The 71,506-nt window shown below is 41.9% G+C and overlaps 4 protein-coding genes across 7 annotated transcripts in view; 3 read left to right on the forward strand and 1 right to left on the reverse strand.

Annotated features, from left to right (window-relative positions):
- The window catches only part of phlpp2 (PH domain and leucine rich repeat protein phosphatase 2), a 51,550-nt gene extending 28,665 nt beyond the window's left edge, over window positions 1–22,885 (forward strand). For both annotated transcript variants that reach the window (XM_027178442.2, XM_027178443.2), the window contains 11 exons: window positions 322–524; window positions 704–764; window positions 1,763–1,858; window positions 2,670–2,825; window positions 4,557–4,757; window positions 5,854–6,016; window positions 8,932–9,062; window positions 11,170–11,283; window positions 13,089–13,283; window positions 15,016–15,247; window positions 16,490–22,885. In XM_027178442.2, coding sequence (XP_027034243.1) covers window positions 322–524; window positions 704–764; window positions 1,763–1,858; window positions 2,670–2,825; window positions 4,557–4,757; window positions 5,854–6,016; window positions 8,932–9,062; window positions 11,170–11,283; window positions 13,089–13,283; window positions 15,016–15,247; window positions 16,490–17,734 — 2,797 coding nt within the window. In that variant the 3' untranslated portion in view covers window positions 17,735–22,885. The remainder of the gene's footprint in view (window positions 1–321; window positions 525–703; window positions 765–1,762; window positions 1,859–2,669; window positions 2,826–4,556; window positions 4,758–5,853; window positions 6,017–8,931; window positions 9,063–11,169; window positions 11,284–13,088; window positions 13,284–15,015; window positions 15,248–16,489) is intronic.
- A 1,268-nt stretch (window positions 22,886–24,153) lies between these two features.
- On the reverse strand, window positions 24,154–27,333 carry marveld3 (MARVEL domain containing 3). Of its 2 annotated transcripts, none has more exons than XM_027178462.2 (4): window positions 27,222–27,333; window positions 25,289–25,488; window positions 25,122–25,189; window positions 24,154–24,945 (listed from the first exon to the last, which is right to left on the reverse strand). In XM_027178462.2, the coding sequence occupies exons 2-4, from the start codon at window positions 25,459–25,461 to the stop codon at window positions 24,335–24,337; spliced, it is 852 nt and encodes a 283-aa protein (XP_027034263.1). In that variant the 5' UTR covers window positions 25,462–25,488; window positions 27,222–27,333; the 3' UTR covers window positions 24,154–24,334. The 2 variants fall into 2 exon arrangements, with proteins under 2 accessions (XP_027034263.1, XP_027034264.1); XM_027178463.2 differs by having other exon boundaries at window positions 25,289–25,485; window positions 27,222–27,321.
- Window positions 27,334–30,947: 3,614 nt separating this feature from the next.
- On the forward strand, window positions 30,948–58,824 carry usp10 (ubiquitin specific peptidase 10). 2 transcript variants are annotated; one of them, XM_027178472.2, is made up of 15 exons: window positions 30,948–31,255; window positions 39,534–39,602; window positions 41,057–41,102; window positions 41,407–41,466; window positions 42,531–43,715; window positions 46,920–47,011; window positions 47,159–47,268; window positions 48,094–48,152; window positions 48,248–48,351; window positions 48,525–48,624; window positions 49,518–49,701; window positions 50,830–50,995; window positions 52,060–52,204; window positions 53,988–54,053; window positions 57,041–58,824. In XM_027178472.2, exons 1-15 carry the CDS (start codon window positions 31,235–31,237, stop codon window positions 57,226–57,228), a joined length of 2,595 nt encoding a protein of 864 aa, XP_027034273.1. In that variant the 5' UTR covers window positions 30,948–31,234; the 3' UTR covers window positions 57,229–58,824. The 2 variants fall into 2 exon arrangements, with proteins under 2 accessions (XP_027034273.1, XP_027034274.1); XM_027178473.2 differs by lacking the exon at window positions 41,407–41,466 and having other exon boundaries at window positions 30,949–31,255.
- A 12,130-nt stretch (window positions 58,825–70,954) lies between these two features.
- Window positions 70,955–71,506, forward strand: part of crispld2 (cysteine-rich secretory protein LCCL domain containing 2) — a 24,110-nt gene continuing 23,558 nt past the window's right edge. Inside the window, exon 1 of the mRNA XM_027178500.2 lies at window positions 70,955–71,123. The gene's annotated coding sequence lies outside the window, so the exon portion shown is untranslated. The remainder of the gene's footprint in view (window positions 71,124–71,506) is intronic.

The raw sequence follows: 71,506 nt of genomic DNA on the forward strand, positions 1-71,506 counted from the left end.
CACACACACACACACACACACACACACACACACACACACACACACACACACACACACACACACACACAAACACACAGGAGTTATGCGGTAAAGCATCTGTCTGTCGGTATGTTTTGGGGACTGGGGAGGGAAACAGAGAACCCACCTGGACTCTGAGAACATGTGGAGCTCCATCCAAACACTAACTTGAGCTCAGGATGGAACCCTGAAACTGTGATTGGAGAAAAATACACAGTCATATTTTATGCTGCTTCCCATTTATGGCTTTGTATACATTTATAACTTCCTGCATTGTTTTCACACATGTGCGTTTCCTTCCAGTCTAAACAGACTCTGCAGCGTAAAAAGCGAGACTCTGGAGCCCATAAAGCAGCTCGTCCAGCTGGACCTGAGGGACAACCGGCTGACCGAACTGGACCTGAGCGCCGCCTGTAACCTGGACATGCTGCACTGCGAACGTAACCAGCTGGAGGCGCTCACTCTCAGCGGCTTCATGCTACGTAGCCTGTACGCCAGCAACAACCGTGAGTACCACATTTCTGTCACTCTCTCTCACACACACACACACACACACACACACACACACACACACACACACACACACACACACACACACACACGCACACACACACGCACACACACACACTCTTTCTAAGCGATCATGTGTGCAGTGTGTTATATTCTCTACAATGTTCTCTCACAGGTTTAGCTACGATCAGCATCTATCCCGTTCCCAATCAGCTGACGCACATGGACGTGTCCTGGTGAGTTCAGAGTTCGCGTCATCCTAGAGCGTGTGTTTATAAAACCCTCGAGTTGCATCGAAGCTAGCTAGCTAGCCTTGTTCAAAATTAGCACGTCCGAATTTAAACCGATTCACCTCACCAAATTGATCTCAGGTCACCTTTCGAGCATTAGCTGTCCAAATTACAAAACAAAACAATACAAACTGTTGTATCCTGTTAGCTAGCATGCTAACAGACTTGACTCTTGTCTATTAAGCATTCATTATAGAGTTTTATTATTCTTATTTGTTTGTTTCTTGGATGATTTATTTATTTATATATATTTTTTGTATTAGCCAAAACAAGGCTATTTGACTGACAGGGCAGATAACCAATCACAGCCTGTCAGCAAACTCAACAGATTTTCTTATTTACTTTTTAAGAATAAACACTTTTATAACTTTTGATGGGGGGACACGGTGGCTTAGTGGTTAGCACTTTCGCCTCACACCTCCAGGGTCGGGGTTTGATTCCTGCCTCCGCCTTTTGTGTGTCTGTGGAGTTTGGGGGTTTCCTCTGGGTACTCCGGTCCAAAGACATGCATGGTAGGTTGATTGGCATCTCTGGAAAATGCCCTGTGATGGGTTGGCACTCCGTCCAGGGTGTATCCTGCCTCGATGCCCTATGACGCCTGAGATAGGCACAGGCTCCCCGTGACCCGAGAAGTTCAGATAAGCGGTAGAGAGTGAGAGATAACTTTTGATACATTAAATTTTCACCATTATTTGACATAAAGAAGTTCTGAGGCTAAGCTACATTTAAGCTAATTGTAATAACAATTGTTTAAGCTTCAGCTTTAATACAAGCTAGTAAAATTTAGGCTAGCATCTGTTCTGCTAGTTAAATAGATTAGAATGCAAGTTAGCTAGCTAGCCTGAATGATGATTACAGATTGCTGAGAAGTCTTTGAATTCATGGATAACTTAACCGAGTTAAACACTCTGGGGTTGTTTTTTTTTTTTTTGATGATGGGACAGGAACGTTATGGAGAACCTGCCTGACTGGGTGTGTGACAGCAGAAAGCTCGAGGTGCTGGACGTCTCCCACAATCTGCTGTCGGAGCTTCCGGTCAGGTCGGTGACGTCCATGAGTGTTCATACAGCAGGTCTAAGTGTCAGTCGTGTCGTTGCTTCGTATTAATGCGAGTTCCTGCACGATGATGTCAATCCGGTCGAGTCAGAGATGAAAATATCGGCAGACATCATTGAAACGCGAGAACTGATGAATCTGGAAACTCGGCAGTCCTCCTCCACATCCATTTATACCTTCTTCTTACAAATGTTTTTTCCCCCCTATCTATATTAATTGTCTTCTAATTAATTTTGCTGTTGGCTTCCAGTCAGGATTCTGTCGTTCTTTCGGCGTGTTTTAGACGTGTGTTTTTCCCTCTGTTGATGATCTTACACTGAATTTTAGTGATGAAGAGAAACCTGAGCCGCTTTTTAGACGAACAAACACTCGGAGCTTCTCAGAGAGCAGAAATGGGTTTGATACCAACATTTACTCTGAACATACAAACATCTGTGTGGAAGAAAAAGAAGCGTTTTTGTTTTTCTGGATCTTTTCTATAAAAATATCACCTCTAGTGTTGTAGAGAAAAAACAGAAATAGTGATGAAAGTCTTAAAGTCCTGAGTGTCTACTTAAATATGAGCTTCACATTAACACCACTGTGGAGTGAGACACGAGAGTGCTGAGTTAAGTGTGACCGGAGAAGACCGGAGCTGAAACGTTAGTGTAAATAAGTTTAGCTGGCTTGTCGAGAACTTAAACACAATTCTTTGTCACCGCAGACGTATAAATCAGCTGTTGGTCTTGAGTTAAGGAAGCGATGATGACTAGACCTGAACACTGTGTCTGTTTTTATGTCTGTTTCCTTCATTAGACTGCTCAGTGGTCTAAATCTGAGGAAGCTGCTGCTTGGCAGTAACTCGTTAAAGCGTGTACCTGAGTTCCTCGATCACATCCCTCTGGAAACCCTCGACCTGCAGCACAACAGACTCACTGAGCTCCCAGAGAGCTTTTTCTCCAAGGCCTTAAAGTAGGTTTAACTTTATCTGTCTGTCTGTCTATCACTCTCTCTCTCTCTCACTCTGGTTGTCTCTAGTTGTTGGGGCAAGTCGTGGCCTAATGGTTAGACAGTCTGAATACTAAGAACCGTAATCCTAAGGTGTTGGGTTCGCATAAATGGCTGCCCACTGCTCCGGGTGTGTGTTCACTGCTGTGTGTGTGTGTGTGTGTGTGTGTGTGTGTGTGTGTGTGTGTGTGTGTGTGTGTGTGTGTGTGTGTGTGTGTGTGTGTGTGTGTGTGTGTGTGTGTGTGTACTTTGGATGGGTCAAATGCAGAGAACGAATTCTGAGTATGGGTCACCGTATGTCACGTCACTTTCACTTTCTTACCCATTCTTTATTTCTCTGTCTGTCTGTCTCTCTCTCTCTCTCTCTCTCTCTCTTTCCCACTCTCACTCTATCTGGCTTTTTCTCAAGCTCTCTGGATGTTTTTCTTTCACTTGCGCTTCTTCTTCTCTCTGTCTCTCTTCTGGTCTCTCTTTCCCACTTTCCCACTCTCATTTCAATTTCCTCTCTCTCTCTCTCTCTCTCTCTCTCTCTCTCTCTCTCTCTCTCTCTCTCTCTCTCTCTCTCTCTCTCTCTCTCACACACTCACTTTCTCACTCTCTGTCCCTTTCTCTCTCCCTTTCTCTCTCTCTCTCTCTCTCTCTCTCTCTCTCACACACACACACACACTCACTTTCTCACTCTCTGTCCCTTTCTCTCTCCCTTTCTCACACTTTCTCTCTCTCACACTCTCTCTCTCTCCCTTTCTCATACTTTCTCTCTCTCACACTTTCTCTCTCTCTCTCTCTCTCTCTCTCTCTCTTTCTCTCCCTTTCTCTCTCCCTTTCTCTCTCCCTTTCTCCCACTCTCTTTCTCTCTCTCTCTCTCTCTCTCTCTCTCTCTCTCTCTCTCTCTCTCTCTCTCTCTCTCTCTCTCTCTCTCTCTCTCTCTCTCTGTCCATATCAGTCTCTTTACTGTGATGACAGATACAAACGTTTGTATAGCTGAAGTTTGGATACAATAAAAAATGTAAATACCTTTAATAGTACAGTAAAAAAAACACTAATGTGAAACTTGTGAGAATAAAAAAAAACCCAGAATAAAAAGTAATATTGTAATAGTGTGTGTGTGTGTGTGTGTGTGTGTGTGTGTGTGTGTGTGTGTGTGTGTGTGTGTGTGTGTGTGTTTAGATGTACAGTATTCTGCTTATTAGAAGACACGGTCACTCACTGTTCCTCACCTGCTGCCAAGTTCATCTCTCTCTCTTTCTCTCGTTTAATCCACTTCTTATCCGTGGATTCATTTCTCCCATGTTAGCGTGGGAAAGGAAGCAGGCGTGGGGGTGTGGTGCTGTAACACGAGAACACACAAGTAATTTCCTGTGGGCGAGGTCATCGGTCACTCAGCCTTTACGGAACCAAATCTTTAATAACGTTGTCTCTAGCAGCGTGGAGTCTTTTAGAGCGTCTCATCTTCTTTAGCTGGGAGATTTTTTTTTTTTGATAAGTGTTTTCATTCCATTAAGTGATGCGAACCTATCGATTTCCTGTTCCTATCCTTTCTCGTCCATTTCATCCTGAGATCACTGTTGAGAAGTCGTTCTAGCACAGGCATTATTGTGGGGAACTCAGCAGAGTGTATATATATATATATATATATATATATATATATATATAAAGATATTTTTAAACATATAACCTGTGTTTTTGTTTTTTTAGTTTAAAATACCTGAACATATCAGCTAACACACTGGAGACAATCCCGCCGAGTAGCCAAACTGAGGAGAACCTCAGCACACTCCAGGAGCTCTACCTCACTGGGAACAACCTGACCGAGGACTGCGCCGCCCTGCTGGTGGGACACCAGAATCTACGGGTTTTGCACATGGCCTATAACCAGCTCCTGTCTTTCCCTGCAAGGTATCATAGTCTCTGTAATGTTTTCAGTTAGACAGCAAAAATATCATATCGTAGCATAGTGTGTTAAAGCCTAGAAAATGACTACCTACATGATTACACACGTTCATTCATTCATTCATTCATTCATTCATTCATTCATTCATTTTCTACTGCTTATCCGAACTTCTCGGGTCACGGGGAGCCTGTGCCTATCTCAGGCGTCATCGGGCATCGAGGCAGGATACACCCTGGACGGAGTGCCAACCCATCACAGGGTCGCACACACACTCATTCACACACACACACTCACACACACTACGGACAATTTTCCAGAGATGCCAATCAACCTACCATGCATGTCTTTGGACCGGGGGAGGAAACCGGAGTACCCGGAGGAAACCCCCGAGGCACGGGGAGAACATGCAAACTCCACACACACAAAGTGGAGGCGGGAATCGAACCCCCAACCCTACATGCCTGAGATAGGCACAGGCTCCCCGTGACCCGAGAAGTTCGGATAAATGAATGAATGAGTAAAATTTGTTCATACATTAGTCACATGACTGTCTGGACTGTTCTATTCATCTTCAGTAATGTGTGTTGCTAAAGGAAGATTTATGAAGAACATGAGGGCTTTTCTTTATTTGCTTATTCATTGCTGCTTTTAATTATCTAACTTTTTTTTTTTTAGTATAGCTGTCTAGGTAGGAAAGGTTGATCCTGGACGAGAAGCCTAAATAAATATACAGCCACCAATTTGAGAAGCTAACACCATCAGAACATGTTCTCACCTTTAGTTGTTTCACATACTCCATAGTTAACAACTTTAACGTTTATTTACACGTTTTAGCTTGGGAGAACCCTCCTTAGTACGAGATATTATTAAAAAAATAAAATATTTTAGTAGTTTATTATTTTCCAGTGTGATAGTCCTCACTTTCGGTCATGATATGTGGACCATTAGAGCAAAGAAAAACCTGAGTAATGAATCATTAGCCTGAAAATTTGAGAAACTTACTTTGTGACATTTCCTATGAAATAAAATAGACAAGCGATTTGTAAAAAGATTCCTTTCTGAGGTTTTCACGTTTTTCTCTCTCTGCGTTGACGTTGTCAGTAAGCTGAGCAAGCTGGAGCTGCTGGAGGAGCTGAACGTGAGCGGTAACAAGCTGAAGACCGTCCCATCCACCGTGTCCAGCTGTAAGAGACTTCACACCCTCATCTCACACTCCAACCACATCAGCGTCTTCCCTGAGGTCCTGAACCTGCCCGAGATAAAGGTCAGTGTGAGCACACGTGTAAAATGTCATCCGTCAGCATGAGGAAAACCTCGGAGGTATTTATTGATGCCTCGGGAACGAGGGTAAGAACAAAATAATGAGCCCAGAAAGAGAAACACAAATGGTTATAGGAGATAAAATCAGCCAGTGAGGTAAAATGAAATGGATGAACTCGAGAACATAACACAGTGAAGTGGACCAGGATCGTTAGACGTTATGTGAAGATGTCTAAGGATGTTTATGTCTCCAGGGTAAGATTTACCAATGTATTAATCAGTGGGGTGCCAATAGTTTTGAAACCGGTGTGAGAGTTATACATTATTATATACATAATAATCTACATCTCCAAGAATTACTTATTCCATGTGGCATTAGTTAATTACCTAGCTATTTATAAAATATATTGTTATAAAATATATTGTTAAAAAAATCAATAAAATTTAATTCAATAAAATACACCATTTATACAATTAAATAAAATCTAAATAAAAGTAAATGTGTTTAAATTAATACATATTGTTAAACATTATGCATGAATAATACATATATATGGTAATTTTTATTTATTTAAAAAAAATTTTAATCACATAAAACTACACCCAAAATAGGGCTGGGCGATATGGCTGAAAACCGTATCACGATATCAGTGTGTCATATCGGTCGATATCGATAATTATCGATATTCTTTATGACCCATTTAAAATAAGGACCAGGAGAAAAATATTTTACAATTAAACATTTTTATTTTAAACGTAACCTTCCTCTGATCAGAATCCCCTCAGTTATTAAGACAGAAATGTCGACAACCAGGAAACCTCCAATAATTATAATGTAAACATGAGTCTAAAGTCACAATGAACACTTAACTATTATCTCTTAACATTTAAGGTGAGAAATGACAGAAAATGTAAGAAATGCTTAATAAAGTGTAATAAAATAGAGCAAAGTGTTAAATATAAACAGAGAAACCTGAGAATTTAGTGCTAGGGAGTTCACTAGCTGTTCACCTTCTAGTGAATAAAGTGTGTAAAATATGTGCAGTGTTTTGTAAACAGAAATAAAACTGAGGTAGACTGAGATACATCTGTAATATAAAACACAAACCTGATGCACTACAGTAACATTGTTTGAAATATAAAACCTGCAGAAATATGAAAAAGTAGCTTGAAGTAGAACTATTCGATCACGTGTCTATCGCGATACATATCGTTATCGTTTTATCGCCCAGCCCTAACCCAAAAATAGCATTTTTAGATTTTTTTTTTACTTGATATTTTAAAACGTAGTGAGATTCATCAGACTGTAAATCCTGGAATAAACAAATTGATTGATTTTACATTGTTATAGAAAATCTTTCACATTTTCCAGAAATCTTTCAGGGTTTTACTCCTTTTTCAGAAATGCTCACTGTCTGTGGCTACATTTTTATAATGTAGGTTTTTGTGCTTTGTGCTATATATATATTATTCTGATATTGATTCAGGGGCATGGTGGCTCAGTGGTTAGCACGTTCGCCTCACACCTCCAGGGTTGGGGGTTCGATTCTCACCTCCGCCTTGTGTGTGTGGAGTTTGCATGTTCTCCCCGTGCCTCGGGGGTTTCCTCCGGGTACTCCGGTTTCCTCCCCCGGTCCAAAGACATGCATGGTAGGTTGATTGGCATCTCTGGAAAATTGTCCGTAGTGTGTGTGTGTGTGTGAGTGAATGAGAGTGTGTGTGCCCTGTGATGGGTTGGCACTCCGTCCAGGGTGTATCCTGCCTCGATGCCCGATGACGCCTGAGATAGGCACAGGCTCCCCGTGACCCGAGAAGTTCGGATAAGCGGTAGAAAATGAATGAATGATATTGGATCACTGTAGGATTTGGGTCTGGGTTTTTTACTTTTCAGCGATTCCTTGGTGGATTTCCTGGGATGTTTTTGTCATGTTTCAAGGTCCAATTCCACGTCATCTTAAATGTTTTGACAGATGGTCTCAGGTATTCCTCAAGCACCTTCTGATACGATGTAGAATTCGTAGTGGATTCTATGATGGTGAGCTGAGCAGGTCCTCCTGCAGCAAAACATCTCCAATCCAGAACACTTCCACCTTCATGTTTCACAGGTGGTATGAGGTTCTTTAGCTGAAATGCTGTATTTGGTTTACACCAAACATTTTCTCTGTTATGGTCTCCAAATAATTCCGTTTTAGACTCTTCTGTTACCGCACATTATTCCAGAAGTCTTGTCCTTTGTCTCTGTTCTTTCACAAGCTTCGGTCTTGTCCTCATGTTTCTTTTAAGACAGTAATGTTTTCCTCCTTCACACCTCCCATGATCATTAAAGTTCAGTCTGTTTTTGATTGTACATTAGTCCCTCACCAGATTCACCTGTAGCAGGAGCTTGCTGTAGGTCCTGTGATGATATCTTAGGGTTTCTGGAGACGTCTTTAATCGTCTTGCAGTCTGCTCTTGGGATGAATTTGCTTGGATGTCCTAACATCACCAGGTCAGGACATCCAAGCAAATTCATCCCAAGAGCAGACTGCAAGACGATTAAAGACGTCTCCTGAAGGCCTCAGAGAGCTTTTTTGGATCTCACCATAGTGAAACCTCTCACTTCAAGAATTAAGAGCAAACCAAACTGAATATCTGAGGATTAAATAAGACAAATCTTCTTCAAAATGCTCGGTAGCGATGTTCTGATAACTTACACCTGATGAGATACACATGTAGGTCATTTTAAGTACAAATAAATGTGGGTGTGTTACATTTACCTCACCAAGAAATTGGATTTTTTTTAAATGACATTTTATAGATTATTTAAAAAAGACTTTTCTTTAACACTATTTAAAAAAAACACACAGGCTGGGGCGTCCTTATACGAAGTTAGGTATTTGCCTATATTTAACATAACTGTGTGTGTGTGTGTGTGTGTAGCTCGTAGATGTGAGCTGTAATGAGCTCACTGAGATCCTGCTGCCTGATTCCGTCCCAGCCACACTACAGGAACTCGACCTGAGCGGGAACGGAAGCCTGATGCTGGAACACAAAACCCTCAACATGTTCAGGTGAGTAATCACACCAGCGTGGAGCGCAGACGATACCACATACACCAGGAGTTTTTTTTAGAGAGAAGCGAGTGATGGAAACATCAGAGCCATTTTCACTGACTGCTCATCAGCTGTTATGAAACCGTGGTGTGTTCAAACCCAAACATTTTACTGTTTAAAATAAAATGATATGCTTCTCTTATACTCTTTACATTTCTGACAGGTGTGTTAAGTTCAAATTCAGGTTTTGCTTTATTGTCAAATCTTCCACATGTACAGTACATACATACATGCATTACTCTCAGTTCCAAGGTGCATATAGATAATACTAACAAACAGAAAAATAAAGCAGCGCTATGCACATGGCAGATAAAGTGCAAATGAGCAGACCGATGCTGCACAAAATGACCGGTGAATGTCCATCGTATGTTAGTGGGGTGGGGGGTGGGGGGTGGAAGGACCTGCGGATGTTGGGTCTGGAGGGATGGGGTGGGTTCATAGGTCTGTGGTGCCTGCGGCAGAAAAGGGAAGGGGGGCAATTTCGGGAGTGAGTTCAGCTTCCTGACAGCCTGATGAATGATGCTGTCCTTCAATCTGTTGGTCCTGGCCCGGAGACTCCGCAGTCTCGTCCCTGATGGCAGCAGACTGAAGAAGCTGTCTGATGGCTAGGTGGAATCACCTGCAATGCAGAAGGCTTTGCAGGTGAGACGGGTCTCGTAAATGTCCTGGAGGGAGAGAGACACCAATAATCTTCTCAGCTGCTCTCACTATGCGCTTTAGTGCAGGATGCGATGCAAGCACCGTACCACACAGTGATGCAGCTCGATAGGATGCTCTCGATGGTGCATCTGTAGAAGGTGTGCATGATAGGGGGTGTGGCTATAAGTGTAGTAAAGCACACAATAATTACTGCAATCGCAAAAATCACGAAATCTTAAAGGTACCGAATAACAGATGTTATAACCGTGTTTTATCCGCACAGATTCTTTTCTTGGTCAGTTTTCTACAGATCTGAGGAAAATGTAGATGTTCCAGATCGCCTCGGTTAATCAGCGCATACAAAGGGCTTAAGGGCTAAATCCAACTCGTTTATTATTAGATTTATGACATAAGTTATGGTTGGTGTTCTGTTTTTTTGTGATGAAATAAATTCGAAATTATTCAATTTAATTATACAAAAAAAAAACTATAATAAAAATATAAAAAATAATAAATAAAATAAAAAATAAAATAAAATAAAATAAAAGTTTTTTTTCCACAAGAAACCCTCAAAATAGATGAATTTGCATTCTCATGAATAAACATCAGCGTAGAAGGCGCTAAACTGAAAAGTGCTTTATGTGGGTGAACTTTAACCTTTTGGGAATATTAGAAGGGTTTTCTTTCATCTGGAAGCTCCTTTTTCCTGTAGGGTTAAAAACTAAGAAAAAGTTTTTTTTTTGTTTCAGTACTTGACCTATCAGGTGGAAATTAAGTGATGAGAGAAACAAACTGAAAGACGTCTAATGGAGAAATCAAGCTAGGCTAGTTTGTTAGCTTACATTAGCTAGCAGTGTAAATAGGGTTCAGTAAAAAACAAAAAAATAGAAATCTGATTAATCAATACATTTATGCTGGGTATGAATTTCTTTGTGGGGACACGGTGGCTTAGTGGTTAGCACGTTCGCCTCACACCTCCAGAGTTGGGGGTTCGATTCCCACCTCCGCCTTGTGTGTGTGGAGTTTGCATGTTCTCCCCGTGCCTCAGGGGTTTCCTCCGTGTACTCCGGTTTCCTCCCCCGGTCCAAAGACATGCATGGTAGGTCGATTGGCATCTCTGGAAAATTGTCCGTAGTGTGTGTGTGTGTGTGTGAGTGAGAGTGTGTGTGTGTGCCCTGTGATGGGTTGGCACTCCGTCCAGGGTGTATCCTGCCTCGATGCCCGATGATGCCTGAGATAGGCACAGGCTCCCCGTGACCCGAGAAGTTCGGATAAGCGGTAGAAGATGAATGAACGAACGGATTTCTTTGTGATATTTGATTCTGAATTTAACACAGTTTTGAAATCTTTTAGTTAATTATTACAAATTCAGGTTCAGATTCTGTTGTCTGGAATGTGACTTCCTGCTGAAATCTCTTTCTCTCAGTCATATAACTACTTTGAAGCTGGACCAGAAGCCATCTCTGAGCACAGCGGAGTCGCAGGTCTCGTGCGTTCTCTGGGATCACGGCTACGCTGAGATGAGTGGCCAGAGGAACAAGTGAGCAGCACAAATCATCCACAGTAATCCCTCTGCAGTGTTGGCAGTGTGTTTCCTCCCGGTGCTCGAGTCACCTCGCTGCGTGTGGTTGTAAAGAAGGTTTTTCATGTTTATTGATGCATTTGTGCCACGCTGTCACTCGGAGGGTCATCAGTGTCTATCAGTGTCTCTTTTTCTACACCAAGTGCTGATGAATTCTCTTTTCTGATCGGTCACGAGGTGTTCAATCATTTTCTGACAGAGGCTGGAAAAGCTCACAAAATTAAAATGCAATCTGTGGTGATGTCACTAACGTGTCACAGGCTTTTACACGCAACAACGTGCTAAGTGCTAGTTACTGTAAACCTGTGCCAATACTTTTGCTCATATAAAAAAATCTAGTGTTCCAACACATATTCTAGATTTTGTTTATTTTTAACTCCTCTAGAAGTAAATATCAGACAACAAAAGCAGAAATTTGATGCATGAGCTCATATTCATCTTTTGATGTCTTCATTGTGTATCAATGTGTGTCTTGTTGTTCCATATATTTCTTTATATATATTAAAGGTGAGGTCTCCGATGTTTGAAAGCCAATGTTGACATATAAAATCGCCAATACAAACACGCCCCTAACCCAAACGGGTCCCACCCCTGTATCGATAGCTCCGCCCACACATACATACGTAACCCAGGCGACTAACGGAAAGAAACGTGTCTTTATCATAGCTGAAGGGAAGAACAATACGATTGTAGATAAACAAACAAGCAAAAATGCCACACAAGCATAATGATGTAAAGGACAAAGGCATATATTAGTTCTGTGTAACAAAGCAAAACCAACGTTACTCACCTATCGAGAAGGAAAAAAGCGCCTCGGCGTCTTAAGTAAAGTCGGCCACATATTCACAGGTCGGAGTTTCCCGAGTCGATAACTCCTGAGCTAAACGCTGTTACTACACAAAACGCGGTTGTAGCTGCCTCTCTACATTACTACGATAGAAAAGAGGTGTTATTTGTGTAGTAACAGCGTTTAGCTCAGGAGTTATTGACTCGGGAAACTCCAACCTGTGAATATGTGGCCGACTTCCTGCTCCTTCAGTTCTCTCCAGCGCTGGAAAGCTGATCCTATATTAACACGTCCTACTTCTTGTCCTTATCGTAAGTCTTTCTTCTCTTTCTTTCTTTGTTTTTATCCTCCATGTCAATGTTAAAACCGCTTTCTGCTAATGTCACACACGCGCACTGAACACTCTCTCCGCCCATATTGTCCGGCCCCGCCCATTTCTGCTCATTGGCTACACGTTTGTTTTGATTTTTATTTTTATTTTTGTTTATTATTTGCCCCGACTCAGTTTTCTGAAGCATTTCTCAAAAATTCGAGACCCCACCTTTAAACTCCTTTTTCTTGAATTTAAGGTTATAGCTTTTTGTTGATATATATATATATATATATATGTTTCAACAAAAAGCAATAAACTTAAATTCAGGAAAGAGGAGTTTAAGCATAAGACAATAAGTTTAATTAAAGAAGTTGCATTTGTTCAGGAGAGAGGGAACAATTGGCCGATGAAGGAACGATTGTTTGTAGCTGTAAAGTCCGAGCAGGAACTTGTTCCACAAATAAAACATAAGCACTGTATAAAGTGATGAAAAAAGCATGTTGTCGCTCTTGAATAAATATTTAAATTAAGTTGTGGCCAAATTGCTCTAGTGTTAGAGGAATAAAACGTTAAAATAAAGTATAACTTACATTCCTATAACTGCATTTTGTAGAGAGTTCATAGCTTTGAGGTTGTTTGGGTCTAAGATTGTTGTCTGTGCAGGTTGTGTGTGTCCGTGCTGGCCATGGATCGTTTCGGGGACGGCGTTGAAGCGGTTTACGGGATTTTCGATGGCGACCGGAACGAGGAGGTGCCACGGTTGCTGCAGTGCACCATGGGAGACGTACTGGCTGAAGAGCTTCAGCACAGCAACGTGGACAGTGTATACATGTGCAACACCTTCCTCACCTCACACAGGTAATCTTCCAGGAAATTAGTAGGAAAAAATATAAAAAGATGGGCTTTTATCTATTGGGGATCATCTTTGGAAGATGTAGAGCGTCTATCATCTATATACTTTTTCATTCATTCATTCATGTTCTACCGCTTATCCGAACTTCTCGGGTCACGGGGAGCCTGTGCCTATCTCAGGCATCATCGGGCATCGAGGCAGGATACACCCTGGACGGAGTGCCAACCCATCACAGGGCACACACACACTCAAATTCACTCACACACTCACACACTACGGACAATTTTCCAGAGATGCCAATCAACCTACCATGCATGTATTTGGACCGGGGGAGGAAACCGGAGTACCCGGAGGAAACCCCCGAGGCACGGGGAGAACATGCAAACTCCACACACACAAGGCGGAGGCGGGAATCGAACCCCCAACCCTGGAGGTGTGAGGCGAACGTGCTAACCCCTAAGCCACCGTGCCCCCAATCACAAAACCACTCAAGGAATATTTCTGCAATTCTTTATTTTCTGTGATCACAATAGACTTACTGCAGAAATATTTGCAGTTATCTCCATATATGCTATTGATGATGAGATTATATTTCTGATGCATCACCTATACCCAGGATGACACTGTACATATTTTTAAATACTGCACATAAGTCATTTTAGTCCATCATATACACCTGGTGCTGATTCATATGCTCACAGTTTCTAAATATATACGTATCATAAAATCTATTAAAATCATCACACAGTGTTCAGGAAACACAATCCGTAGAGATATTCTGTAAATAGAAGCATTTGAGCTTCATCAACATTTATAACCAGCAACATGCACTTTATTATTATTATTATTATTATTATTATTATTATTATTATTATTATTATTATTATTAATACTTATTATTCTGTGCATTTCATTAAGGACTGAAAATCTCTTTAGAAGTGTTTCTATCACAGAAAATGTAGGCTAGCATATATAAATTGCATATGGAAAAACTGCATTTGCTGCATTTATCTTCACCCTTGTGACTCTTCATATTTCCGCATCTGTTTGTAATCACCTTTAAAACTTCAGCATGTGAATTTCTCATCCACTCAATTTCATGTTTACTTTTTTTATTTTTACAGCACCAAAGCTAGTCACTGACAATAAGCCAAGTCCTAATGCTATACCTAACTCTAGACCTAAGCCTAACCCCCAGTCCCCTAACCCAGACCGTATCTTTACCTTAACCCTAACCCTAAACCTAATCCTAAATCCAGTCCTAGCCCTAACCCCTAAACCTAATTCTAACTTTATTCTATATTGCTGTACAGTGCATAAAGAGTTCAGAAATTACAATGACTACCTGTATTATACATTTATGTCACTTATTCAGAGTGACTTACATTTATCTCATTTATACAGCTGAGCAATTGAGGGTTAACGGCTTTGTTCAGGGGCCCAATTGTGGCAGCTTGGTGGTCAAACTCACACCCTTCCTATCAGTAGTCCAACACCTTACCCACTGATCTACCACTGACCATATACAGTTTAATATGAAGAAAGAAATATCTTGGTTTATGAAAGCTAGGAGTTCACAAGGTGTGTCTCAAAGAGGTTAACAGATTTCCTCGACAGCCAATAGCAAACAGCTAATTAACATATTAAAGTAGCAAAAGAAAAAAGATTACAAATTTTTGCTTAACTGAAGGTAAATCTAATCATAAAACTTATATTTCTTCACCGTATGCCTTGCAGAAAGCTGGGGATGGCTGGACAAAAGCTCGGGGCTTCGGCTCTCCTCTGCTACATTCACCACGAGTCCTCTGAGTCGAGCAGCTACTTCAGCCTGACCGTGGCCAACGTAGGAAACTGCCAGGCTGTGCTGTGCCGTGACGGCCATCCGCTGGCCCTGTCCAAAGTCCTTAGCTTGGAGCAGAATGCTGAGGAGATGGAGAGAATCAAAACAGCCAAGGCGATCATCACTGAGGTAGAGTTTACTAGCTATATGTGACAAATATGAGCTAGTTTCCCACATTTAAATAACCTCCTAAGTACATTTACATTTACAACACGTGACAGACGCCCTTATCCAGAGCGACGTACATGAGTGCTTAAATCTCTAGCATTGAATACATTAATACTGGCTCACTAGGTTACATACTTAAGATACCATGAGTTTAAAAAAATTGTTCAAAGTTACAATGAAAATGTGTCAAAGGTTATTTATTTATTTATTTATTTATTTATTTATTTATTTATTTATTTATTTATAATGCAAAAGATAGGGAAAGAAGTGCTAGTTTAAGTGTTTCCTGAATAAGTAGGTCTTGAAAATAGCCAGTGACTCAGCTGTTCGGACAGTTCATCCTTGGTGCCAGAACAGAGAAGAGTCCTGTAGTATACTTGCCTTTTACCCTGAGAGATGACCCTGAGAGATGGTGGAACCAGTCGAGCAGTGCTGGTAGATCGGAGGGTGCGGGATGCAGTGCTGGTAGATCGAGGGCTTTTAGGTAAGACGGAGCTGGTCCAATTTTAGCTTTGTAGGCCAGCATCAGTGTTTTGAATCTGATGCGTGCAGCTACCGGAAGCCAGTGGAGGGATCGCAGCAGCGGGGTGGTATGTGAGAACTTTGGCAGGTTGAACACAAGCCGGGCAGCTGCATTTTGGATCATTTACAGAGGACGGATTGCGATCATAGGTAGACCTGCCAGCAGTGCATTGCAGTAATCCAGTCTAGAAATGACAAGAGACTGAACAAGTAATATTTTGTATGGATAGCAGAAGAACTTACTTAAGTTTTTATAAAATGGGTAAAAGTCTAAAGAACTTCCTTTTTGATTTTACTGAAAAGAGTTTCCCAACCTTTTTGGTGAGACAACCAACCAATGTAGCCTTAGCATTTTGGTGTCTTCTTCTTCTTCTTCTTCTTCTTCTTCTTCTTCTTCTTCTTCTTATTATTATTATTATTATTATTATTATTTACCTTATAACTTATTATTTTAATAAATCTGTCAGCATATTTTCATGCAGCATGTAAGGATAAATACATAGATGTATGGGTGGATGACCCTAAATAAGTTCCCTGGTTTGCAAACCCCTGATTTAAATATAATATTGTTAATGTGATCACTTTCTCAGTTGTTTCATCATACTGGGAGATTAACACATGACAGTATTGACTGAAAAATCTATTTCTAACCATCTAAAATCTAACCTTTTTGTGCTGTAGGATAACAAGGTGAGTGGAGTTACATGCTGTTCTCGCCTGTTGGGATGCTCCTATCTATACCCCTGGGTAATTCCTAAGCCCTGGGTACGAACTGAACCCCTTTGTGCTCAGGATGAGTTCCTGATCTTGGGCAACAGGGCACTTTTCCAACATCTGTCTTACCAAGAAGCAGTGAAAACCGTGCTAGCTGTCCGAGACCCTCGAGCTGCTGCAAAAAAACTCTGCACCCTTGCACAGAGCTATGGGTGTAAGGACAATGTCGGGGCAGTAGTTGTGGCCCTGCGTATTGGTGAGGACAGTTGTACCTGCGAGCCTCCGCTCTCCTCTGAGGTTCGAGGAGCCCCTGTACCTACCCCTATTTCCATATCTGTGCCATTTCTTGACCCATCCACTCCTTCATCAAGTAGTGGCATTGCCTCTGAATTCAACAGCGAAACATCTGCTTCTGAGGTGGGAAGTGAAGCTGGGTCCACGGCATCTGACGAACAAACTTCTTCAGGCCCAAATGCACGACCTGACCGCCGCTGCAGCTTACACCCAGCTGCCACGTTTTGCAACTCTGGAGGCCCTGGAAGTCTAGGAGCCGGAAATCACCCTGCTCTGTTCCAGCGCCAACCATCCTCTGCAACATTTTCAAGCAACCAGTCTGACAATGGTCTAGACAGCGATGATGAAGCTCCACTGGAGGGTGTCATTTCCAATGGGAGTAAGTTGGAGGTTGAGGTGGACATCCACTGCTGTGCATTTCAGCTCCGCTCTGGGCGTCCAGAAAGCCCTAAGGATCTGGATCTCCGTGGCTCTGACTATACCAGCAGCAAGATGCGACGACAGAACAGTGTGGTGGTGTCGACTGCTAATGGCTGCCTCCTTGCTGTTTGTGGCCGAGAGATCTCGGACCTCAAGAAATCTCCCTCCACGTCCAGCCTGTTTGGGAAGAAGCTGTCTAATGGTTCTGTTGTAGCGCTTGAGGACAGTCATAACATCATCGAGGTAGCACTGGAAGCACCGAAGAAGAAGTCTGGTTATTTTGCAGCACCCGCCCAACAAGATCCAGAGGATCAGTTGATCATACCTCCCAGTCTTGAACAAGACGTACGGGAGCAGCTACGGAGTCAAATTCCTGTGGTTTCTGGTCCTCCACCACCCTTAACACCTCCTACAAGCAGAGACTCAAACTGGGATCACCCTCACCCCGGTCTCCCTCCTGCTAGCTTCCAACAGGAGGTTTATGACACTGCTCTATAGAGACTACTACCCGAGATGACCTAGTGCCATATTGTGGAGGTGGATGTAATTCATTTTTGCTGTGATATTTTCCAGTTCTTTATTAAGCTCTATCATTGTGTGAAGACCTGCATGTGCTTAAACGGTGACATCCGACTTGCCTGGAGTGGTCTCTGTTTAATCTAAAGTGTGGAACGTTTTGATAGAAAGTGCACAAATATCAAGAATAGTAAAACAAAATCTTGAAAGATTGCTATCTATTAGAAACCGCAACGTGAACTAAAATACCTCATATACAACCGCGCATAACTAACAAGATATATAGCCCTTTACAACATCATTTGGCAAAAAGGTTCTTTGGGATATATCCACGACCAAAAGGTAAGAAAAGTGCCTATTACAGATGGTTCCGGCTCACCTGGCCCTTTGTTGGTCTGGTGTGCTTTCACTGTTACCTAGAAATGCTCATTTTTTTTCTGCCTAAAACAATCAACTTGACCTTTTTTTGTTGAAGTTAAATGATCGAGAACGTTCAGCTTCTTTTATCTTCTTTGGTGGAGTTCAGATCGCAGAGAAAACTACTAAAGCCATGGGAAGGATGGCACACACTGTTTGGCTTCCTACAGCCTTTCTGGAACCTTTAGCGCAAAATATGCACCGCACACCACATCATGTCATGGTAGAAATCGGTAATGGATTTTCTTACCAAGATTGTGACTCAGAAGAAGAACTAAATCAAACATGATATATCATCTCATGATGCATCTGAGGTGCAGTTGCCGTCTCGGCCAATCAGAAAGAGATGGTTATTAAACATAACTGGCTGGAATCACGACTTAATAGCGAGTCATTTGGAGTACTTGAAGCGTGCCATTAGAGACTGATTTATCAAAGCACTCATGCCTGAAGCTTTTAAGGCTTAAATACTGTACATATTTGGTCTTTGCACTAAAGTGCTGCAAAGTAACACTGGTCCTGATAGAGCATGAATAGGGTATTTTTCATCCTATATCTGAACCGCTAAGCTAATTATTTACAAAAAAGTGACATTATATCCATATGTCCTTCTTAGCGGAGTTACGTCTGTTCACAACACCTGATTTTACCTGATTTTTAATGTAAGTGATCCTGCCCCATACTTTGGTATGTTGAATTTTTCCCTTTCAGTTATAAAAGAAGATGAATCGAAGCAACGGATGCCTTTACAATGTGATTAAGCTTTCTGTGAACGTAACATGCACTTAGTTCTGGTCAACGTTAGGGTTACTCAAAGACCAGATGTGATCGTTGATAAGAATACACAATTGGAGACTAAATGCTCCAGTTTTATTTAAAAACTTGAGCACAAATGAAGCCACGCCCACAAAACCTGTCCAAATTTCCTGCAGGAATAATGTCTTCAGATAGTATGTTTAACTGAACCATTTCCACTTCTTTCTCTGGCGCCGTTTCAGCTTTCCTGGAATACAGCCATGGTACCCAGGACTGTAACAAGGCTCACAAATTTAATGAGGATATCATGATGAATGAGTAATAATTCACAGTGCTGAATCTACATTACATCTAATGCTAAATTCATTCATTCATTTTCTACCGCGTATCCGAACTTCTCGGGTCACGGGGAGCCTGTGCCTATCTCAGGCGTCATCAGGCATCGAGGCAGGATACACCCTGGACGGAGTGCCAACCCATCACAGGGCACACACACACTCTCATTCACTCACACACTCACACACTACGGACAATTTTCCAGAGATGCCAATCAACCTACCATGCATATCTTTGGACCGGGGAAGGAAACCGGAGTACCCGGAGGAAACCCCCGAGGCACGGGGAGAACATGCAAACTCCACACACACAAGGCGGAGGTGGGAATCGAACCCCCAACCCTGGAGGTGTGAGGTGAACGTGCTAACCACTAAGCCACCGTGACCCCATGCTAAATTCTTATCTGCTTAATTCTTTAATTTATTGCGTCAGTTATTTTTGTTTAACAAGAAGATTTACAAATACAATGCCACGTATTACATTTAGCATGTATCTGTTTATCTCATAGCTATTTTAGATATTAGCTAATTATACACAACACCAAAAGTATGTGCACCCTTGACCATCACACCTACTGTATATGCAATTTTCCCCCAGACAGTTGGAATTAAGAGGATCAAACATGACAATGTTCCCTCATGTCCCTGGGCAGAAAGCACAGAGCTCCATGAAGACATGGTGTAGTAGTTAAGGTTGGATCGGAAGATCTTAAGTGTCCCTTACAGAGCCCTAAGACCCCTCTGAACACATGAACTGGAACACCCCAGAACTACGTGACCTCACTAATGCTCTTGTGTTGGAATGAACCCAGAGCTCCACAGCCACGCTCCAACGTCTAGTGAAAATGTCATTAATAAAGCAAAGGGTAATAAATGTGCAATGGGATGTTCAGCAAGCACATATGGGTGTGATGTGCAGGTGTGCAAATGTTGGCCGTATAATGTATGACTGGTTTATACCTCTCTAGTAAAACAAAACTATATGTCCTCATAGCCAGCTATGAACATCTGAGCATAATGTACCATTGTCCCTACACCGAGGTCTTCTTCATGAAGATCATGAGATTTCCACTCACTTTCTCAATCAGATGTTTGGGCTGGAATCTAAGGATTTCTGTGTATTCTTGTTAGAGATCACCTCTGAACTTTATGAAATTTAGCTACAAGTTAAAGCACTTAGTGGAAAGAAATGCAGAAGAAAGGAAGTACTGAAGACTAACAACAGAAAAGACATAAGATTTCATGGCTTGCTTTTTGTGTGACAGGAGGTGCCAACATTTATGCTTACGTTGGAGCATTTATTATTTGTAATACTCTCCTTTGCTACAGAGATATAGGCGACACCAGTAAATGACGAGGGCGAAACATGAATAAAATTCACCTGACAGAAAAACCCCTTCCCCGAAAGGGAAAAGTCGGAGGACGTGAACGACGCATTTGTTTTTAATCAGTTTTTATCTAGGTGAATTCTGACACAGGAAATTGCACAACCCTTAACAGATCTTTGAGCCAGTAGGAAACAACTATTATTTGGTGCACATAAAAAATTTAAACGTTATATTTTCCTTCTTCACGTATAATAAACATATTGTTGATTTCTTTAGTGACAAGTTTTCAAGTAATAAAATCGCAGGGTCTGACGTTGCCATTAAACATCAGCTTTCCGTTTTTATATGACCATAATTTAAAAAAAAACAAAAAACACTATATTTTAAATTTCTTGTTTCTCCATTTCTACAGATTCGAATTTAATGGTTTTAACTAAAATACATTTTTCCTAATTTTTAGTGTCGAGCCTGGTTTAGTGTTTTTTTTCTTCTGATGCTAGGATTTCGTTTTTAGCGATATTGGCACCTCTGCTGAACATTTTATTCCACTGTTCCCTAAAAAAAAACAGTCACCTGAAGGTCAAGTCTTTAACATCATTCTTTTTACTCATTTACTCACTAATCACTTTGCTCAGTAAAACGTCAAAAGTAATAAAGTAATAAATTATTGAGACTATTATTGAATTATTCAGACTATGATTTGGATTCAAGTTTTAATTTTTAATTTTTACTAGTTTGGATGTGGTTCAAATAAAAACACAGGAACGGTTGCTGGAGTGGCCTTTATAATTTAAATCACTCACCTCTTTGTGCATTTAATTTTTAATTTTTTTATTTTTTTTAAGCTGTATAAACATTTTTAGACAAACTTTCATGTTCTAGGTTTATCCTTCTCTTTGCCAATACAAACAAAATGGTTGCTTTTCCACTTTTTTAAATCAACCAGCACATGATTTACATGCAACTTGCCACTTTTGGAAAAATTGCTGCCAGTGTTGAAAATTGCAGAATGACTATCAAAAAGATTTTTTTTTTTTTAAACTCCAAACCAATCAGGTCTTAAGTTGAACTTGAGCAAGAAAAACAAAATGTGATGGTTTAAAAAAAAAAATCTTGTTATTGAGCGGGCCGTGTTCTGTGGTACGATATGAGATATGAACTTCTAAAGCTACAGCAAAGACAAACACTAATCAAATCTAGAGATGTGAGTTTTGTGAAAAGTTTAGTTCATATATTTTAAAATAGAACTGATCTTTTTTTTTTTTTAAATCAAATTTTCTAGAGTGAAAAAAATGACTGCTGAGAAATATCATAATTTCAAATGTGTAAAAAAAATAAAAAATAAAAACTTAGTTTTCACTTAAAAACCCTGTGATTGAGAGAAAGAAATCCTAAACCAATCCAAACTTCAGAAGTATTTCATTGCTTTTTTATTTAAATCGTACTTGCCTGCCTGTAAGTAATTTGTTAAAGTCTGTAAGATTGCTGATGTCTTTTGTGTATTATCTGACTTTATTTTAAGTTTTGCCTGGAATGTATATTTCATTTCATCACACTTTTCCAGACGAAGGCACGTTGTGGACAGACGGGCGTTAGTTAGTTAGTTAGTTAGTTAGTTAGTTAGTTTTCCATGTGACCAAAGTTCCATCTCACAATTCTGTACATTATCTTGAATCTTTTTTTTCCCTTCTTTTCTTAGAGACACTTATATTTTCTCTCAATGCCAAGAAGCTGAGGTTTATTTTTATACATCGTTGACTAATGCAGATTTATCACTCTTTCGGTAAAAAGTCACGAATCTGCAGTACCTTGTCGCCCCATCGAAACGTTTTATGACGCAAATGTTAAATGTATTCAATGTCAAAAGCATGCCCTATATCAATAACTACATATAATTAAAAATATAAATAGATATGAACCGGTTACTTTGTACAAAACACTATCGATCTGTTTGTAAGAATTGTTTTAAATATCCAAACCCTAATGTATATATACAGTATATATATATATATATTTTATTTTATTTTTAAGCATGCAGAAATCTGCTGAATAGTTTATGTTCTATATTTAATGTAAATGAGTTTTAAAAGAAAAAATGCCGTTCTGTTGATTTAAGAGAAAGATTAACGCAAGCACTTTTGCTGTTTGTCAGCTAGACTTTAAACCTCTTCGGATTTCGAGGGCGGGGTGATTGCTCATTATTTCATTTGAGATGCTGCTATGACTAGTTTGGAGCAGAAAAGCTGTATTTTTAATTACCTTTTCAGCCAAGTAGCAATAAACATTTATACTGTGGAGTGTGTTTTAAGTTTTTTCTTTCAGAAAGCACAGAGAGACGTCCGTTCCGGCGTTTTCCATACGCATCGAGTCACTACGTCCATAAAGGAAGTTTATAGCGTTACAAAAAGAGAGGTTTTTTTTGCTTGTTTGTTTGTTTAAGTAACTTCTGAAAGTAAAGTCCATAAATTAATAATATAAAATTGAGGATTAGTCAGTAAGAAATGTTAAAAAAGACAAAAAATTTAAACAGTAAGTAAACTAAACCATTAAAATAAGGTCAGTATGTAAATAAAAATAAGTAAGCATATAAAAGCAGAAATTCAAATTAAGTAAGTAAATGAAATTAGGGCAATAAGTCAGTATCTAAATGAAGTTAGTAGGTAAAGACGGGGAATAAAGTCAGTAAGGCAATTGTTAGTGCAACTAAAAAAAAGTCAGTAGGTCAAGAAATCGTAAGTACATAAATACTGAAACTGAGTAAACTTAAGTCAGTTAGTAAATAAAGTCGATACGTAAAGTCAGGAAGGATATAATAAGTAAAGACAGTAAATAATTAAATAAAAACCAGCAAGTGCACAACGAGGTAAAGTAATTATGTAAATTAAGAAAGATCAATGTGTAAAATCAGCCATTAAGTCAGTATCTGAATCGAGTTAGTAAGTAAAGTCTAAATACATCAGTAAGTAAATTAACTCAGTACATAAAGTTAGTCATTTAATAAATTCGGTAAATAAAGTCAGTAGGTAAATATGTCAAGGAAATAACAAGTAAAGATACAGAAATAAATTAGGGTCACTTATTAAATAAAAAGATTGAGGTCAATAAATTAAATAAAGCATTAGAAATAAAGTTAGTAAGTAAAGTAAATGAAGGCAGTCTGGAAATACATCATTAAGTAAATAAGGTCATTACATAATGACAGTATACGACGTTAGTAGCTAAATAAAATCAGTAAACAAAGATTAAATTACATTACATTAAATTCATTCATTCATTACATTAAATTCATTCATTCATTTTCTACCGCTTATCCAAACTTCTTGGGTCACGGAGGAAACCCCCGAGGCACGGGGAGAACATGCAAACTCCACACACACAAGGAGGAGGCGGGAATCGAACCCCCAACCCTGGAGGTGTGAGGCGAACGTGCTAACCACTTAGCCACCGTGCCCTCCGGTTATTATATTAATCTTTGTATAATAAACTTTTTGTATTATCTTTCTTACGTTCTGTAAAGCTGCTCTGAGACAACGTCCACCGTTAAAAAAAATGCTATACAAACACATTGTATATTAATTCACATTAATGTTTATTGTAAACATAAAAAGTGTAGTGAAGTAAAAATCCTTAAAAAATCAGCATATGTGCATAAAAATTAGCATAGAGTAACAAACGTTCCCAGGTAACATGATCCAGTGATCCCCTGTGCTTCCTCCATCGATTTTACAGTGGTAGTGTTTAGAGGTCTAGAAGCGGTCATTCTCTGCCTCCCTCTGCTGCTTCATCTGTCTGACGGCTCTAAACGCTCTCACGGCAAACACGGCACTCAGCATGAACACGAAGACGCCCAACACGCCGAAGATGCCTCCTGCGACGTCCGTCCCGCTCAGGCTGCACTCGTAACCCTTGATGTTTTTGGTCATGTACATCTCTTCTCTCTGCTTGCAGATCGGGTTACTGTACGTCTCTTTGACTTTGATGAAGTAAAAGGCCACCGCAGGGATATACCCCAGGCTTATCACTGCGTCCAGCAGGGCCTCGGGCAGAAGCACGGCGGGGTAGTGGTAGGGCACACGGAACACCCCGAGCGCCAGCATGATTAACGCGTAAACCATCAGCGCGCCACCACATGCCATGCTGTAGATATATGGAGGGATCTTGAGCTTATAGAAAAGGTCGTCCAGCTCGTTTACTTTCGCCGCTTCCTGCACCGTGAATGCCTGAGCCCCGCCATAGTAGTAGTAGTAGAGTCCACCCAGGTTGGCGATGTCCTGATATCGACCCTTGTTGCTGTACGGAACGCCGGCACAAATCACAATCAGCAAGTTCACGACAAACTGTGCTCCCTGGCAAAGGCCTTTGTAGGGACAGAAGAAGGGTTAGACCACGGACAAAGAAAACGGACATAATTTATACGATATAGTAAAAACAGGTTTATTTAATATTGATAGAAGGATACTGTCTGCTGTGTCAGCACTTTGCAACAGTCAGACATAAAGCTGTAACTTTTCATATACACTTCATAACACTTACCTCTGGATGTAAGAATATACTTTAGGTTGTAAAGAGCTTCTTCCTTTGTTGACTCATAAGGTGTATATCTACAGATATGATCGAATGATAGAGATTAGATGAAAATAAATAAATAAATAAAGATTTTGAACATCATTGGTAAGAGATGTTATGATGTCGCTTCTTACACTTCCTGATCAGGTTCTCTGTAGTTCGTCGTTCTGTCTTCGTAACGATAATCTGTGCTCCTGTCCTCCCTGTAGGACTCAGTTCTCCTGTCTCTCCTGTAGTCTCTGTCCCGCTCTCTCCTTTCAGACTCGGGATAGTTCTGGTTCCTCGTCTTATGGTGCCGCTCCGGCATTTCTCACATCAACAAGACTCCTGACTACTGAAATAACCGACAGGTGAAGAGACAGATATTGAACATAACAATCTCTAATAATGACACTTCAATGAGGATGCTGATAATAAAAACACCCCGAATGTGTGAAATGTGAAAATAGTCTCATTTCCTTTATAAAGTTTGCATTACTTACATGATTGTTATGCCATTTTTCTTCAACAGATTAATAATAGCCAAACTTCTAGACAAATGATCAATTTGGGTCAAGTGATAATTAAACAATTAAACCAGTTAAAATGTTTAGTCTTGTATGCAAAAAAATTTTGAGAATTTTGAGAATGAGAATATTGATTTGTTAATTAAATATTTTATCACTGCACTACACACTACTGCACTCTCTCTCTCTCTCTCTCTCTCTCTCTCTCTCATATATATATATATGTATATATACATACATATACACACACACACACACTCTGGCTTTAATAAATAAACCATTTAAAGGTTTCAAGTTCACTTTATCACTTTATTTATATAGCACATTTAAAACAGCCATAGAACTGTACATTTAAAGGTGTTAGTAAAAATACACAGAAAAAATGATAAGACAAGATATCATGAAAGCAAATAGAATTAAACATTATAATAATACACACTAAAACAAGCAATAATAAGAACAAATGTAGGATAAAACAACAATTTAAATTAAAGGGCAAACTACTGTATATAACATATATATATATGTGCTGTGGTGATGTGACAATAAAAGTGACTTGACTTGACTATAGATATGCCAAGGAGAACAGATACGTTTTTAAAAGGGGCTTAAAAATGGACAGAGAGGGTGATAATCTTAACTGCAAGGGCAAATCATTCCAAAACTGTGGCCCGATCACCGGAAAAGCTCGATCCCCTCTACGCTTAAGTCTTGAAGGGAACAGTGAGGAATTACAGCTTCATGTTCAATTCAGGCGTCAAAACGAAACAAGAGAGCTCAGTGATTGGGTAAATATTCTAAATACTGTTGGAAAATTAAAGGCTTTTATCATTTTGTATTTAAAAAAAACTTTATCAGGTCTTTCCAGCATATATATATGTAGTTTACTTGTACATGTAGTTTATTTATAATACGTATTAACCGCTAGTACAGAAAGACCCAATCGGAGCAAGCAGTTAATGCACCAATCAAAAGCAGAGCTGACTGTAGTCCCGCCCCCTCAGCGTTCAAATGCGGAAGTGATTTTATTGATGTCGCAGAATGTGTTATTATTAAGGGAATATAAACCTTTCCTGATGTTTTTAATGACTTACACGCATTAATTGATATAATTAAAACAACAATTGTATAATTACACGCATTAATTGATATAATTAAAACACGACGTCACTACACACTTATTTATAAGCTCCGAAAGCGCTGTTTGAGCCAAGATTTAACCAAAGCTTGATGTAGTCAGTGAACTTCCGCCATTTAAAACGTCATGTCTAACATATAAAGTTGTATAGTCATGTCTAACAAAGTGATATAGTCATGTCTAACAAAGTGATATAGTCATGTCTAACATATAAAATAGAACTTCCAGATCATCTGTATTTAGTTCACGTTCATTTCTAGATCTCTCTGGACTAATCTTCTCAAAACTCATATTAAATAAATAAATAAAAACAACTGAATTCATAAATGTCCGAATAGATAAATAAATAGAGATATAGACAAATAACTAATAATCATTTCACTTTAGATACTTAAACCATCCGTCTGAAAACAAACACAATACCTCCACTGGATTGAATGATTCTTCTGGTTTTGCTTATGGATTAGTTTCACCTCGAGGTTTCACATTAAACCCCGCCCCTTACCTGTATGTGGGCGTGGTTTAATCACGTCATTCACATCCACGGGGGCTATATGTTATTTCTTAGAGTCATTAGTTAATGCAGGTGAATTAAAACAATATATATGAATAGAATTCCAATTAAATGATGATTCGTGACAATTTATCTGTCTATATGTTTCTATTCTTTATCTCACTCTCTTCTCCCACTTTTTTGCGAATATGTTTATGTTAGTGGTTTATTATATATTCACTTTATTTACTCATTTGATCCAGTGTCTTAGTTTAAGACTGATGTATTGTATTTGTCAAAAAAATTATTAACAAAAATGGTTGCAATGGTTGTGGGACCACAGATTGTCTTTTATTTCTTCGAAATTAAACCTTGATGTGTTTTTTTTCCTTCTGTGTAACATCATCTCCACATTTCCTTTACAGACCTTTTAATAATTATGAATTTATTGTGAAATTAATTTTTAGACATTATTGACTGTACATGGTATATTTAAACAGAAATGAACCTACATTAGCTATTATATAAGTTTTGAAATATTTAAAAACTATAAAATAAGGACAATTCTATAAAAAAAACATACACATTTATGTAAATGTATATTTATGAATATGTATATTCATTATTTCTCAACGTATATTTTCATATTTTTATATAGCTTTTTTATACATTTTTTATATTGTTTATACTTTTTTTTTATTTACCTATCTCCTTTTGGTTTTGGTTTATTTTTTATCCTAAATTGCATTTCTTTTTTTTTTACGCTTATATACCGCAAAAAGCATTTCACTGCATGTGGTACCTTGTATGTGTATGTGACAAATAAAATTTGATTTGATTTGAAATATAGCTACACTCATCTACACACGTGTTGTTGTTGTTACTTGTTATTTTTCTTTTGGTCTGTATATATTTATTTACGTTCCAATGATTTAACACAATGACCCCCGTGTGTGCCCACTTATGGATTACAATGTTGGCATTTCTATGCTGTTATAACCTCTTCTCTTCTCTTCTCTTCTCTACCCTAGATGTTGGAGTGTGGCTGTGGAGATTTGTGCTCATTTAGCTACAAGAGCATAAGTGAGGTCAGACACTGATGTTGGAATGTTTAGGAGACTCCAGTTCAGTTCGTCCCAGAGGTGTTCAGTGGGGTTGAGTCAGAGTCAGGGCTCAGTGCAGGATACTCGAGTTCTTCCAGTCCAACCTTCACCTCCACACCATGTCTTCACGAGGCTCTGTGCTTTGTGCACAGGGATGTTGTCATGCTGGAACAGTGTTTGAGCCTTTTAGTTCCAGTGAAGGGAAACTGTAAATATGGAGCATAAAATACATAAACCTACTGCAACCAGTTTGTTCAGGTGTCCACATACTTTTATCCATATAGTGTATATACACATGACGGTGACTTGTAACTTGCAGGTGTTACATTTATTTTTCCTTTCTGTTAATGAAACAAAACCAAGAGGCATCTTTTCATTTTTACTTTCCTCCGCAGAGAAAAGTTTCAGAAAAAGGACAGTGGTAACCCTAGCAAATGTCAGAGTAATTTACTAAAAATGAACATTTTTAAATATTTAAAACAACACAGGAAAAAAATGTCCGTAATGTCCATAATGCCCGCTCGATGTCATAATGTTACACTTTTTAAAGAATGAAACTGTTAAGAATGTTTTGCATGCTGTTTTACACACTGTTTTTGCTCTTTGCACATGCTGTCTCACATTTTAGTCGATTGCTGTTTTGCACGATACTTTACATTATCTCATGTAACTGCTGCTATAATACTAATGTGTTTATTCCAGTATTTCTGCACATGCAATATTGTTGAACATACACTATTTAAGCTGGTCTGCGCTGTTTCTGTTTATTGTCTTTTGTGTAATGTCTTGCATTTTTTGTCCTGCGCTGTCTTTTGTCCTGCACTGTCTTTCTATCTTTTGTCATGCACTGTCTTTCTGTTTTTTGTCCCACACAGTCTTTTGTCCTGCACTGTCTTTCTGACTTTTGTCCCACACTGTCTTTCTGTCTTTTGTCCTACACTGTCTTTTGTCCTGAACTGTCTTTCGTCCTGCACTGTCTTTCGTCCTACACTGTCTTTTGTCCTGCACTGTCTTTCTATTGTTTGTCCTGCACTATTTTTTGTCCTGCACTGTTTTTTTGTCCTGCACTGTCTTTGTCTTTTGTCCTACACTGTCTTTCTATCTCTTGTCCTGCACTGTCTTTCTGTCTTTCTGTCTTTTGTCCTGCACTGTCTTTCTATCTTTTGTCCTGCACTATCTTTCTATCTTTTGTCTTTCTATCTTTTGTCCTGCACTGTCTTTCTATCTTTTGTCATGCACTGTCTTTCTATCTTTTGTCATGCACTGTCTTTCTATCTTTTGTCATGCACACTGTCCGTCTTCTGACTTTTGTCCTGACACTGTCTTTTGCGTCTCTGTCTACACTGTCTTTGTCCTGCACTGTCTTCTATCTTTGTTGTCCTGCACACTATTCTTTTTGTTCCTGAACTGTCTTTTCTGTACTTTGTCACTTGTCACTTGGTCTTTTGTCCTACACTGTCTTTTGTCCTGCACTGTCTTTCTATCGTTTGTCCTGCACTATTTTTTGTCCTGCACTGTCTTTCTATCTTTTGTCCTGCACTGTTTTTTTGTCCTGCACTGTCTTTCTGTCTTTTGTCCTACACTGTCTTTCTATCTCTTGTCCTGCACTGTCTTTCTGTCTTTTGTCCTGCACTGTCTTTCTATCTTTTGTCCTGCACTGTTTTTTTGTCCTGCACTGTCTTTCTGTCTTTTGTCCTACACTGTCTTTCTATCTCTTGTCCTGCACTGTCTTTCTGTCTTTTGTCCTGCACTGTCTTTCTATCTTTTGTCCTGCACTATCTTTCTATCTTTTGTCTTTCTATCTTTTGTCCTGCACTGTCTTTCTATCTTTTGTCATGCACTGTCTTTCTATCTTTTGTCATGCACTGTCTTTTGTCCTGCACTGTCTTTCTGACTTTTGTCCCACACTGTCTTTCTGTCTTTTGTCCCACACTGTCTTTTGTCCTGCACTGTCTTTCTGTCTTTTGTCCCACACTGTCTTTTGTCCTGAACTGTCTTTCTGTCTTTTGTCCTGCACTGTCTTTTGTCCTACACTGTCTTTTGTCCTGCACTGTCTTTCTATCGTTTGTCCTGCACTATTTTTTGTCCTGCACTGTTTTTTTGTCCTGCACTGTCTTTCTGTCTTTTGTCCTACACTGTCTTTCTATCTCTTGTCCTGCACTGTCTTTCTGTCTTTTGTCCTACACTGTCTTTTGTCCTGCACTGTCTTTCTATCTTTTGTCCTGCACTATCTTTCCATCTTTCTATCTTTTGTCCTGCACTGTCTTTCTATCTTTTGTCCTGCACTGTCTTTTTGTCTTGTCTCACACCATGTACACCAGGTCACACAGATGTGAGCATTTTTTTTGCCTGCACTTAGCTCTGTTTGTTTTATGTAGCATTATGTTCCTGGATATATACTATATATGGTGTAAATGACAATAAAAGCTTCTTGACTTGACTATAATAAGTTCTACAAACACGCCCCCCTCTCCCCCCACTACAAACCCTCCTCCCTCTCCCCCCACTACAACCCCCCTCCCTCTCCCGTGCCAGCCCCTCCCACCCGCATGGAGAGCGCGCATGCGCCACTTGTAGCAGAGAGAGTGTAGTGTTCAGGCGAGACAAAGATGGCGGCGATGGCGGGGGAAGCAGCGTGATATGTTCGGGGAGTTTAGTAGCACACGGACCCGAGTCACAACTCTCCACAAACCGGCGATTAGGCACCATGGACGTCATGTTAGAGTAGGCGACTGAGCTTGAAAACACTTACTGCTAAACGAGAGCGCTTTGTCCGCGACAGGACGGCCATCTTTCTGCTGAAGGAGACGGAGGGGAAAGAAAAGCATCTCACCGGGAGCATGGCTGCGCACGGCAACCAGGTACAGAACACACGCCGAATTACCGCTCTCACGTGTCACACACACGTGTCTACATGAACAGAACGGCTTGTAACGACGCGGTGTCGTGCTGCCGTGTGAAGCCCAGCCGTGTCCGGGGTGTTGGTGTTAGTTATAAAGACTAATGCGTTGGATCTGAATGAGTTCCTTCAGCATGCTGCTGTTGCTGCAGGCCTACAGTCGGATTTATTAGGCTCATTCACGTGATTTAAAGAGCAACAGCGCACAAACTGTGTGTACAAAAGTTTTACACGTCCCTAAAGCTGAAGAAAACACGAGTAATCGGTGTCAGGAGGACATTTATAAACTCTCATTACTGAGGGCGTGTGTGTGTGGCAGCAGGCCTGCTCATGCGCGTGAGCACGTTTATTAACGGGCGCTAGCGCACTTCAGCTAGCACGCTAGCTCTTGTTAGCCGTAGCACGCTACCCCTGGCTAGCCGTAGCACGCTACCCTTGGCTAGCCGTAGCACGCTACCCTTGGCTAGCCGTAGCACGCTACCCTTGGCTAGCCGTAGCACGCTACCCCTGGCTAGCCGTAGCACGCTACCCCTGGCTAGCCGTAGCACGCTAGCTCTGGCTAGCCGTAACACGCTAGCTCTGGCTAGCCGTAGCACGCTAGCTCTGGCTAGCCGTAGCACGCTAGCTCTGGCTAGCCGTAGCACGCTAGCTCTGGCTAGCCGTAGCACGCTAGCTCTGGCTAGCCGTAGCACGCTAGCTCTGGCTAGCCGTAGCACGCTAGTTCGTGTTTCCTATCCCCTGAGGTGTTTTAACGAGTTTTATGAACGTACGACGTGACAAGAAGAGAATGTTTCAGTTGGAAACGAGTTTTTAAGCCCAGTTAGTGTTTAGATTAGTCAGAGACGGGTTCAGATGTTAACCGATGTTTGACTAACTAGCTAATGACTTGACAGTGTTTAAGGCCCGTATGGTTCCGGGGTACGAGATTATTTTTTAGTTTTTATCCAAAGTCATACATAATTATTACTCAAAACTATTTTGTAGTTTACTTTTCCGTGTTGTCCTGAAATACAAGCTTTAAAAACGTGTAATCTTACTACTTTAAAGCTACTTACTAAAGGTCCTGTGCTAAACCCTCTCTCTGTTAAATAAGAGAATTATCCACACTCACTTTAGCTGTGTTTATTACTCAAAAACCCCTGATATATAAATGTATTTAACTTTACTGTTTGACGACCTGAGAGTCCCTGCATGACTTTCATGCCATGCTGTTGTTAAGAACTTTATATTTATTTGCCTAAGTTTTTCTGTTCCAGTTTTTTTTTTTGCATAATGAAGTCGTTTCTTATTGGATCTTTTTAGTCTAGACGAAATTAATTGCATTTAAATTAAGGTGTTTTGTCCCTGTCCCTTGTTCACAAATTGAAATAAATATAATTATGTATCCAGAACAAAACAAACTTTTGGCTGAAAAACCCCTTTGGATTTTTGATGACTCATCCTGGACTTGTCTTGTGTCCATCCAATACACTGCAGGCTCTGTGTCGTGTCCCTGCAGAAGTGTCCTGCTCTACACTAGCTGTTTATTGACAGTAAAACGGTTCGGCAGTCATTTTTTACCCCTCCGTTCGCACACGCTGTTCTGTCCGTGACTTCCGTCCACAGAGGTTAAACGTTTGGATGTTACGTGTTTTCACGTCAGTGTTTTTATTTTTTAATTTTTTTTTGTGTGTGTATGTGTGTGTGTGTATGTATATATGTATGTATATATATATATATATATATATAGTGCATATTGCTGTCACTTCATCTTCACTGAGTCAGTTTTATTAACTTTCTTTATCGTTCAGACGTTTCCTGGTGATGTTCCTGTGGTTTTTGGTCACAGAGGCACTTAACCTCATCTCAGACTTGTACAGCGTATCTTAAACATCTCGTATCCTGTTATCTACGATGATGTTCTTGATAAAGTCGATGGGTAAACGGCTCTCGTTAAACCAGTCTGTTTTTTTTTTTGTGCTTAATTAGTTTTCTAAGCTACTCTAATTAGTTTAGATGAGAGAGAGGAGTGGCTATCGGCCTATGTGCAGATCAAGACGAGCGTTTTCACGTGTCGTCAAGCCGACTTCCTGTTTCAAAAGGAAATCGTGCTTCTGACTGGCGTCCAATCAAGTGAGAACTGGGGTGCAGGATGAAATAGGGGCGTGGCTTATTTCGATTACAAGCCATAGATAAATGTTAATCCGTAAAGTAACCTGCAAAAAATTACAAGTACTTTTGAATCAGTTTTGCTTCGAAGCGAATCAGAATCCGGTTTATTGGCCGAGTGTTGACACACGAGGAATTTGGTTCCAGCTGTTTGTGGCTCTCAAAACTACAGACATAAATAACACTTTACTATGACGACACATGACAGGATCTCTTTTCACGTCTCTTTGGTTTGTCGTTTAGCTCAGAGGTGCCATTTAGGGTATTAAAGATTCCTTGAAACTCTCACAGGGTGTTGCATGCTTCAGCTCTGTCATGAGCTGCTTGGGGTTATGTGTCTATTAACGGCTGCATGATGGTTTCCGCTGACATAACCTTTTTTTTCCCCTTCTCTGCCAGCGATGGAGCAATGCCCGAGCTGTTTCAGTGTCACATTAGAGGGAGGGGGGAGAGATGAGTTCACCGTTAGGTCCTGGGGGGGAAAAAACCCAAATGAGCAGAGAAAAGGAAGGGAAACGTGTCTGACGGGTGTCGTGGTAGCAGCACCGCAGCGTTGTGTAATACAGTCGACGAGGCTGTATATTTAATTTTGTTTAAACTTTGTCAGAAAGCAAGATTGACAAGAACTCAGAGCTGACAGCGGCAAAGAAAAGAGTCCCGAAGAAGCAACGACGGCGCTTAAATAAAGTTTTCTCACTTCTTTTCATATTATATGTGCTCATAAGGAAAAAAGTAAATGTTTATGTAACATGTCAAACAAACTTTTTTTTAAAGCATGAGCAGAAATTTGTCTACCGTTTTTCATCTCAACCAGAAAAGACAAAAACCCGCTGTACAGGCCACGCCCACATGTGACAATTGTAGACGCTACACGTATCTTTGCAAAACACTTTCAGCACAAACAGCCCGGTGCTCACTGAGCGGTTTGGTGTCATGTCGTCTTTCAAACCGTGTGCTTTCAGTTAGTCACTTCCTGGTTACTTTCTCTTCCAACTTTCATTTCTTTTGTATGCTTTTCAGGCCGCAAGTTTCATCGTTCTGGGACGTTTAAACCTGATTAACTTCCAGCACACTGCCATATGCTCCCATATGTTGAAAACTGACCGTGAGATTGAAGGCCTTTAATAGTTAGCTGTGTTTACAATAATCGATCAAATCAACCAACACTGAACCAAACTGATAATTGTTAAAATTATCTTTTTTTCCCCTCTCCCTGATGATAAATAATAACCCCAGTGGACCTTTAGTTGGTCACTCAGCGATATCATGGAAAGTAGGCAATGCTTCTTTAAGCCCCGCCCACTTTACTGAAGAGCTACGAGCACGGGTGGTGTTTAAGGGTGAGGTCAGTGCTGAGATGCTTTATCAGTCAGTCCAGTAACGGCTCTCAACGACGCTCTCTGCCAGGGTAGATAAGTGTGTGTGTGATGCCGCAGAACTTTTGTGCATCTGTGTTGTACGGAAATTTTGTTGAGCAACTTTTTTCTATTGCCCCCTTCCTAAACTCCTCTTACCCGTACGGTGTGAACTTTGCCCTGGCCACGTTTCCGTCGTTCGCGGTGTCGTCACCTCGGCATGTTCAGATAATACAGATGGCCAATTTGTGTTAATCCTTTCTCCAAGCGGGCAGGAGAGCAGAGCTTAGCGCGGTACGTGTGGCATGCCTGCAGAAAAGAAGCAGAGTGAAATTCTTTCTGTTGTGATCCGTATTAGCGAGTCGGCGTAGAGGCCGTCGGATTACAGCTCGCCGCTGTGCCGTTTCAGCACCGCTTCATCACAGAGCTCCGTCTGCTTCGGCTGCATTTTCTTTTCTCTTTTCACGTGTTTTGAATGCGTAGAGGCTTTTCGCGAGGGGTTATCGTCGACGGTGACCGAACCAGTGTCACGTTTTTCTTCCAACGCTTCCAGTATATATATATTTATGTACATACAACTTATTTCACTCGCATTTTACATTTATTCTTCAGGTTAAATAACTCCTAGCGTGCACTCGAGGGGTTTTAGACTTAACGTCGGTTAGTGCGATCAGGGTGAAGTTAATTATAGCCCCCTGGATGAAAGCAGGTTAACTGCAGAGGATCTGATTTAGACGGTCGAAGGTCGCTGTCAGCCTTCGGTTCGGTTAACACGTAGACGGCGAGATGTATTCCAGCGAAAACCTTATTGTGTAAGTTTTTGATTAGAGTTTTTGAGTCTCGGTGATTTAAAGCTTGGATAAATAAATGAAGTGAGCTTAGTGTGTAGGCGAGACGTGTGTAGACGAACCTGTTGTGGTTTTCTTTCATTTATTTTTTTTCTTTCGCAGAGAGATGAGAGAGTGAAAGGTTTTAGTGATGAGGTTTATTATACACTAGCAAAAAAAAAAAAAACATTGATTTTGAAACACTGATTTGTTCATTTACAGCAAACGTTTTAATGCCCTTTAAGTTACCCGTCCCATTGGGCGCTTGAGCGGCGAACGCATACATTTACTTTGTGACTGATGACAAACCCACAGATATAAACACAAGATTTGACTCGTTTCCTCAACACTGACCGCTTCAGACAAACTTTTCAACGTCTGACAGAGGTTTAAGGTCTCGGGTCCTCAAACCTAACTGCGCTTGGCACTGAACCTGTAAATAGGATTATGGTATAAAACAAGATGAGGTGGTTTGTTGTAGTTGTTGCTGAATTGGCGCATTTATAAAGCACCTGAGCAAACAGACGAACGCGGTGCCGACTGTTACGCAAACCTACAAGCTCAAACCTGCACGACGTTTAAATCCGTGCGATCGGACCCCAGAATTTATCGGACTGTAAAGGAGCCAATCAGATCGCAGCCTTAAAGATCCTGAAGCTCAGCGCCTGGAAAGTGAACAAACGTTTCAGCAGGTGAAAACGTTCACGACGTCCACTGGACCTTCGCGTCGGTCTGCTGTGATAAGAATGTTAATGTTCCTATGTTTAATAAGGAATAATAAAAACTGCTCCTGGGACGGGGGTAACGTTTTCTACAAGACCGTCCGGGTGAATAGAACAGCCGCATACGTGTCTGTGTAACTGCAGGTCCGAGCACATTCGTGATTGTTTAACATCCAGTTTAACAGGAAAGATCAACACACACACACACACACTCTCTCTCTGTTCTTACAGGAATAACCTGTTTATTTTTTTTTACCTAGAATTGTGTATTTTTGTAAACTCTACAGATTGAAATTCCACAGTTTGGGGGAAAAACAACACAGCGAAGTACATTTCAGTGTTTTAACGAAATCTGTATTAAAATGTAAGGTAACGATGACGCGGGCTCGAGCCGGGTCACGCGATAACGTGGTCTTATCAATATCGTGATGGTCTTTTATTATTATTATTATTATTATTATTATTATTATTGCCTGCATAATTAGTTTAGATTAGATTCAACTTTATTGTCATTGTGCAAGGTACATGTACAATGTGACAAGCAATTAAGATTCTTACGTTTGCTTTTATTTACTACAATTACAAATGTCCTCTTTAAAATATTAAAGCAGTTTGCTATTAAAAACATATTATACATTTTATTATTAATAATACAAAACAACTCGAGTCACCACGTATCGAAGGAAGGAGTCGAATAGCGTTTTATTTATTTATTTGTTGTCTCTTGTAGTGAGCGGACGAGCTGCACTTAAAAGTGGGGTCTCCAAGGTTTGAAAGTCAATGTTGACATTTGAAATCACCAAAACAAACACGCCCCTAACCGAAATGGGTCCCACCCCTCCGCCCATATTGACAAGACACGCCCCTTTCTACTCATTGGCTACACATTTGTTTTGTTTTTGTTTTGTTTGTCATCCCGACTTTTGTCAAACAATGGAGACCCCACCTTTAACGTTATCTCGACCAAAACTGTTAAAACAAACGCAGAGCGTTTAGTCCAGATGTGTGTGTTTAAAACGTTTCCCTGATAAAATGGCGTCATAACACGCTACAGAGCCTCTCGTCATCTCCACGTATCGGCGATTGTAATATAACCGCTCTGTTATCGGAAGGTAAAATTGTTTGTACTAGTTTTTGTTTTCCTTTCTTCTTTAATTTGTATTGTACTAATCGATTGTTTTTCTTTTTAGTATCGGAACAAAAATTTATTTTTGTATATTTTCCAAGTTGTCTGTACAAACGGGGAATACACAAAAACGCTATTTCGGTTGTAATCTTCCCGAGTAAAACGCACACAACCTCCGTCCTTAATACGGCATTTGATACGAAACCGTCAGTCTGAGTGTTATTTCAGTTCCGTTATCATCTTTATATCCAGCGTTTTGAAACCCAGCAGCTTTGATCTCCTCCGACGGTCTTGTAAGCTTTCTGGCTCACGTCGTTCCGCTCTAAACGCTGCTCTGGAGACCGAGTCGCTTATCGCTGACTCGTATCGCCGTGCTGATCCTACATGACTCATCACTTTCTCATCACTGACTCGTCCTTTCACCCGAATCGATATAACTGACATGTGACTTTGAGGTCACCTTCACTCCAGTTTAATAAGAAGAAAAGTTCATTATATTGTCGAGCGAATCGCTGCGTTAACGTGGACCTGGAAGTGTGAGTTCTATAAATGTACAGTGTGTGTGTGATGAGACTCGAGTGGTGTTACGTCCAGGAGTCTGACAACTTTATATATATACACACACACACACGCAGACAGACAGACAGACGTGTGTCTATATATTCATATTTTTATAGAAATTGAGTATTTGGCACATCAGACTAAAGCACACGTGCACACACACATACACACACGCTCGCACACACTAACACAACACTCACTCTCACTCACTCGCGCACACACACACACACACACACACACACTGTCTCACTGTCTCACTCTCACACACACTGTCTCACTCTCACACACACTGTCTCCAGGGTTTCCCGTAGAAAATTTGTTAGTTAAGGCGTTACGGTTTGGCGGGGGGGTGGCGCTTCTTTGAGAGAGACCACAGACTCCGTACTACATTTAACAATTATTTATTTAACACTAAATATAAAATTTAAATAACATAATAATAAATAAGAGGGTGCAAAACAACATTCAAAATTTTGTGGACACGCGTTTTATCAACTGGCTAGTTATCCTCTAGACAGTGACGGACCACGTCTTTCTCTCATTTCGGCCGTGTGGCCCGCGTGCCCGCTCGCGGTGTGAAGCGCGTCTGTGCTATTCTCAGACATGCACTCGACGGCCTTTTGTGCAGCGGAATATTATTATTTTTTTTTTGGACGACCTAGTTAAGGCGGTAGGGCTTCCGAGCTTAGGCGGGCCGCCTTAACTGAAAAGCGCTGCGGGAAACCCTGGTCTGTCTCTCTCTCACACACACACACACACACACACACACCAGTAAAACAGTTAAAATGTATTTCTTTCTGTCTGAGTGTCCCGGTGCTTTCTGGAATCTTCTACAATACGAACAGTGTATTTTGTTTGTTTTTCACTTCTAATCTCCCGCAGACAAAAAGTTCAATTCGAAGTCACGTTTTGTTTGTTTTTAAGTCACTAAAATTTTCCCTCAGTTATCTTTCAATTTTGTCTTTACACCAGTTTTGCTCTCTTGGTCTCCTGGTTAAGGAGTCGAACGTTTCTGTTGAGTAATTTTCGATTTGATGTGCGGATGGTGTTACCGTAACAACCACATGACGCTGGAGGTTTGAAACACGACCAGTGTGGAGAAAAACCTGGGACTCGCAGACTCTCGTATTCAGGGAGAGAAGTTCACCGGAATAAAGCGCTCACAAAACGAGTCCTTTCCCCTTCAGTGAAGTAAACTTTCTGCCGTTAAAATGATCATAAATGTTACAGTCGATCCGTAAGTATTGGCACCCCGCTAGATTTTCTGAAACCCAAATAAAATGAATGATCTCTTGACAAACAAATCTGTGGTGAACATTTCTGTATAATCAGTTTGTAAACGTTATATAACAGCATTTCATGTCTGAAGCGTTCTGCGACACATCGTGTTTATATTTACTTATCGTGTGGGGTTTTTAATTAATTTCTTTTTTGTTAGAGATTAGATTATTTAAAACGTGAATGTTTTATTAACACATTATAAATCTGTCTGTTTCTGCAGTACATCTTCGGGGAGTTCAGCCAGGACGAGTTCAATCAGTTCTTTGTGACGCCTCGCTGTTATGTTGAGGTAAAAACAACAACTTTGTTTATTAAATCCATGTTCTTTGTTTCCTTCTTCAGCTGTCCTTTGTGATGTTCAAGATGTTTTATAATGCATGTGAAACTTGTTCGTGTATGACTGAAGGTAAAATGCCGCAAAAGTCTCGCTGAGAACAAAATAACAAACACCACTTTGGAGACGAGCGTCGTACTTCTCGTTTTCGCAGCCGATCCGATCAGCCAATCGTGCGGCAGCATTATCGTGTGAGAACTGATACGGATGAATGTAGAGCTTAGGGGCTTTTTACACCTGGTCACTTCCAGTGTTTTCTGTGATCCGATATCTACCCGACGGTAAAAAGACCAGGTCTAAATGCCCTCCGAAACGTTTTGGAGACGGATATAAATCAGATGGTTCGAACCCCTTCAGGAGGTGGTCTGGGACGCGTTTCAGATGAAACTGGACAGGTGTAGATGTATGTGGTTGTTCAAGTCACATACGTCAGTGCTATAATCCTCCCAAAAGGAACTACGTCACTCGCAGGTGATCTTTCACCCAGGCGTCTCGTCGGGGCTTAAAATGCGCTGCTGCCGCCAGCGAAAACACAGCAAACAGTAAATGCTGTTTTTTGTAGCATAAACGTCGTAACCAGTTTTTTCTTCTTCTTTTTGATCGCGTTCTGAAAACCGCAGACACCAAAGTGTGTTACGTTTCAATTACCCCAGAAATGAGGTCAAATATATTAGCATTTTGGGCCGGAGTTAAAAGATCGGATCGATATCCGATTCGCCGAGACGCATTTATGTGGCCTGATGTAAATGGAACAGTTTTAACAAATCAGATAGCTATCGGATCAGAGAACACACACGAAGTGACCGGGTGTAAAAAGGCCCATAAACGCGTCTTGGCGAATCGGATATCAATCCGATCTCCCGCCCACAATGCAAATATATTTTACCTCATTATATGATTAGAGCACAAACCAGCTAAACCACTGACCAGTCATTCAGTCATTGTGTTTCCACCAGCAAAACCACTTGATGTTTGGTTTTGCATGAAAATCCCGGAATGTTTAGTAAGATCCGAGATTTCCTTCCCGTTCCGACGTGAACTTGAAGCTGTCACGTTGACCTGTGATCGGCCGAGTGGATAAGAGCAGGTGTACAGGCGTAACCAATAAACTGTCGTCTTTCTCCGTTTCACAAGAAGAAATCCTGTCTGTCTTAAGAATGTTCGCGGTATTTTAACAAAATTAGTAAATACTTTAAAGTGTAATGGTAGCATTTAAAGCATAAAGAGACGCGAGATACCTCGGACATTGTGTGTAATCATCAACACGTGAAGGATGAGCTGTGGGGAATAAAGAGCAAGTGAGCAGTTATAAATAAAAAGCTGTTTATTAAACAACTATTACGTGCTTTTCGGAAATAAAAACCAAGCCGTATGATATTTTTTTCTCTCTTTTGTTCCCAAACACGCAGCTCCCGCCCTTTAACGAGAGAGCCTCCTGCGTCACGCTCAACTCAGGTAAGATGGACGTTTTCAGTCCTTTCTGAACAACCGTAAACAGACACACGACATATCGCACATATCGTCGGTCGACCTCCAGCATCATGAGGAGCTCCTCCTTCGTTCCTGAACTGTAAAACTGTATGAAATAAATGTGGTGTTTTTTTACAATTTTTTTTCCTTCGATCTTGTGTGATTTTGAAGCTGCTTGTACACCACAAAAGTAAAAAATAAAAAATAAATAAAAATAGAGAAAAAATAAAGTACCAACAATAAAATGGAGCAGTTCTGCTATTGACCCTGATTTGTATTAATTATTCAGGAGGTTACTGCACTGTTGATGTGCCGTACATTACGGAATCAATGAGACGGCAGGTCTGCGGTGAGTTGTGGGTTCCACGCACGTCGCCTTCTTGTTCTTCTTGTGTTTCGCTGCAGAACCTCGATTCTAAAACACACACACACACACACGCCGCTTTCTCAACTATCCAACTCTACCCTGTCACTTCTGCCTGCTGGATAATCTGTGAAGCTTTGCATGCTTTAAACCACCAGCGGGTTTCTCTCTGGCCTGAAAACGCACTGCACAGCACTTAAGAGGCGGCGCTACAGAATAATTAATCCAAAAAAAAAATATATTTTTTTTAAAACATGATTCTAATTACTCTCGGCCCTGTTCCCACACTAATACACCCGGTTAGGACTTACGAGATCTGTGACGTCCTCGGGACGAGATCTCTCCTGTCCTGCTTATCTCTTAATGACCCTTCTGTCCTTTGCTGCTGCCCTGGAATGAATGAACCCTCTTAAATAAATACTAACAGATGACTCGGACACCGAATCAACGAACCGCTTCAGAGTTAAACGACTCTGTTCTAATTTTTTTCCCCCTCCTGATTGCTTTGGTGGCTTGCAGTGTTGCGTTTGAGAATAATTAACGCCGTTCTTGTGTTATTTCCGACTGCCTTTACTTAGTGCTTCAGGTTTTCACAGCGCAGCACGACAGCCAGCTTTCGGACTTATCCTGGGCTAACGGGGCAATAACTAATGGGGGAAGTGTATGTTATATTATTATATATTCTGCACAGGGTATCTAAAGTGTTTAAGTCAAAAGGTTTAATTTTTTTTGCTCTGTGAAATAGTTTCCAATAAAAACAGGTAGGTACCGCTATCCGTTTATAGTCACATAGTGTCGAGAAACCTTAATTCCGTTGTAGCAGCCTATTTATGTGGTTTGTTTAAATGAGGATGAGTGCAAAAATGAGTGATTTATTTTTCTGATACTTAGCTTAGCGTTTTTAACGTCTCTGCATTCAGTCGAAGGCGGATACCTTGTGCACGTGTTTAGAAATGATTCGGTTTTGTATTCCTGCGATGTTTATCAGGAGTTATTGTGGCCCTCGTGGTCCGTGTTCGTGTGCTCTAACGCCGGTGTGTCGTCTACAGGAGAGGACTACCAGCACATCGAATTTGGCGTGGATGAGGTGATGAGTTCAGAGCCCGTGGTGGTGAAAGACTCCTTGTGCAAACTGTCCAGCACTCTGAACCCTCAGGCTCCTGAGTTCATTCTGGGCTGCCAGCCTGCTCCGAAACCCCTTTCTGCGACCGCCCCGGGCTCCGGTGTCTCGCACGGGGGCGATTTCAACTCCGTGGACTGCGCTGACTCTGAGCCTTCCGCCCTGGAGAGCCAGCAGGCCTGCTCCGATGTGGACGGCGTCTCCGGCAGCCTGGGCCAGCGAGAGCGCAAGAAAAAGAAAAAACGACCTCCGGGATACTACAACTACCTGGAGGGCTGCGAGAGCGGCGGTGCGGCGGGAGACGGTGTGGCCGGCACGGGGCTGGTGAACGGACACGGCCTCGGCGCTCCGGCTTCAGGATCAGAAGACGCTGGCACCAATCTGACCCTTTCCACACTTTCTTCCACGTCATCCACAGGTCAGCCTGGCCTGCCCACCAATCAGAGGACTTGTGACAGCCCTGATGGATCTTCTGTGGACTTGACGAGCGGAGCCGCCTCTTTGTTGGACGGTAATGTTGTGGCTTCCTCTTCTTCAACCTCCTCCTCCTCTTCCTCCTCCTCCTCCTCTTCCTCCTTCCAGAGTGGTGGCCATGCTGAAGAGGCCAGGACTGCAGAGCAGCACTCAGAACCCCTCGCTATAGAGAGCCCCGAACTGCAGGGCAGTGATGGGAACGTTCCCTGCCCGACCTCCTCACCTTCTCCTCCTCCTTCTACTGCTGCACTCATCACCGACCCTGCTACTACTGACGAGGACGATCGCCAGGGTAACGGGACGTCAGAGCAGTCGCCTGCCACTGGACTCGACATGGCCGATACTACGGCAGGCGCTGCTCCCGTCCCGTTCCCCACGGACTCAGGGGTCCAGGCACCTTCGCTTTCTCCGCTCTCTCCTGCCACGGCGCCTGTCCCCAACACACCCAAATCTTGGGCTAGTCTCTTTCACAACTCCAAGCCTTTGCCTGGAGGACCTCAGGCGTACGTCGAGGTGAAAACCGTGGCCGTCACGGTGCCTACGGCTCCCGCCGCTGCCGCCGAGCAGCCCGAGAAGCAATGCGACTTTCGGGAGGAACCCGTTCCTGTCTCAGAAGACCCCGCGGCACCAAAACTGGCAGGTACCGTATTGATCAGCAAAGGGAGGGGCGTGGTCTGTAATTACCCTATTACACTATGTAATGTTTAAACATCCTGCATTAGTTAGAGAACTAAACTGGTTATAAACTGGCGTCCGGTGAAATATGCCTTTGTTCAAGACTCTCTTTAAGCACAGGAGACACACACACACACACACAGAGGAGACACACACACACAGGACACACACTAAAGTTTGGTCCCTTCAAATTCTCTCACCGCCCAGAGTCACAGGGATCGACTCTGGATACACAACCATGCTTTCTCAAAAACATTCACCACACTACATAAAAATAAATAAGCAGCGTTACAGAATTAATTTAGAGAAGAAATTAAACCGATTCCATGGAGTCGCCGCTTTAGTTCCGGAAATCCTCCAGCGTTGTAATGTGTTGTCCACAAGATGGCAGCAGAAACGTATTCTGCACTCGGCACAACACCACAAGCCTGGCCGTGTTTTATTTATTTATTTATTTATTTTTTCAAAGCTCAAGTTTATGAGAATATTAAAAACGCCATACACGTTGTTCTGTTTTAGCAAATACAATCTGGAAGAAATTCAGGATGACTGCTGCTGTGGTGAGATCACACGAGCTCAGCAGTCAACACCCACACAACAGATTCCACTTGTCACTAGAATGCGCTTTGACATTCGCTCCAACGTGGCCATAATCCTGTCAGGTCAGATCCGCCCGTACCGGCATCAGTGAGGCTTAGTCACGTGTCTCGTGGTGGGTGAAAATCCCCCTGAACAATGAGTCTGGAGACGTGTTTTTGAGTTCTTCTAAACGTTCTTCAGATGTTTTCCTATTTACAAACCAGCCTCAGATTTCTTTCTAGCATGTAAATATTTTGTTCGTCTCGTCCTTGCGCAACCGGGGCTTTTATTGTGATCGAACACATTGGTTGCTTTTTTTTGTGTGTGAGTTTTATGAGGTTTTGGATCTGTGTGGGTTTTTTTTTCTTCCCCCTTTGAGAGTACGGTAAAGGCTCTAAAAAGCATGTTCACTCAACAGTAAAAAAAAAAAAGCATGTTCACTTAACCGTAAAAACGACGCTACGTTCCGTACACGGGTTCATGCCAGCTTTTGGTTTTAAAACTGACCCTTAAACTGTTATCCTGAGGTCTTCCTCTCGTCTTTGACATGGCTGCTTAATCACTTAAATGCAGTTCATGGAGAAATAAAACCCCCCGGATGCAAACACAGACGGTGAATGAATTTCTCACGCGGTAAAACTGTTGATTTATTTTTTGCCGGATCTCCGTTGCTGGCAGTCGTGGACTCGATAAGCAGGGAGGAGGATTATTTCCGTATCGTAGAACTCGAACCCGATCTCGAGATACGGCTTCGGTTCTCGTTCGCGTCAAAGATCGGAACGGAGACGTCCGATCTCTGTGGCTATAACCGGCACGTGGTTGTTGGAACGAGTCGGAGTGCCAGACCGTGTCTCTAGAGTTTACACACAATGGTGTGAAAAACTAAAACCCACAGATGGCTGTGTGTCTGGTCTGAGTTCCTTACAGAATAATCACTCATTATAAACGCGGTGAGCAGAAAAACACACGTCAGACCTCGAGGGGGAGGAGCTACAAGATCCGGCAGAAGATCCGAACCGGACGGTCTGAGCCGAAGAGCCTGAGCTCGAGGTCTGATGTTTGTGATGAGATGTTTTTCTGCTCGCTACAGTTATAAAGTGATTATTAGAGCTACTGAAACCTTCTCGTCAGCTCCGACCGATCGTTTTACTGTGATGAGTAATGTGGAAAATACCTTAGTGTATTTTGTGTATTTTCAGCCTTGATGTGATTGCATGAGGAAGGCAGGTTGTTCCTCAACTGTGCAGCTTACATTAATGTTTAAACTCGGCTTACGTTAGTGTTTAAACTCAGCTTACATTAGTGTTTAAACTCTGCTTACGTTAGTGTTTAAACTCGCTTACATTAATGTTTAAACTCGGCTTACGTTAGTGTTTAAACTCAGCTTACGTTAATGTTTAAACTCGGCTTACATTAGTGTTTAAACTCGGTCACATTGGTGTTTAAACTCGGTCACATTGGTGTTTAAACTCGGCTTACATTAGTGTTTAAACTCGGTCTACATTAGTGTTTAAACTCTGCTTACATTAGTGTTTAAACTCGGCTCACGTTAGTGTTTAAACTCGGTCACATTGGTGTTTAAAACTCGGCTTACATTAGTGTTTAAACTCGGGTCACGTTAGTGTTTAAACTCGGCTTACGTTAGTGTTTAAACACCTAAAAAAATAATCAATTTGTGAACTTAATTGTAATTTATTTCAGACTTTATATCTTTTTCCCCTCAGTCCTGATATGAACTCCACATAGATGTCCAAATATGATGGACATCTATGTATTTCTCTCTGTCTGTCTCTTTCTCTCTCTGTCTGTCTCTGTCTTTTTTAATTCTCTCTCGTTTTTTTAAAATGCGTCTCGAGAGGCATCATGAAATATCTGCTGTTGTTTTATCGCGTTAGTATTTTGGCCACGTTACCATGGGAGCCGTGTATCTATGGCGATCTCCCTTCCTAGGCGTGGCACAGCATGGCGTGGTCCTCCGTCTATCTGCTCGAGCCTCACGCGTGTGTGTCGTGTGCTGCAGCAGGTGGTGGTCGGACATGGTTTTTATTTTAGTTTACTGTCATTAAGCCGTGGGTCAGTTTGGGACTTTCATGGGGCTCCAAATCAAGTCATTCTTATTGAGTTGTTTTTATACGCAATGTTTTATTTACACGTGGGTATAGATTTTATTTAGGAAACTCCGTTGTGTTCAGCTTGTGTTACTTACACACACACACACACACACACACACACACACACGTAGTGAAACACTTTCTCTGATATGAAACGATCATTCATTACATGTGTAACTTAACATGAAGGTTAATAATAAAATAAGATGTAATAAAACAGTGATGTGGTCTGAGTGCTAGATGTGTTCAAGTCCACACATGAGCAGGTAACTGTACTAAAGTGACTGACTGTGCTCTCTCTCTCTCTCTCTCTCTGCTCTCTCTCTATCACTCTCCTTTGTCTCTTCTCTCTCTCTGCTCTCTCTATCGTCTGTATCTCTCTCTCTGCTCTCTCTCTGTCTCTTCTCTCTCTCTTCTCTCTCTGCTCTCTCTCTCTCTCTCTCTCTCTCTCTCTCTCTCCCTCCCTCTCTCTCTCTCAGAACTTATTGAGAATGTGAAGTTGATACACAAACCTGTGTCCTTGCAACCCAGAGGATTGATCAACAAAGGAAACTGGTGCTACATCAACGCCGTATCCTTTCCCTGCTGACTCGTGTCTGTTCTCACACACACACACACACACACACACACACACACACACACACACACACACACACACACACACACACACACCACCTCCTTCCGTGTTGTGCACAATGCCCTTCACTTTAAACCCCAGACCCTGCAGGCACTGATCGCGTGTCCGCCCATGTATCACCTGATGAAGTCCATTCCCATGTTCAGTGAAACACAAAGACCCTGCACCTCCACACCCATGATGGACAACTTGTGAGTTCTGATTTTAAAGGGGAAGGGGGGGGAGAGAAAGAGAGAGAGATTTATTTATTTATTTTATTTAAAATTCTCCAAACTTGTCTATAACGAGTGGCTAAAAGTTTTGTTAGCGATAAGTAACGGTCCGTTATCCTGCGGCACTAAAACTGTTCAGCGGGGGCAGATCTGAGAGAACCCGAGCGTGCGGTTCTGTCGTCATCACAGGAAACGTTACAGTGCTTCAGTAAACAGTAAATATATACACAGAAATATTGGTGTTTTTCTCCTCCCACAATTCAAACAGCTGAATCTGGAATGATTGACAGCTACGTAGCTGTACGAACTTGAAGCCCCGCCCCCTTCGAGTCCGTTAGGACTGAAATTAATTAGTTTCTGGTTAGTCAGAGTAACATAATTTAAATTAAAATATAGATCACGAAACGGCAAGAATTTCTTTTCCCCGTTTGTTAGGATTTATGTTATTTACTCTAAGTGTAAATACGTCTTCAGTAGAAAAGTCGTTTGGTTAAAAAGAACCGTTTTAGATCGGACTCGTTTAAAGAGCTTCGTATCAGGCGGTCTGTGCGAATGGGCCGAGACGTCAGGTCGACTCGTCAGAGAAGGCGAGCGCGATGTTCCGTCTCTCGCGAGGAGCATAAATTTAGTTTATTATAGAAAAGCTTTGTGTTTGTCCTGTAAATGTATAAAGTTTACATATTAAGCTGGAGAACCTGATGATGATGATGATGATGATGATGATCTGTGGGAAATCAGTCTTGAACTTTATTCCTTCCTTTTTAATACGAGTTTGCATTAATTGTCAATGTCGTCTCACCGCAGCGTTCGGCTCGTGAACGAGTTCAGCAACATGCCCGTGCCTTCAAAGGCAAAACAACAAGGTGAGACACTCTCACACACACACACACACACGCGCACACACACACCGGTTGTTCAGTTTTTTTTTTATTTAACTCGTTTTGTTTGTTCTGTTCAGCTGCAGGAGAGAAGATAATTAAAGATATCAGACCAGGAGTTCCCTTCGAGCCTACGTATATCTACAAACTGCTCACGCTCATTAAATCCAGCCTCTCGGAGAAGGTGAGGGATTTGTTCAGCCAGATGAGGTTTGTGGTCAGAACCAGAGCTCAGAAGGCTCGTTCGCTGAGAGAATTAGCCGCAGAGGCGCGTAACGCCTGGTGCGTAACGTGGTGTCGAGTCAGCGTCGAGGTTTCACCGCTGGCCGTTTTTGTGTTCTCTCCTCCCCCCTTCAGGGTCGTCAGGAGGACGCAGAGGAGTATCTGGGCTTCACGCTGAACGGACTGCACGAGGAGATGCTGGCGCTCAAGAAGATGGTTTCTCCACCGGACGAGAGTGTGTTCGCTTTTCTGTTTCTAATTTCACACCACAGTCACTTCAGTTTCTATCAGTAAAGATGTACGCGAGTGGTGTGAACTCGACACCAGCAACACGACAGGACAAGAAAAATGCTGTTTTACTAAGTTTAGCCCTGTGATTAACTCGTCCTGAACACGTCGGAGCATCAAAACATCTGTTCAGTTTAGAATCTTTTCTAGTCTGTAATTAAGGCATCGTGGTTATAAATCAGGCGCGTGGAACAAATCAGACGAATAAGACAAACAATTCTGGGCTAAAATTGATTGAGATGAAAAATTACTGTTCGTTTTAGTATTTATTAGATTTTTTTGTTGTTGCCGGGAAGCAAAGCATTTTTTTTATAGTTTATAGTTTGGACAAATAAACAAAAATAAACTGACACTAGATTTAGTGAAATTTAATTTAAAGCACATTTTAATACATATATTTGATCTGCTGGAGGATTTAGTGACTTACACGAGACCTCTTAAGCCTGAAGCTCTTGGACACAAAACAGAACAGAAAGTAAATGTGTTTTTTATAAAAAATCCCAGTCAGAGATGGACGTTTGTGTTACGATCCCCGAGACGCTCTTTAGCCTCAAGCTCTTGGAAGCACCATTTTTGGAAAAAATGTCTCGTGCATTTAAATTTTAGCCCAAAACTTATCCATCATCTGAAAGATGTTTTTAACCTGGTGGTGTTTTTTTATTTTTCCGCCACACCACAACAGGTGCAGAAACCATCTAACCTTTAATTTAGCAGCCAGATGTTCAGCTTAAGTCCGTTATGCAGGTCACTCGACGCGTTCTTTATTTATTAGCTAGTTTAGACACTGTTAAACCCGTCCGTTCTGTTAGTCGTGATGTAATCGGGTTTGTTTGCGTGCAGAAGCGTCCACGCCGAACGGCCCCGGTTCTCACGTGGGCATTGAAGAACCCGTGAACAAGGGGGAGGACGAGGAGGGCAGCGAGAACGAGTGGGAGCAGGTGGGACCCAGGAATAAAACCTCCATCACTCGGCAAGCAGATTTCATCCGCACGCCCATCACCGATATATTCGGAGGACACATCAGGTAGGAAACGATCAACACCTTTGGCTAATTGGCTAATAACGTGCGCGTACAGGAGGCTCGCACCGCCGTTAGGTCGTACCTCACGTCACGTCACGAGAGCTGCTGGCGACCAGGAAGCCATTTAAAGTTATTATCTATAGTCTAGTAAAGAACGTGACCCGTTTAAAGGGATCTGAAGCAGGCGGCACGTCAATAAACCGATAAATATCACTTGTTTTATTGTTGACGTTTTTCACAAAGCTCGTCTGCGTCGTCCGTAATAGAACGACACGGAAAATTCTCTCTACAAATTTTAGTTACAAGCTCAAAGCGTGTCGGATACTAGGACGAGTAGTAAACGAGTGGGCGGGGCTTTGGGCGAATTGTTGGTCTTCCGTCACCGCTGTAAACTTTATACTGTTTTTGCTGCCTCATTTTTCTTATTCTGGTTTTTATTCCCTCTCGGTTTGCTGGAATTTTCTCTGTCTAAATAAAGACATTTTGATGGTGGGTCTAATTTGACCATCTGCTCTTTTCCATGAGAGGATTTTTCCTTCGTTCCTATTTGGTATGGGTTAATTGTGTGTGTGTGTGTGTGAGGTTACAGCTTGGCATCATTCACGACTAAATTTGGAGACAAATTTCCCATGTAGGTGATGTTTGTGTAACCCGGTTACTTATTATAAAAAGCCGGTTGCCTTTTTAAAGCCTTTGAAAGTTTGAACTCATGTCATGTTTTTGCCTAGTTTCCATTTTCTCTCTCTTTTTTTTTTTTTTTCTTTGATTTTCTGAAGCAATTTCATGATGAGATCCCTAACCCCTAGAGAGAGCTGTTTTTGAGCCTTTGTCGAACGGCACGCGTGTGGATTTAGTATTTTAAGTAATTTTTTTTGACATGACTCTTAGAGCTGTGCAATAAAGAAACTTCAGTTTCAGCAGCTTTGATGTCTTGCACATAAAATAACCCACTTAAAGTCAGATCTGCTTTATTTAGGCCGCAGAAATTCTCCACAGTTGCCAGATATATTTTATAAAAGTATCATATTTTCTATTATACGTCTGACGCGTTACTCTGACGAACACGAACCGGCCGTAGGGTACAGTCGTGTTCTTGTGTTTTGGATACATGACGTTTGTTTGTGTGTGTAGATCGGTGGTGTACCAGCAGAGCTCGAAGGAGTCCGCGACGCTTCAGCCGTTCTTCACCCTGCAGCTGGACATCCAGTCGGAGAAGATCCGCACGGTACAGGAGGCGCTGGAGACCATGGTGGCTCGCGAATCTGTCCAGGGCTACACCACTAAAACCAAGCAGGAGGTGTGTTACCATGGCGTTCTTCATTCTGATTGGTCAAAAGCCAATCAAGGTCAACAGTTTATTTTAATCTGTATCGTTTCGATAGCAGCGTCTCGTTCGCGAGGACGCGTCTGTCGGACGCTACGCCGTTAATAAGCGGATTAAAAACCTTTATTTAAAGGTTGTTGTTTCATGTTAAGTAGGAATAGAAGTCACTTCAGGACAAACTTACTGTGAAATGAACAGCTTCAGGTGTGACGCCGGAATCTGCTTCATCACACCACTTTATAACCTGTTGTTGATTAATTTCCTGTAACAGGTACGTTAAGCAGGAGTTACATGATATCATGAAATATTTTGCTTGACCTTGAATGCAGTGATTTCCATATAAGGTAAACGAAACACACTTAATGAACTATTGCGTCATCCTGGAATTATGAAAAATCCCTCATACGGTCTGAGTGACAACCCAACAGTTCTACGTTCAGTAAACACGTTACACACAAACACAACGTGTTTACTTTAGCCTCAGTGGCCAGCGTGTGATGGATCGTCTACATCCTCTAGCCTCAAACACGTACGGTTTTATTATTTATTTATTTATTTATTATTTTAGTTTGTCCGAGTCTTGTTCAGTTCCTCTTTATGCTCTTTAGATTTCGAAACGACAAGAAGAAGAAAAAAAAAGGTGCTTGTTTAATCTGCGTCTGTCAAATGTCTCGAATGCTGACGAAGAACATGTGTGTTGCACATGTGGTTTTCTTTTCAGTCAGCGCTCTTTATCTTCCCGCCATGTCCTCGGGACACACTTGTGGGTTTGTTGTGGTTCTGCACCTTGCTGAGTTTGTGACTTAAAGCAAACCGAGCGTCAGTGACTGTTTGTTCAGTTCTGTTTACCGGTACTGCGTGTACTCTTTTAAAATGGAAGAACTGTGTGAAAGGCTGGTTAGTGGAATGTGACTCATTCCATTATCTCACACACACACACACACACACACACACACACACACACACACACACACACACACACACACACACACACACACTCATTCTTCTTTCCTCTTTTTGTTTTGTTCCGGCTTTAGATCGAGATCAGCCGAAGAGTGACTCTGGAAGAGCTTCCTCCTGTTCTCGTGCTCCACCTCAAGAGGTTTGTTTTCGAGAAGACCGGCGGCTGTCAGAAGCTGGTCAAGAACATCGATTACCCTGTGGACCTGGAGATTAGCAAAGGTACGCGTGTTGGATTTAATGCTAATTTACTTACGTAGTCGTTATTACCTCATCGCTTTTACTTCAGATGTAAAAAGTCTAAAGTTTCTTTTTTTATATTTTCACACGGCCGAGTCGAGCCTGCACATCAAAATAAACAAGCATCAAAATAAACAAATCCCTCCATCGTCTCAATGGGTCCATCCACCCAGTCCATGATTTTAAACCGAGCAGCAATTGAGCTTCTTTGGAAAAAAAGAGGAAACACCCAAAGATACAGAAAATGGTTTCAAAACTGCGAACAAAAAAAATAGCTGCGTTCGCTGAAAGTCTTGCATTGATGGTTTATGGAGCAAAAAAAAAAAAAAGTTAAAGGTGCGGTCTCCGTTGTTTGAGAAATACTTCGGAAAACTGAGCCGGGACGGAAAAGTAAACTAATCAAAACAAACGTGTAGCCAATGAGCAGAAAGGGGCGTGTCTTGTCGATATGGGCGGAGAGAGTGTTCAGTGCGCATGTGTGACATTAGCAGAAAGCGGTTTTAACATTGACATGGAGGATAAAAACAAAGAAAGAAAGAGAAGAAAGACTTACGATAAGGACAAGAAGTAGGACGTGTTAATATAGGATCAGCTTTCCAGCGCTGGAGTGAACTGAAGGAGCAGGAAGTTGGCCACATATTCACAGGTTGGATTTTCCCGAGTCAATAACTCCTGAGCTAAACGCTGTTACTACACAAATAACACCTCTTTTCTATCGTAGTAATGTAGAGAGGCAGCTACAACCGCGTTTTGTGTAGTAACAGCGTTTAGCTCAGGAGTTATCGACTCGGGAAACTCCGACCTGTGAATATGTGGCCGACTTTACTTAAGACGCCGAGGCGCTTTTTTCCTTCTCGATAGGTGAGCAACGTTGGTTTTGCTTTGTTACACAGAACTAATATATGCCTTTGTCCTTTACATCATTATGCTTGTGTGGCATTTTTGCTTGTTTGTTTATCTACAATCGTATTGTTCTTCCCTTCAGCTATGATAAAGACACGTTTCTTTCTGTTAGTCGCCTGGGTTACGTATGTATGTGTGGGCGGAGCTATCGATACAGGGGTGGGACCCGTTTGGGTTAGGGGCGTGTTTGCTGGCTTTGGCTTTCAAACATCGGAGACCCCACCTTTAAGTGAACTGGGGTGAACTATAGCTTGCTAGGTCAAAAGAGGAGAAGTGATTAAAAAGTCCAGCGAGATTAAGTATGTTGTTTGGTTGCATCCCAGCTGTCTGACAGTAACTCATGCCCCTTTATTCAGCTAAATGCTTCTTAAGCCTCATCTTTCTACTGCTCTCAAATTCACACCTCGTCAATCCAAATCATGTCCTTAAACACCACGGTGACTCATCCTGCAGCCTCTAAAAGTCCGTGTCACTTGTTATCCTCTCCCTCAGCAACACACTTCAGACCCTGCGGTGTGTCATGTTCAGGAACACGAGCGGTGGCGGGATGAGGGTCTGACTCTGAGTGTTTCGGTGCAGTCCTGTTCCTTTTGGTTGACTTTAGAACTCTGTGAATAAATATCTAGGCATGTTGTGGGGAAAACCATCGAAATATTGCGTACATCTGGATTTAAACATGCGTCTTATTCCAGTTAGAAAAGCAAAACACTTCCGTCCTTTGGATGCACTCGAAACCTTAGTTGAAATTCAGTCTGGAGTTAATTTGACTGAAACGTTCCTCTTCTTTCTGTCCTCTGTAACGGCCGGATGTTTGTTTACAGCTAGTACGATTTATGCAATATGATTCTTCTTCTCTGTGCAGATCTCCTCTCACCGGGAGTCCGGAGCAAAACTTTGAAAGGCCAAAGAACCTACAGGCTCTTTGCAGGTACGTCCACGTCCACGCCGTTATTACATAATGTCAAAATCTTTGAAACACAGGATAATGAAGTACAGCTTGCTGTTTTTGGAGCAAACCCAAAGTGAAAGTCATCAGTGAAGGTTGGGTTTCTGAGTCTGTCCTGGTTTCAGGCGAAACGATACGGAAAAGTCGTGTCACATGTGCGTCGGCGAGAGCTGCCTTGCGGTGAGGGACGATTCACGGCTTAATAAAGTAACGCTGTCGGGTGATGGAGGTTATTGTCACTCGGTGGTTTCCTGTTTTTTTTTTTTTGTTGGCCATTCCATCTAAAACAGCACTCATGTTCTATCATCAACCGCGTTCTGGATCCGGACCTGGATGATATTTCAGCAGGCTGAAGAGAGAATGTGAAAACTTGAACATGAACCATCAGGGCTTCTGGCCAGGTTGCTCATGTAGAGTCATGCTGTTTCATTGGAGATCTTTGGGAATGAAACTCGGTGATGTTGGTAGAAAGCATCAGTGATCCATCAGAACTCACTATTTGCTAATTCTTAGTTGTTTATCCAGGTCTTAAATAAGGGATTCGGTCAGGTTTTATTTGAACATCGCTGCCCTAACACCTAACAAGACTCCTGAACCCTTTGTGTTCATATCCATTTGTATCAGTTCAAACAATATAATTCTGATGGTAGATTCCCAGTGAACAGTTTACACTTTACCCCAAACCTCAGTCTTCTGCATGTGAGTGAGAAGCTCTGTTTTATTTAAATAGTGTCAAGACCACGAACCAGCCCTATTCATCCATCCATCCAATCAAACCAGCCCACACGTCCATCCATCAGTCATAGAAGCCCATCCCTCCATCCATCCATCCATCCATCCATCCAATCAAACCAGCCCAGCCCTTCAGTCCATCCAATCAAACCAGCCTGCCCATCCATCCAACCAAACCAGACCAGCCCATCCATCCTATCAAACCAGCCTGCCCATCCATCCTATCAAACCAGCCTGCCCATCCATCCATCCATCCATCCATCCATCCAATCAAACCAGCCCATCCATAAAGCAATCATCAATTTAAACTAGCCAGTCCGCCTGCCCATCCATCCACCTAAACTAGCCTATCCATCCATCATCCATTCACATTAGTAATATACCAATTTGCAGCTAACAAATTAGCTTTTCTCTAATCTTGAGTATATTTGTATTTGATTGTATGTGATTCAATGCTAGTGGTTTTATTTAGTGACCTCATAAACAGTGCTTATACAGGTTAATAAGCTCATCTATTTGCCCACCAATCCATCCATCCACAAATCACCTGTCATTTATTCATCCGTTCCATTCAAGCCAAACAAAGTCCATGATTTCAAACAAGCAAATTCCAACCATCCTTCCAGGCAAAGCTTATCCTTACAACCCAACAGGCACATCCATCCATCCAATATGTCCATCCATGCATCTGTCCATCCAATATGTCCATCCATCCAATATGCCCTTCTGTCCATCATGTCCATCCATCCATAGAATGTCTATTCATCTCTCTCTAACAAAACTACTACTTACAGCAGATCTCAAAGCCCCACCCACAAGTCAGTGCCACAAGAGAGAGATATTTTATTTATTTAATATTTTTTAAAGCTGCATTGGCAAATGTGATGAAAGATCCAATCATTTAAATCTCACTGAGCTTTCAGATTATTAATGATTATTAGTTTGTGTGTAAACTTGTGCTACTGTGTGTACCAGATGTTTCTCACTCTTATTCCAGGGGCTTGTTGTGTTTCCTGGACTGCTTACTGATCTGTTTACACACACACACACACACACACACACACACACACACACACACACACACACACAGTGCCACTATTGATCTTTCCCCTGCCCAGGAGTGAATCATCACCACTCTTTTGTTTTCGTCGCTTTTTCTGGAATGTTCTCTACCAACTCTGTACATTTCTCCTAGTTTTTACTCTTGAGCAAGATCTTCAGTCCTCCTGCAAACAACATCTCGACCAGCTTGTGTTTGTTAAGCAGTGTTCTCATTAGTGTCCATAAACGTCTTCAAAGTTTGTTTCTCCTAAACGTTGTATCACACGTCACACTCCGGATTTCCTGCACATGTCTTTGTCCTGGCTTCGTTTCGCCTGTTGTGGCAGGAACGGGTTTAAAAGCACTCTGTTTCGACCCCAGACCGGGCATCTAGTTTTTGTTGGATTTTTTTTAATGTATTAAATTTCTGTGTGTTTTTATGTTAAATCCACAGGGTGCTTTTAACACGAGGTTCAGTGTGAGCTGGGATTTAATGGTCATTTAGAACATTAATAAAACCCTGTTGATGGACTGGAAGCTTTCACACATTGTGTTTAAGTGGGAGGGAGATCCATTCTTTTGGTTCATCTCACTCTCTCTCTCTCACACACACACACACACACACACACACACACACACACACACACTCTCTCACTCTCTCTCTTTCATTCTCACTCACCCTCTCTCATGCTCACACTCACTTTCTCTCACACTCTCTCTCTCACTTTCATTTTCACTCTCTTGCTCTCACACACTCACACCCTCTCTCACACCCTCTCTCACACCCTCTCTCTCACCCTCTCTCACACCCTCTCTCATGCTCACACTCTCTCTTTCTCTCTCACACACACTATCACACACTTCTCTCTCTCACTCTCACATGCTCTCTCACTATCACACCCTCTCGCTCTCACTCTTTCTCTCTCTCATTTTAATTCTCTCACCCTCACTCTCTCTCGCTCTCTCTCACTCTTTTCTCCGTTTTTTTAATTCTTTTTTCCTGTTTCTCACTTTTTATTTGTAATCTCCTTGTAGTGTATTTCTTTCTTTTTGTCCATTTTTACAGGGGAAAAAGTTTTTGTAATTGGCAGATAATTACCCAGAAGTCAGAACTAATCCAGTCAGTTGTAGAGTGAGAATAACAGCAGATGTATGTGTATTGTACAACACTAATCTTATGTGGCCTTCTCCTACAGTCGTCTATCACCATGGGAACAGCGCCACAGGCGGCCATTACACTACGGATGTCTTCCACATCGGGCTGAACGGCTGGCTGCGCATCGACGACCAGGCGGTGAAGGTGATCAACCAGTACCACGTGGTGAAGCAGACTGCAGAGCGCACCGCCTACCTGCTTTACTACCGCCGTGTCGACCTGCTGTAGAAACCACACACACTTGTGCTCTCACACACACACACACACACACACTCACACACACATGCTTTCTAACACAACACACACTCACATGCCTCAACAAAAACACTGCCCAACTTTTTCTCATGCGAGTTCCCTCCTCCCCTCACTATCCCTCGCTTTCACACAGAGCTGGCTTTTCCACGTTTCTGTCATCATCGGAGGAAGAGGGAAATTATTTCAAATCTGGTATCTAAAGACTTCCATGAGGTGGCGCTCTCTCCTACAGGTTTTGTCTCGAGTTGGACGCTGCGGTGTGACAGAGGCTCCACAGTAGAGGTGAAAACGACGGCCATAGACGCTTTAACCCCCACGGGTTTGGTCTTGGACTGCACTCCTTTTTTTTTTTTTTTTTTTCTTCTTCTTTATTTTGTTTTGTTTAATCTACTTTTTTTAACGGCATAGCGTGAGAGAGAACAATTTACACGTTTTGCCTTTTAACGAAGGGATTCGACGGACGTTCTGCCGGATGAAACTTTTTTGATGCACCAGCAAAATTTGACACAAGGAACTGCGTCGAGAGCAGAACACGAGTTTCCTTCAGAATCCCGGCGACGCAAGACGCACCGCTCTAACGCTGCTGCCTCCTCTTTCTCTCCTCTTATTTTTTTCTTTCTTCTACTCTTTCCTTCTGTTCCTGTTGGTCTCTCCTTTGTTCATGATCTCGACACTCAGGCCTAGCTGTGTTTGGGGGGGGGGGGGTGTTAAAAACACTGGAGCCGTCGGATTATAAGGAGACGTCAGAGCGGGAGCGAGAGAGCTGCAGTGGGAGACATGAAATAAAAAAAAAAAGTATTTCTTTTTTGTTTTGTTTTGCGAGAACCCTGGGTGTGGTTTCTGGGTGTAGAATTAGACTGATTTAACAATTTTAATGCGCTTTAGGACAGAAAACTGATTCACGAAGAAAAAAAAAGCTTATGTGCACGCAAACCATTTGAAATTTGATCAATAAAGTGAAATAAACCAAACACGCAGACGGATAGACGCGCGTTTTTCACAGAGAGTCCGTTCGGCCGGGGAAAGTGTGGACGCCGGAGACGAAGCAACCAACAGCGACGGTACCTTTTCACCGTCAAAGCCGTTGTTGCGTTTTTTACACGTACATCATTTAAGGGGTGTGTCCGTGGTGTGTGTCCCACTCGTGCTCAGCCAATCCCAGGCCTTTCTTTAGAGGAGGAAGCCACAGTTACTCCACGTCCCTGTTCGGCCGCCTCGGCCTCGCGGTACTGTGTGTGGTTTTGTTTTTGTTTTTTGGTGACAAACTTTTCAGTAAGCGGGCGAATCCTGCATGGCTATAAGAGATAATAAACCCCTAACGAGTGTGCGCGCACACACACACACACACACACGCACATCTATGTCCGCTTTTGTTTCATTGATCATTCATGAAGCTTATACACTGATTGTATTGATTTGATTTCTTTTTGTTACACTTTTTCCTCATTATCCTTTTCCCTGAACTTTTTTTTTCCTTCCTTTTGTCCAACCGATTTGATTTGAATTGAAGACAAAAATTTTGACCCGACATAAAGCACAATAACAAATAAAGTTCTACGATGGATCATATTTCTCTTACATCTTTGAAAGTTTATTCATTTAATTTTGATTTATTTTTTAACAAACAGGATCAGCGCACAAGGACCGAAGAAATCGAAGATGGCTGGTGTTATTTTTAGTTTAAAAAAAAAAAAATTCCTTTGGTGTTTTGTTTTCTCTCTGAATATTTTGGATTTTGATCTGTTTGTAAGTGTGTGTGCGAGTGTCAACTCTTCTGATTCACACTTTAGCTGTACAGCTCTGTGGAGGAATAACAAGTAGAAAGGGAGGACAAAAAAAATTGACGTCTAATATGAATAATAATAATAGAGACTCAAGAGCAAAAAGATACAAGACTCTGGTGAACGTTTTAAAGTCTGAGCTGCTGTTTTATCACCATGCACGATACCCGATTCCTTCTAGCGACCGTTCTTTCTTCAGACGTGTTTAACATCCAGGTGACTGGGGTGACATTTCATCAGTGTTTTCCCACAAACGGTCTCCTGATGCAAATAAACGACTCCTTTTGTATTACAACGAACACTTACGTTACTGCAGATTTATTTCAAGCCTCCACATCGATAATCCTTCACGAGTATCGGACGTCGTCGACGTGGATGTGTGTGTGTGTGCGTGTGTGCGCGCGTGTGTAGTGCAGCAGGTGAAGGGACTGGGGTTGATTAGCATGTGATTACGGTGGCTTAGGGGTTAGCACGTTTGCCTCACACCTCCGGGGTTGGGGGTTCGATTCCCGCCTCCGCCTTGTGTGTGTGGAGTTTGCATGTTCTCCCCGTGCCTCGGGGGTTTCCTCCGGGTACTCCGGTTTCCTCCCCCGGTCCAAAGACATGCATGGTAGGTTGATTGGCATCTCTGGAAAATTGTCCGTAGTGTGTGCCCTGTGATGGGTTGGCACTCCGTCCAGGGTGTATCCTGCCTCGATGCCTGATGACGCCTGTGACCTGAGAAGTTCGGATAAGCGGTAGAAAGTGAGAGAGTGGTGACGTTAATCAGCTAATTAACTCCTGCAAAGGCTTCCTGAGCCATCAATGGGCCTTTTTACACCCGGTCACTTCGTGTGTGTTCTCTGATCCGATAGCTAATTTGTTAAAACTCTTCCATTTACATCGGGCCACATAAATGCGTCTCGGCGAATCGGATATCGATCTGATCTTTCTACTCCCGCCCAAAATGCTAATATATTTGACCTCATTTCTGGGGTAACTGAAACAGAACACACTTTGGTGTTTGCGGTTTTCAGAACGCGGTCAAAAAGAAGAAGAAAAAACTGGTTACGACGTTTATGCTACAAAAAAAAACAGCGTTTACTGTTTGCTGTGTTTTCGCTGATGGCAGCAGCGTGTCTTAAGCCCCGACGAGACGCCTGGGTGAAAGATCACCTGCGAGTGACGTAGTTCCATTTGGGAGGAGTATAGTGCTGACGTATGTGGCTCGAACAACCACATACATTTACACCTGTCCAGTTTCATCTGAAACGCGTCCCAGACCACCTCCTGAAGGGGTTTGTACCATCGGATTTATATCAGTCTCCAAAACGTTTCAGAGGGCATTTAGACCTGGTCTTTTTACCATCTGATAGCTATCGGATCACAGAAAACACATGATTGGGATCTGACGATTGTCCAGAAGACAATCACTGACACCCTTCACAAGGAGGATAAGCCACGTTCGTTCGTTGCCAAAGAAGTGGCACAGAGTGTCTTATCCAAGCATGTTAACAAAGATGCACGACCGACCGAGAGAACCGCAGCCTCGAGAGGCTTGTCGAGCAAAAACTATAAAGAATTTGGGTGAACTTCACAAGGACTGAGGCTGGGGTCGATGCATCATGGGCCACCACACAGACGTGACCAGGAATTTGGCTACAGTTGTCGTATTCTTCTTGTTAAGCCTCTCCTGAACCACAGACAATGTCAGAGGCGTCTTAGCTGGGCTTAGGAGAACAACAACTCGACTGTGGTCTAAAGTCGTCTCTTCAGATGAGAGCAAGTTTTGTATTTCATTTGGAAACCAAAGTCCTAGAGACTGGAGGAAGGGTAGAGAAGCTCATAGCACAGTGTTAGTGTAAGTTTCCACAGTCTCTGGTGATTTGGTGTGAATGTCACTTTTTTAAAGTCACTGCACACGTTCACCGAGAGCTTTTAGAGCACTTCATGCTTCCTTCCAGCTTTTTAAAGATGCTGCTGTGATTTTCCAGCAGGATTTGCCACCTGTCCACGCTGCCAAAAGCACCAAACTTTGGTTAAATGCCCATGGTGTCGGTGTGATTGACTGGCCAGCTAACCTACCAGATCTGAAGAGGAAAATGAGAAACGAGACCAAAAAAAAAATGCAGATGAGCTGAAGGTCGCTGTCTAAGGCCACGTTCACACCGCAAGTCTTAACGCTCAATTCGGGTATTTTGCTCAGATCTGATTTTTTTTTTTTTTGGCTGTTCAGAATTACCTTTTAAAATGTGGCCTATATCAGATACCAGTGTGCACCGTTTGCTGTTTCGACCTTTTCAAACGAACGATAACGATGACGTCACATGCAGCACGCCGTCACACGCAGCACGCCGTCGCGCTAAAAACGTTGGCGAGGTTATGGAGGAAGTATTGTATCATCTGGTGCAAGCAAACATATCATGTAATGCTATAATGTGATGTATTCAATGCAAACATTATGAGCTGGTACATATAACCACTTTATATAACACTCTTAACACACACGTTACCGGTCACGTTTGTGTCACGTTTTCGTCGGCGCAAAAAAAAAAAAAAGAAAAGTAGAATTGTTTGTTGATTGATGTAAATGTCGCATCAAATCCGCCTCGGTTGTTCACACTGCGGCCACATTGGAAAAAATCAGATTTGGGTCTGATTCAGGACCACATATGGAAGTGGCCTAGATCTGATTTGAAAAAATCAGATCTTGGCCAGATTTGAGTGTCCACATTACTTCTGAAGAAGTCTGACCTGGTCACTTGACCCCAAAAAAATCGGATTTGGGCCACTTTTACCTGCAGTGTGAACGGGGCCAAGGGGCGCACGGTGGCTTAGTAGTTAGCACGTTCGTCTCACACCTCCAGGGTCGGGGTTTGATTCCCACCTCCGCCTTGTGTGTGTGGAGTTTGCATGTTCTCCCCGTGCCTCGGGGGTTTCCTCCGGGTACTCCGGTTTCCTCCGCCGGTCCAAAGACATGCATGGTAGGTTGATTGGCATCTCTGGAAAATTGTCCGTAGTGTGTGAGTGAATGAGTGTGTGTGTGTGTGTGCCCTGTGATGGGTTGGAACTCCGTCCAGGGTGTATCCCCTGCCTCGATGCCCGATGACGCCTGAGATAGGCACAGGCTCCTCGTGACCCGAGAAGTTCGGATAAGCGGTAGAGAATGAGTGAGAGTGAGTGAGTTAACGGGGCCAAAGAAACACCACACCACCTGAGCAGTGCCACAGACTGATCACCTCCACGTTACGCCGAACTGACGCACCAGTCAAAGCAAAAAGGAGCTCCAACCAAGTGTTGAGTACGTATACAATACGTATGCCAACAATTCACTAAAGATGGTTTTTATTGGTCTTATTTATTGGTCTTTATTTATTAGATTTTTTTTTTGCATTGGTGGGTTTTTGTTAAACGTGAGCTAAAATAATCACAACTAAAAGTACCGAAGACTTTAAACTACTTCGGTCTGTGTTTACTGTGTTTATATTATACACAAGTTTCACTAGTTGAGTCGAATTACTGAAATAAATGAACTTTTCCATGATATTCTACTTTATTGAGATGCAGCTGCATTATAGAGGGGATTAAAGGAAGGTTTAAAGTTTTTATTTTTAAGCTCCAATTCAGTCAGCTGGTGATTTGTTCGTCCCTGAGCCAAATGCAGCGTCTCAAATCATCTGTTTCAATTTTCTGTTGAACATCTTTCATGAGCCCCACTAAAGCTTTTGATTTTAACACACACACACACACACACACACACACACACACACACACACACACACACAGCTTGTTACATACAACTGACAGAATTCTCATCATTACTATTATTACTAGTTTCAGATATTCTAGTGAACTACAAAAAGATTCCCAAAAACCAAAGTATGTGACCGTTGCTTCTCGTGAACGCTGGAAAAATGGTCTTTAATGGTCTCTCTATTTAAAACCCTCCTCTCTAATCTTCGTACATGTCGGTTCAGCTGTACTGATGATTCTTCCTGATCTTGCACTGTCAGTATTTGACTTTTGTTTTATTTGAATTATTTTTGAAAGGTGGATTTATTTTATTTTTTTTATTTTATACCAAACACATCAGAATGATTTCTGTTCATTTTCTCCCCACTTTCTTGTGAAATGTTAAAGAAATGAAATGTCCTGACGTTAAAACCACCCCCTACATCTTTGGTTTGAATGAGCAGAATATTTGTCTCTCACCTCAGTTTTCAGTATATATATATTTTTTTTTTCTTCAATTTTCAAATAAAAAACTGTGACGAAGCTGTTTTCGGCTGTAGTTTAGTTACGAGGTGCGAGTTGGGCTTTTGTAATAAAGAAGAAGAAAAAAAAGAAGAAAAGGAAAAGAGAGAGAGGGGGAAAAAAACGACAACAAGGCTACTGTAGTTGAACAATGCAGTCTTTGCCCCTCGCCTCTGGGCCTCCTGCGGTGAGGAATGTGCGTCGTAAGTACAGAGCAAACATGAGTTAAAAGAGGAAGGCGTCCTGTGTGTTTGTCTTGACTTACGACTGAGGATTGCGGATTGCGGACTCGCTCTCCGCAACATGCTTAGGGTTCTTCTCCCTCCTTCAGCCGGTTGTCTGTGACCCCGAAGGTCCAGCCTTCACCTTCAGGGAGTTCTGCCGGTTCTTCTCCCTCTCACGCTCTTGTCGTCTTCATGTCACAGAGTTTGTTTCCTCGCAGCCTCCGCGGACCACCTGAAGTGGAACTCCATGCAGCCTCCATTGTGCTTTTACAGCCTTGAGCGGATCTTTAACACAGGCTCACGGCCTTGGGTGGTCGTGGAATAATAAGCCTCCAGGACCGCCTCTAGAACAACGCTCACGCTGTAATAATCCGCTGTCGGTAAAGTCCAGCCTTGGGCTTCAGATTACTTGAAATGTGTATGTGTATGTTGAACCAAGGAAACCGATATTAAGGGGTAGGTGTGGGGTTATTTTTGTTATTTTGCTGCCCAAATCTCTCTCAGGTTTCAGTTGGTCTCAGGCGTGTCCAGTGACATCACGACCCACGTTTAGCAGAATCCCTTTTCCCATTCGTGTGTGTGTGTGGAACAATCAGTACAGCTGTGTTTGAGTTTAAAAAAAACACCAATCAAAATCAAACACTTTTTGCCGCGCCAATCACAAAACGTTCAAATCCTGATGGACGTACAGGATTCCCTCGCCACTTTGCGGTTTCGCGGCCTCGGTGCATCGCTGATTTTTCAAAAATATTAATCGAAAAATAAAAATAAAAACGGTTTCCCAGGATACCAGACAAAGAGAAACTCTCTCAGAGGCTTTGTACATACCCACGGGCACTCAGACAAGGCACATGATTGGTCCCCGGCGTGAGATCTGAGCTGATTGGCTGCGCATCATCGCATCCGCTCCTGGCTTCTTCCCTTGTCGTATCTCGCCGCTCTCGTTCACGCTGTTAACTGCGTCTCGCGTATCGTGTTCGAATTTAACTTTTCGTTAAGCCCTTACGATGCCTCCTAAGCGCCGTGCCCCTGCGAAAGATTCCTCTAGTGAGCTCAAGAGGAAGAGGAAGATGATGACCATCAGTGAAAAGGTCAAACTTAGGGCCAATCCTACTTCGTAGATTTTCACTTATCGCGAGGAGTTCCGGTCCCCATTAACCGCGATAAACGAGGGATCGCTGTATTTTCATCACCACATCATAATGTTTTTCTTCTTCACTGAGTTCCACCCATTAGTCAGTTCTCTATGTCCCTGCTAGCAGGTGATCACACTGTTGTTTCTATTATAGCACGATATAAACTGTCAATAAAACGTATTATAGCAGGATGTTACGTGTGAGTAGTGAAGTGAAGTGAAGTGACCCTCACCAGAGGAACCAATGATCTCTGCTCCAGATTTCTCATGATCTCTTTCTCTCCACACATTTAACGAGGTGTCCTGCAACACAGCATGATATTAAAACCCGAATGTCTGTAGAATATCAGGTAGTGAGTCAGAAAGTGATGAAATGTCGAACTCTGTGCTGTCGGATTTGTCCCTGGATTCACTCATGACTGGATTTGTCGAGTCATAGATACTGTATGTAATTAAAAGTTAGTGCACCTCTGACCCTCACACCCATATGTGCTTGGTGAACATCTCATTCCAGGTTCTACGTCTCTTTTCTTCTCTTTTTCTTTGTCTCTTCTCTCCTTTCTCCTCCTCTTCTCCTTTTCTTTTTTCTTTCTTTTCCTCCTTCTCTTCTCTTTCCCCTAGATGTTGGAGTGGGGATTTGTGTTCATTTAGCTATAAGAGCATAGGTGAGGTCAGACACTGATGTTGGGATGTTTAGGAGACTCCGGTTCCAGTTGATCCCAGAGGTGTTCAGTGGGGTTGAGTCTGAGTCAGGGCTCAGTGTAGGACACTCAAGTTCTTCCAGTCCAACCTTCACCTCCACACCTTGTTTTCATAGAGACTTCCTGTACATAGCCCTGTATTCTGTGTGTTTCCAACTTTGTGGCAATATTTTGGGGAAGCAGAAGATATTATTTTTTTTTTTGGTCGATTCCTCCGAATTGAGAGAATGTCATACTGTGATTGAAATTATTAGTTTTGCTTCATTTCCCACCAAACTATGGAGCTTTGAAATCCTCCCAGTTGGAGGCCGTGCCCCGTATCCCATCCCAGTCGAACGTCTGCTCCTCATGTCCCTCTCCGCATCTCCATCTAGTCTTATATTTAAAATTCTTGTAGATTAAGTTTTCCCCCTAAATTATACCTCTCTTAAATGACACCATCTATTTCATTTTTTTTTGCTCTACGTCTTCGGGGTATTTCAATAGATAGATTCTAAACTAATTCTTTTGCGTCATGTATGACGGAATCGGGGTAGATGGAAATGTTTTCTTTTTCTTCAAGTGTCTTCGAGGGAGACCTCCCTAATTAAGATGATAGGTGCTTTGAAATGTCACGACCAGATGGAGAAACACAACTTAACCATCAAACGTGTCCTGACACAAGCCTGTGATTCTCTAGAACTTCTTTTCCATGAGCCAGACTGAGCTAGGGGGAGGAGGGGTGGTGTTCAGTTCGGAGCATTTGGGGTTTGGGATGTTCGGAGAACGTCTCAGGAATCTGTCGTTCTTAGCCGGTTGTAGGTCTGTGTGCTGTTGAATGGAATTGTATGGAAGACCGAACGCCGTGTCCGCTCCATCGGACCTCGGTGGAGAAAAGACAAGTTCTAGTTTAGATTCTCTTACAACAGCACTTTGTCTTGGTGCAGACCGTTGCGTAATGTGGGTTTGTCTGACATGGAGCGCTTCCCGCTTTCCTCGCCGACTGTTGGCGCCTGAGACGTGTTCAGTTAAACAAAGTACTGGCGTAGAAGCTGGAATCTCCACACTGGGCATGGCCTATGGTGCTACGTCTGCCAGCGTCTGCCTACAGACTTACTCACTCTCTCAATTATAGCCCTTTTACACCCAACAAACCACCATATGGTTTCTAACCTCAAACCAGATTGAACTGAACCCTGTTTTTTTTTTTAAACTGCTGGGGCAAAAAAAAAAATAAAGATAATACTCTACATTTACAAATTGCATAAAAATATGCCTGCCTTGATTCCAGTCTTGCTCAAGCTAATCCCGCTAGAAGGATCCGAGGGTGCCAAAACTTTCACTCTTTTACTTTTTTTTTTACAAAACATTTAATAGCTATTTATATAAATGAGATTCAACGTTCGAGATTCCGTCCTGTGCAGAAGTGAATCCAAAAGCCGACAATGACGCAAGAAATATCAGGACGATTCTGATCAATCGGTGGTTTGCTCTTTTTAAGCTCCGCCCACATTTCTCTGATTGGTTACCGTACAACACGGTGAGCGACGGAAATAGTAATAAGCTGTAGGGAAACGGTGGCTCTGTTACCCTGTGAACTTTAAAATGTCGCCGATTTCCATCACACCAGACGCTGTCTCGCTCGGTTCCACATTTCAGAGTCGCTATTACCCCTTTTCCAACAAACAGACCCGGGTGCTGGTTCGGAGCTCGTGCTGGTGCTGGTTCAAAGTTGGTTCCACTGGTGAACCTTCTAGGAAACGGTTTGCCTTTCCATCGGTTAGAGAGGGTCACAGAGCCGAGTGTGACGTCACTGTATACGTGTCACGTTACACAGCGACATTAGCGCAGCAGCGACAAACACAAACATGGTAAAGTAAAAGTGTATTAAACATTAGTATACTTAAGGTACGTTATCTAACAGTTGCCCCGCCCACAGCTCCTACTTAAGGTATTAGGCTCAGAACCAGCACTCAAACTGCCTCGGTGGAAAAGGGGCATAAGAGGAACCGGAGCTGAGCCGTGGACCCCCATGAGCCCCTGCAAATAAACAAGTGCTACAAGAGATGGAGAAAGAGAAAGAGAGATAAATAATCATTCAAAGAGAGACAGAGTAAGAGACTGATGGAGAGATGAAGAGAGCAACAGAGGGCAAGAACTGAGAACGTAGAGAGAGAGAGAGATGGTGGGAGAGATGAACAGATAAAGGGGAAGACAGTCAAAGGTTGTAAGATAGACTGGCAGATGGAGAGACTGAGATAGTAAGTGAGAGAGACAGGGGTGAGGGAAAGGAACCATAATAGAGAGAAAGAGTACGAGACTGATGAAGGGATGAGGGGAGAGCAATGGAGAGAGTAAAGGAGTGCAAGAGAGGAATTGAACGGTAGAGAGACAGAGCTATAGATTGTTCGTAGGTGAGACAGATCAAGGAAAAGACAGACCGAGGGTGAGAGAAAGGGACAGGAACAGAGGGATAGACAGAATAAGAGAGAGAGAGAGAGGAACTGAAGTTAGAGAATGAGAGATGTTAGTTTAGAAGAATGGAGAGAAAGAGACACTTAGGAAGACAGATAGATGGAGAGAGAAACATTTTGTCCTTCCAGTCACACGATGTACAGTAGATACCGAGATGGAGAGACGGAGGGAGAGAAACATCTCGCCATCAAGTGTTAAAAGTTTCTACCTGCAGACACTCGTTCACTCTGATTGGTCAGATGGTGTTTATTCATTTTTAATACTAATAAAATAGTGTTTCTGACTCGGGTGTTTTTCTTTTGTTTCTTTTTGTTTACATTTATTTATTTATTTATTTATTTATTTATTTTGCAGTTTCTTGCTATTTTGGTTTTATTCATTTCCAGAAAGAATAAATGAGATGCTGGTGAGGAAACTCCTGCTTCATCACACCACCTCACCATCCAGGGCCTTGAGATGTTCCTAAGCTTCAATTAACGAGTTTTTTCATCCATAAAAAGTCTGTTTTTTTTTATTTTTTTTATTAAGAATAAAAATAAATGCTGTTCATTTGAACTCTTACGGAGCAGGAAGTGACTCCTCTAATACCTTTATAGCAAAAGACTCTTAATTGTATTTGATTTATAAAGCTACATGTTCTTAGTTTAGCAGTTGCTTAAATCTCCAACATTCAGCAGCTGCGATTTAATGCGTTTTGGACCGTTGTGTTGTTTTTGTCTCTGCGAGGACTCGCAGACCGACGCCATCTAGTGCTTACAAACACAACTTCTGTTCGATATGGAATTTTCCTACGAGTCACGATGCCAAAACACCACATTCTTTGCCTGATTCACTGACCGTCCATGACGGTCAGTCGACCGGCTGTTCGACCTTTAAATAATCTCAGGGGTTAAATCTCATCCGATCCAACTCGCTTCCAGAATTTAATTACCTTCTTTATTCAGCAAAATGGCTGAAACTGATGCTGGTAAAATTTAACTGGTGCTGATGGGGACAGGGATGAAGCCCAGCTAGGATTGATATACCACGACAAACCCTGGAAGAAGAAGAAGAGATAAAAGAAAGAGATGAAAGATGAAGAAAAATAATCCAAAGGAAAGAGGAGAAACAAGAAGAAGAGCTCAAGGAAAGTGGAGAAAGAAGATAAAGGAAAGTGGAAGAGGAAGAAGAAGAAGGACAAGAGGAAGATCGAGCTGAAATAAGTAGAATTAGAAGAAGAGTTTTTGGTGTCAGACCCCGGCCTTGTTCCCAGGCAGCTGGTCTTCACCGGCGTTGTGTTTGAACTGCAGGATTTTACTGGACGTTTCTCTGGAGATGAGTTAAAAGGGTTTGAAAAACAGCTCAGCTTTTAAGTCGGACAGATAAAGCTGTGGATTAGACGCTCTCTTCTCCAGTGAAATATTCTTACTCCACCTCCCCGCTGTTGTTTTCCTCGAACTACACCTCATTTTTTCCCCTCAGTGCATCAGATCTGCTGAACCCCCCCCCCCTCTTAATCTCTCCATTAATCCAGAGTTAATGTTAATCCAAGAACTTTTTTTTTATCTGGAGATTTATTTACTTATTAAATAATATTCATTTATATAAACTAAATATAGATAAATAAATAAATAAATAAATAAACTTTTTTAACATATCCTTTTTTTTTTTTTTTTTACGGAATTCTGATATAAAAGCTGTAAAAGGTCTGAACGATTTCACTGAACACTTCAGTACCGTGGCTGTGACCGAGACAGATTTACTTCACACAGAACGCTTTGAAATCCCCGATCTGACCTCGTCGGTGTTGAGTACGCCGCTCCTGATCACGGCGGCGCTCGGGGACGTCGCGTCGTGTTGGTAACGTGGAGGCCGACAGCTTCAGAGAACAGAGAAATCAGGGATTATACTGAAAGTCTTCATCAATAGTAGCTCAGTGGTTAAGGTGTTCGACTACTGATCTGGAAGGTCATTGGTTTGATTCCCAGGTCCAAAACCCTCAATTGCTCAGGTGTATAACCTAAAATAAATTGTCTTTCGAACCATAACACAGTGTAGGTGCTTATATCTTTACGACCATATACAGAAAGATGGTCGTGTCTGTCAGACAATTTATGGGAAATATTGACGTCTTTAAGACTATAGGTGGAAATGTGGGTGTGTCTTTAAGACCATATATGGAAAACGGTGTGTTTCACGTCTATAGATATAAATGTATGTTTTTTGAAGAACATAGATGGAATGTGGGTGTGTCTTTAAGTCCATAGACGGAAAAATGTGGGTGTGTCTTTAAGACCATATATGGAAAGGTGGGTGTGTTTCAAGACTATAGACAGAACTGCAGGCATGTACTTTAAGCCCACATTAAATGCTGATGTCTGTTGGAATTTTTTTTGCACACAAAATTCTTTTGTATCTACTTTTTTTCCCCTTTAACTACAGCGAGCACTCGAGCTGACAGACTCTACATGTTTATGCGAATCCTGATGGTCCATTTTACATCCGATTAGATCGGACCATCGTCCGATCGCACGCTTCAGTCGTTGAAAATTAGACCTGAGAGACATCTGAGCTTTTGTTCAAAGCCTTTTTTGTACTCATGCACAATATCAACATCACACATTCACGCTTACATCTGAACAAAGTCCCTGAGATCTTTCACATTAAATCCTCAACAGATTTGTAGTATTGACTCAATTTATTTGAAATAAACTGAATGAAATTCAACGCGTCTCGTATATTTATGTTAGATATCAGCTTTAGTAATAATGACCTTGATTATGTCCTGAATTTGGATCCAGATGTGGATTTACAGCTGTTTCGAGCAGAATCCTTTGGAACCTGGTGGAACAGCTAGCGCTTAGCTGAGAACATGACATCCTGCACGTTACATTTTATTCCCTGAAACTTTCCAAACCACAAAACTGGGTGAAAATCGTGATTTGATGTAAAACTGATTACGTATTTATCTAAATTTCCAGAGCTGCTGCTAAATACAGAGTGGATGCGGATGAGATGGGACAGGACGGGACGGGGCTTACTGTGATTTATGTGCTTTGCACATCGTTCGTCAGATGTCGAGGTTTTCCAAGAACGGCCTCCATCTGAAGGGCCGGAGGGGCGTGCACAGATTACATGCGTAACTCAGCAGCTTTTTTCCTGGGGTCTGTTTCTCTATAAAAGGTGCTGAACGCTGAGCACATAGTCAGAGGGAATAAGAAGCCCTGCAGCCTGTAGAGCTCCTCAAACCTGCTGGAGTAAAGAGCTAAGAAGGAGGATTTCAACTGAGGTTCGAGACATTTGTGAGTTATTCATCAGCTTCGGAGAAGAAACTCTGGAATTCTCGGAGGATTAAAAAACGGTAATGTCTCATCCAGTTGCTGCATGTTTTAGACTTCATTCAGTATTTGTTAGACTGTATTTTGTGTGTGTGTGTGTGTGTGTGTGTGTGTGTGTGTGTGTGCTGGATGAATTTTTATATGACTTTCCCACATCAGGTGAATCGCACAGCTGTGGGATGCTGGTTATAAGGTGTGCACATGAACGAGGATAAAAGTCTGTAATTTTTCTGTAGTTAAAAAGAGAGAGAGAGTGTGTGATGGAGGAAGGCTGAGTGTCTGCACTCGTTTACTGGTTAGACATGTGGTTAGACATGTAATAAAAACTCTCAGGTATTTCAGTGTCAGCACTCGTCTCATGCTGGTTTGAGCACATGCAGGAACAATTACCAGCCGTTGTGTGTGT

Source organism: Tachysurus fulvidraco, chromosome 2 (assembly GCF_022655615.1).
Source record: "Tachysurus fulvidraco isolate hzauxx_2018 chromosome 2, HZAU_PFXX_2.0, whole genome shotgun sequence".
In the NCBI taxonomy this organism is placed as follows: Eukaryota; Metazoa; Chordata; class Actinopteri; order Siluriformes; family Bagridae; genus Tachysurus; species Tachysurus fulvidraco.

Bases quoted from the DNA above. Each gene is read 5' to 3' on its own strand.
- marveld3 (XM_027178462.2), bottom strand. From the start codon at position 25,461: ATGCCGGAGCGGCACCATAAGACGAGGAACCAGAACTATCCCGAGTCT. The intron at 25,190-25,288 runs GTAAGAAGCGAC...TCATATCTGTAG, and splicing joins AGAGAACCTGATCAGGAAGT to ATATACACCTTATGAGTCAA. The intron at 24,946-25,121 runs GTAAGTGTTATG...GTCCCTACAAAG, and splicing joins GTATATTCTTACATCCAGAG to GCCTTTGCCAGGGAGCACAG.
- usp10 (XM_027178472.2), top strand. From the start codon at position 31,235: ATGGCTGCGCACGGCAACCAG. The intron at 43,716-46,919 runs GTACCGTATTGA...TCTCTCTCTCAG, and splicing joins CGCGGCACCAAAACTGGCAG to AACTTATTGAGAATGTGAAG. The intron at 54,054-57,040 runs GTACGTCCACGT...CTTCTCCTACAG, and splicing joins AACCTACAGGCTCTTTGCAG to TCGTCTATCACCATGGGAAC.